This window comes from Tasmannia lanceolata, unplaced genomic scaffold, assembly GCF_043159265.1.
Source record: "Tasmannia lanceolata isolate RefF3 unplaced genomic scaffold, GAP_Taslan_0.1 ptg000020l, whole genome shotgun sequence".
Taxonomy (NCBI): domain Eukaryota; kingdom Viridiplantae; phylum Streptophyta; class Magnoliopsida; order Canellales; family Winteraceae; genus Tasmannia; species Tasmannia lanceolata.
Genome location: NW_027518697.1, coordinates 16,178,157 through 16,239,179, shown reverse-complemented (window position 1 = coordinate 16,239,179; position 61,023 = coordinate 16,178,157). Strand labels below are relative to the sequence as shown.

Below are 61,023 nucleotides of genomic sequence, written 5' to 3'. Positions count from 1 at the left end.
TGTTCACGCAAGATATTTATTGATAGATGCGAAAGTCATTGTCTTAAATGTTAGGCCGCCCTAGCACTATCAAATATAGGGCTGCAACTCGAGCCGGGTTTTACCCGACCCGCATCGACCCGACCCGAAAATAGCCTGGGTTGGGTTCAGGTTTCATGGGTTTCGGGTCGAGCTGGGTTGAGCATTCAAAAGCCCGCATGAATCTCGAGTCGAGCCGGGTTTGAAGGGGCCCGACCCGACCCGAGTTACATAAGTTATAGTATGTACATTTTTTTCTGTTGTTAGTTAAAAGTTAAAAGTGAAAACTCATGCACCCACTGTTATTGTATGTGAGTGTAATTTCTGCTTCTATGAGTTGAGTTGATTCAAGTGTTTGATTCAGCATTGTTTGATTGTAATTACAACATTGTTTGATTACAACATTGTTTGATTCAAGTGTAATGTGAGTGTAATTACATCATTGCTTGATTCAAGTGTAATGTGAGTGTAATTTCTGCTTCTAGGTTTGGGAATCGTGGGTTTTCCGGAAAAAAACCCGACCCGACCCGACCCAAGATATTTCTCGGGTAGGGTTGGGTTCTCCAAAACCCGACCCGCCCGACCCGAGTTGCAGCCCTAATCAAATGTATATCAATTTCCAATCCACAAACGTTTGAGGGGACATGTTAGAATAAATCTGATCACATCACCGTTGGATCATCATATTAGATGAAAGATGAGAGGTGGTTAGAATAGATTAAGCAAATAATTTAGGAGGAATACTAAACTCAAGGGTGCCCTTGCAAAAATGGGGTGAAAGAGCGGAGCCTAATCTTTAATGATGACATGCAGCCAATGGGGGCATCCTTTCACCCCGTTTTTGCAAGGGTGCTCCTGAGTTTAGCATTCCTTATGGTTTAGATTAGGATTATCATGCTTATCCTTACGGACGTCCGATGATCCTACTGTCGCCAAAAGTGGTACTGTCGCCCAGATTTCTCCATAACGAGATTTTTCCCCTTTTTGTACTAAAACGGCCATAACTCTTTCGTTTGGGGTTCAAAATGCGTGAGGTCAGATCCGATGGATTCGTATCGGCAAGAGGAATCCATTAAATCCGATTTCACGCTCTGAATTTACATGAATAATTTAAGAAAGAAATCACCAAAGATTCTATGTCGAATCTCCAAAGTTCTAGTTTCTGAATTCATATTCATATATATTGATTTTGAGTTCTTTGGAACCGTAAATCAACATCGGATCCAAGAAAACTCAAGATCAACCCAAAGATTCTATTTCTAATCCATATTAATCAAAGTTCTTATTTCTTTTCTCTTTTCAAACCCTTGTTTTAGGATTTCTAACTATCCAAATCTTCCATGGTTCATAGATCTTACCTGGATTCGCGGTTTTGACTCCGAATTCGCGATCTCCTTGCTCTTTCTCCAATTTCTTTCTCTAGGGCTTAAACAAAACGTTTAGGGTTTGTTTAGCCATAAAAAGATGAATTTATAGGCTTAATTAGGAAGCCCTAATATGAGTTAAACGTGAATAGACAAAAATGCCTCTCTCTTAAAGAGGAGGATGGAAATTTAAGTGAGGGGTATTTTTGGGTATTTACAGTAATTAACATAAATTGGAAAAGGGCGAGCCTTGGCTCAATGGTAAGGTTGCTCCATTGTGACCTGGTGGTCAAGGGTCTGAGTCACAGAAATAGCCTCTCTGCAAAGCAGGGGTAAGGCTGCGTACGTCTAGCCATCCCTAGACCCTGCAATGGCGGGAGGCTCGTGCACTGGGCTGCCCTTTAATTAACATAAATTGGAGGGTTAGGATTGTTTGATGTGGAGATTTTTTTCCCATGACCCATCTTTATAGGAAGGCCCAACAGATGAATGGCTTTGGAATTTTGGATTATTGAACAAGTGGCCTCTTACTTTTACTTTGGCATGTTAAGGTATTTGTCAACTTAGTACATAACAGCGCTACCTTTTAATCTTCAAAGAAGTTGGACTTGACTTAGTTCATAAAGTTAGTATTTAAGAAGGGGGTCCATCAAGGCTCTAGTGAGTTCCCAAGAGATCCCAATGGAGAACAACAAAAGGTGTGATGGCAAAAGTTCCATTCTTCCTTTGCATATCATTAATTACCCTTCTGATTTCAACTCTCTTTTGATGCCTTACAGCCATGGACACTTTTGCACATCATTAATTACCCTTCTGATTTGAACTCTCTTTTTGATGCCTTACAGCCATGGACACTTTCAAGGGTCATGATCTTCTGTTCTTTTTCACACCCCTGTTATCTTTCTTCTGTTCTTTAAATTCTCGAAGGCTGTAATGGAAAAAATTATCTCAGGTTGTCATTTCGTAATCAAAGTCTGCTCCCCAATTTTTTTAAAAAAAAAATGAAAGCTGTGCTAAAAGAAAAAGGAAAACAACATTTATGCCAAAAGTTGGGCATGAACTCTTCCTCCTTGGAAGTAGACATCCTGATAAAGAGGACTGTCATGTCATATCCTCTTTTGAGTCAAACAATGTGGGGGACAAACAATAGTGAAAGGGTGGGATTAACAAATTTGGACAGAAAGATGGTGATGTAAATATACGGAGGAATGTGTTACAAGCCCAATTGTTCACAGCTGATGATTGATCTTCTTAGAGGGAAGAACAACCTCTTGACACATTTCGAGGGAAGGGCCAGTCCTGTTGTAATTGCCTTGAATTTGGATAGGCAAGAAAGTGACGTAACCTCTTTGGACTCTTGTATTTAGAGTCGACACTTAATGGGTTTTGAAATCCACATATCCTACTTCACATAGGAAACAGTAACATTGTTTTGAGTCTTTATCTTAACGGGAAGTGCATGTGGGGTCTTCACGGCTTGGTGAAATAACACAAACGTTATTTTGAGTCGGTGAATAAGACTTTGAAAGAGAGAGAAATAGAAAAAAATGTCTTCAAGTGTTTCTTAGGCACTCTTGTAAAGGGCTTCAAGGATGTGTATCTTTGGGTTCTCTCTTGGGCAAGGAAGAAGAAGAAGCAAGGCATCTAGGGAGCGAAGGCGCTTGGATCCTAGAGGGCATAAAGATTATTTCTTGTATAATTCGGAGAAAGCTTTGGGGTTTTGTAATCCAGTGAGTGCTTGTAACCCAATTATTTTCCACATAGTGAAATCTTTTGAAGTCGTCTCTCGTGGACGTAGCCACACACATCGTGTGGTGAACCACGTTAAATCTCGGTGTTCTTGTGTGCTTTATTTTTGGTTTGTCTTGCACTTTTATTTATTTGTTCTTGCTAATCTACTTCGGCAACACTGCGTATTGTTAACATGTAAAATTGGAAACACACTTTCGTGTTCGGATTGTTAACGAGTCACCGCGGAGGGCTGATTTGAGCCCCAATTCCGCAGCAAGTGATATCAGAGCTTAGGTCCTACAATGGCGGTGATGGTTTCTAGTGCAAAGTTTGAAGTGGAAAGATTTGACGGAAAGAACAGTTTTAATTTGTGGCAAGTCAATGTTCGTGATTTGTTGGTTCAACAAGGATTACATAAAGCACTCTCAGGGAAGGCGAAGAAGGCTGCGGATATGTCAAAAGCTGATTGGGATGACATGGATTTGAAGGCTATGAGCTCTATTCGCTTGTCGTTGGGAAACGATGTCAAATACCATGTTATGTATGAGAAATCTGCGGCGAAGATGTGGTTGAAACTTGAGAGTTTGCACATGACAAAGTCTCTTACAACCAGGTTGTATTTGAAACAACAATTATACACCTTGAAGATGAAGGAAGGAACTGAAGTGATGGAACACTTAAATGCCTATAATAAGATAATTTGTCAATTATCGAATATTGATGTAGAAATTGATGATGAAGACAAAGCCTTGATTTTGTTGACTTCTCTACCTTCATCTTATAAACATTTGGTTACAACGCTACTCTATGGTAAGGATACCATAGAATTAGAGGAGGTCATTGCTACTCTTCTTTCTAATGAGATGAGAAAGAGGCCCACGGGTGAGAAGTAGAAGGTTTGGTTGCCAGAGGTAGACCACTGGAAAAAGAGAAAGGGAATAATCGAGGCAGCTCTAGGTCCAAAATAGGGAAAGGCAATATAAAGTGTTTTCATTGCCACAAAATTGGGCATGTAAAGAAAGTCTGTCGAAAACACAATGAAGATCTGGAGAAGAAGCGTAGGGAGGCTTCTGAACAGGCAAGTGTGGCAGAGGAAAACTCAGATGAAGACTACGGTAAGGTGCTCACCGCATCATCAGGTATTGATCGTTATCATGACATGGATCCTTGATACATGATGTTCTTTTCATATGTGCCCACATAGACATTGGTTCTCTACATATGAGCAATTGAATGGTGGCTCGGTTTTGATGGGGAATGACATTTCTTGCAAGACAGTTGTGATGGGTAGAGTGAATATAAAGATGTATGATGGAACCGTTAGAACTTTGACAGGAGTTAGACATGTTCGAGAGCTAAAGAAAAATTTGATTTCTTTGGGTGCTTTAGACACCAGTGGATGTCGGTTTACTGGAGATGGTGGAACTCTGAAGGTTGTAAAGTTCTCTTGTGGTCATGAAGGCAAAGATGGTCAAAAATCATCTATACGAGTTGATGCGAAATACAGTGGTAGGTGGAGCAGCCGTTTCTACAGAAGAAAATGGTATGACTGATTTGACACAGCTTTGGCATGTGCGGTTGGGGCATATGAGTCGCAGGGTTTGAGAGAGCTCAATAAAAGGAATCTACTCAAGGGTGTTAAAAGTTGCAAGTTGGACTTCCGTGAGCATTGCATATTTGGAAAGCAGTGCAGGGTGAGTTTCAAAACTTCAGTTCATCGAAGCAAGGGCAAGTTAGACTATGTGCACTCAGATGTGTGGGGACCAGCCCCAGTTGTTTCAAAGGACGGTGCTCTCTGTTTTGTGACGTTCGTTGATGATTACTCTAAAAAAGTATGGGCTTACTTTCTACAGAGAAAATCTGAGGTGTTTTCTACATTCAAGCAATGGAAAACCATGATTGAGAAGCGAACTGACAAGAATGTGAAGTGTCTGAGGATAGACAATGGAGGAGAATACAAGTCTTCTGAGTTTATTGAGTTCTGCAAGGGCGAAGGCATAGTTCGCCATTTTACTACACCGGAAATTCCACAGCAGAATGGAGTTGCAGAACGACTTAACATGACTCTTCTAGAGAGGGCTCGCAGTATGTTGAGCAATGCTGGATTAGAGAAAGACTTCTCGGCAGAAGCGGTCAATACAGCATGTTACTTGGTCAACAGGTCACCTTCAACTACAATTTCTTGTAAGACTTCAGAAGAGGTATGGTCTGGTAAACCTAGTGATTATTCTGTTTTGAGAATATTTGGTTGTCCTGCTTATATTCATGTTAAAAATGATCAACGCTCTAAACTTGACCCAAAATCCAAAAAGTGTATCTTTCTTGGATATGCAAGTGGGGTCAAGGGATTTATAGTGTGGGATCCTTCTTCTAACAAGCTAACCATTAGTCGAGATCTTATTTTCGATGAAACTTCTATGTTAAAGACACATAAGCAGATTGGTGAATAAGGAAAACAGGACACAGGTGAGACCATTGAGGTGGAGGTTGATACTCCAAGAGAAGTGCAGAAAGAAAATATTCAAGTTGAATTTCCTGAAACAAGATTACTTGATCAGCAGATGCACCGTCAGAATCACAGGTTAGAAAATCTCAAAGAACTCATAAGCCACCTGTACGATATGACTATGAGGATATGTTGGCTTTTGCATTGGTAATAGAAAGTGGAGATCCGGCTATATTTCAAGAAGCAGTTGCATGCGAAAACTCTAAGTATTGGGAGGATGCAATGGGTGAAGAAATGGAACCTCTTTAGAAGAACCGGACTTGAGCGTTGGTGGAGTTATCAAAGCGCAAAAGAGCAAAAGGGTGATTGGGTGCAAGTGGCTTTACAGGAAAAAGGAGAGAAGCTCAGAAAATGGTGGAGAAAAATACAAAGCACGTTTGGTGGCAAAGGGATATGCTCAGAAGGAAGGAGTGGACTACAATGAGATATTTTCACCAGTGGTGAAGCACACTTCGATTAGAGTATTACTTGCCATGATAGTACTATTTGATCTTGAGCTTGAGCAACTTGATGTGAAAATGATATTTTTGCATGGGAATCTAGAAGAGGAAATCTACATGCATCAACCAGAAGGTTTAAGGTAAAAGGAAAAGAAGATCATGTTTGCAAGTTAAAGAAGTCATTGTATGGCTTGAAGCAATCTCCTAGGAAGTGGTACAAGAGGTTTGATACTTTCATGATTGGACAGGGTTTCTATAGAAGTGAGTATGACTCCTGTGTATATTTCAAAACCTTGGTAATGGCTCTATCATTATTTTGATCTTATATGTTGATGACATGCTTATAGTTGCTAAAAGTATGTTGGAAATCAATAAGTTGAAAGCCAAGTTGAGCAATAAGTTTGAAATGAAAGACTTAGGCACTGCAAGGAAGATTTTGGGTATGGAGATTCGTCGAGACAGGGGGAAGGGAAAGTTGTGGCTATCTCAAAAGAAGTATATTGAGAAGATGCTCTCAAGGTATGAGATGGATAAAGCAAAGCCGGTAGCTACCCCACTTGGTGCTCATTTTAGACTTTCTTCTAAGTTATCTTCTAAGACAGTTGAAGAAAGGAGTTACATGTCTCGGGTTCCATATGCGAATGCTGTTGGTAGCATGATGTATGCTATGGTCTGTACTAGACCAGATATTGCACAGGCAGTGGGTGTTGTTAGTAGGTACATGGCAGACCCAGGAAAAGAACACTGGCAAGTAGTCAAATGGATACTTCGGTATTTGAAGGGTACATCGTCCCTTGGGAATTTATTTGACAAGAGCAGTGTTGGAAAAGGAAATATCATGGGCTATGTGGATTCCGATTATTCTGGAGATTTGGACAAGAGAAGGTCCACTACAGGTTATGCTTTTACGCTTGCTGGGGGACCTGTCAGTTGAAGGTCCACTTTACAGTTGACTATAGCTTTGTCTACTACAGAGGCATAGTATATGGCAGCAACGGAAGCAGTGAAAGAAGGCATATGGCTGAGAGGACTCGTAAGTGAACTTGGGGTCGAGCAAGGAAACACTTGTGTGTATTGCGATAACCAAAGTGCATTGGACTTGGCAAGGAATCAAGTTTTTCACGCGATGACAAAACACATAGACGTGAGGTACCATTTTATTCGAGAGGTCATTGATGGAGATGAAATTTCTTTGGAAAAGGTCGACACGAAGAATAATGCCGCGGATATGTTGACTAAGCCTGTGATGACGGAGAAGTTCAAGCATTGCTTGAACTTAATTAACATTCGACAAGTTGGGTCGAACTAGCACCCTTCGGGGTGTGTCGCCATATGTTAAGGCAGTGTGAGTCCCCCCGATCGTCATTGATCATATGTTGGAAAAAAGACCGGACCGAGAAATGTTCCTCCGATTCGGGTTGCCACAGGAGACGGTCCTCCTCTGTAGGAGAGAAATAACAGCCCTCCAATAAGCTTAAGAGACATGCATAGTTATTAATTTCGTCATCTGTAAGATTCCTCCTTAACTGTATATCCCATACCAAATTTCCAGCCCCATTTCTTTTGTTAATGTAATCCGCCACCAGAGCTTGTTGATCCAGAGCCAATCTATAGAGGTCCGGGAATCTGTCCTTAAGTGGCTGCTGCCCCATGCAAAGGTCCTGCCAAAACCGAATATTTTCTCCCTTACCAACTTTGAATCGGATCAATGGAAGAAATTGTTCCCGGAGAAGACTTTGTGATGAAAGATATTTACAAAGGGTGGATGAATCAAATTCAAGCCAAGGTGGAGAATGTTGTAATTGCCTTGAATTTGGATAGGCAAGAAAGTGACGTAACCTCTTTGGACTCTTGTATTTAGAGTCGACACCTAATGGGTTTTGAAATCCACATATCCTACTTCACATTGGAAACAGTAACATTGTTTTGAGTCTTTATCTTAACGGGAATTGCATGTGGGGTCTTCACGGCTTGGTGAAATAACACAAACACAATTTTGAGTCGGTGAATAAGATTTTGAAAAAGAGAGAAATAGAAAAAATGTCTTCAAGTGTTTCTTAGGCACTCTTGTAAAGGGCTTCAAGGGTGTGATCTATGGTTTCTCTCTTGGGCAAGGAATAAGAAGAAGCAAGGCATCTAGGGAGCGAAGGCGCTTGGATCCTAGAGGGCACAAAGATTATTTCTTGTATAATCCGTAGAAAGCTTTGGGCTTTTGTAATCCGGTGAGTGCTTCTTGTAAGCCAATTATTTTCCACATAGTGAAATCTTTTGAAGTCTTCTCACGTGGACGTAGCCGCACACATCGTGTGGTGAACCACGTTAAATCTCGGTGTTCTTGTGTGCTTTATTTTTTGTTTGTCTTGCACTTTTATTTATTTGTTCTTGCCAATCTACTTCAGCAACGCTGCGTATTGTTAACACGTAAAATCGGAAATACACTTTCATGTTCGGATTGCTAACGGGTCACCGCGGAGGGCTGATTTGAGCTCCAATTCCGCAACAAGTCCTTCGCGTGCAAAAGTCCTCCTTCGTGAGCAAAGTACACAATATTCCAGATAACTGTTTTCATTGGTTTGTGAAAGACAACTAACATGTTATTTATACCAAGCTGATTTCGACACCTTAACCCTCATCTCTATTACTCCTACTCATGGCAAACAGTTAGAGAGTAATCACCACAAACTACAAATATATAAACTAGTTTATTAATTCCACTCTGTGGGACCGATAGAGTTACGTAACATTCCAACCGACCTTGAAATCAACCTTGTCCTCAAGGTTAAAGATTAAGCAATGACCGATTGTTTTGGAATTTGAGGAGATCATCTTGTTCAAGACATTCCAAAAATTGCTCTCTCTTCTCCTTTTCATTTTCTTTCTCCCTCCCTTCTTCCTTTTGTCTTGGATTAGTCATCATTTTGCATGCCATTATCAAGAGTTGAGACAGCTCCATTTTTAAACTGATCTCTTTGTGTTGTTCATCAAAGCCCTACATCCTATGTGTAACTAGGCTGTGCATCCTAAGAAAAACCATGGGCTAACTAAATGTTTCCTAGTCTAGCCATCGGTTCGACTAAATGTCTAACCGACCACGACTCGAGGCCTCCTAACTGTAGGGACACTCACATGACAAGACACATCAAATCAACACAAACAGGACAGACTCCTAACTCTAAAACACCCCAAATATCTAGGACAGACTCCTAACTCTAGGGGAAGATCTTTTTGAAAAGATTTTGAAGAATTTTTATATTTTTGAAAAGTTTGAAATGTTTATTTTGAAAGGTTTGGCTGGACTTGGGATATAGATCCCAAGCTGTATTACGTACCTCATGAAATAGGATCAAGCCAACGTAGATCGGAACAGAATTTCCTAACTACTCCTAATGACTCGAGATTTTTGAGATTTTTTTTATGTTTTGAAGATGTTTTCGATGTGTTTTCGACACAAGAGGACAGAATCCTATCATCATACGGGTAGGATAAACTCCTAAAATCCCGCAAAGGTTGGACAGCATCCTATACTTTGCGGGGGAATTGGACAGAATCACGACTCTGCAAGGGTTGGACAGCATCCTATACCTTGCACGATTGGATAAAATCACATGACTTGATGAGAGGTTGGACAGAATCCTAACCCTATGATAATGGGACTGACTCCTAAACTGAATGACCGACTCCTATGCTAAAGAATGACTCTCTAACTAAGGACAGACTCTCTAGCTAAAGATTGACTCGTATACGAAAGGACTGACTCCTAGTGCACAACCCTAAGAGGGGAGTGCTAATGAGACTAGGCTAGTCTCCTAAAAGAAGAGGAGATAAAGGAGGGTGCTAGTGAGACTGGGCAAGTCTCCTAGACACAGAGGATAACTGGGACAAATGAGACAAAGCTTGTCTCCTATGGGCGCAACTTTGTACCGAGACATAGCTTGTCTCTTAAAAGGGTGGGTTCTCTAATGAGACACAGCCTGTCTCTAAAGGGTTTGACCTTCATGCTGAGACATAGCTTGTCTCCCTAAAGGGCTCTAGATGACTCTTTCATTACCCTTGCAATGGAGGGAAATTGGTTAATAAAAAAACTATAACAGATTAGTGAAATCAGGATTACTGACACCTTTATCCCTGCACCTTCTTATCACACATTTTGAAAGTCTCAAAGGTGTACTTAGTTTGATTCATAACAAGCAATAGTTATATATAGAAAGAAACACAAACTTCACTTATCATAATAACACTTTTAGCGCTATGCTATGTCAATTATCCAGACTACTTCATTTCAAAAATTTTAATAATAATAAAACTACGAGCATAAGACTACCCAGATTTTTTTTAGTTGATTTCACAAGTAATATATGACCAAACATGGAGATTCCAACTCCTAAAATTTCATGCCTTCGTCCACAAAAATATAAACATGCACCTATACCATTTTAGCCCATAAGATAATATGGTTGTAATCACCCAACAGACAAAACACTTGTCCTGAACATAAAAATGTAGCAATATGAGACAATCTCTATTTTTATACACATCTTCATGCTACAATACCCATATACACCTAAGAGAGGTTGGTCATTCAAGAAGCCTAGTATACAAATAAAGTTGAGATAACTAGCATATAAGCGGATTTTAGAACAAGCTTAGGACAGTAAGTCATGGCAGTTAATTCCTTCAGACATAATCCCACTTGAAATTTTCAATCATGAACAAAGGAATAATATTTGAGATTCAAATGCATCTTAGCTGTACTGATGTCCAAATGGCTCAAATAGGATATTTCTTAACTTTATACATTAACTGGAAGAAACCCCTTTTATTAATACTTATGTCCAGAACTTTTTTTTTTATTTGCTACATAAAATAAGTTCTGATGCTAATGTTACCCTAAAGAATTTATTCAACATGAAAAAAGGAACTTAACTAAATGGCCTCAATGCAAAGGAATAATAATAAAAAATGAGCACTAATCAACTTTACTGCTACACCAAATGAAACATGCTTCCTATCAGTCCAAAATATCCTGGGTCACAATTCTTGATAATTTCTATTTCAGGTTGTTACCAAACAGTGCTGGAAATCTGAATTTTCATATTTTTGGGGTGCTTAAGCTCAGAATTAGCTAGAGATTCCAACTATAAAGTTGTAGATATTTTTTTATAGATACAAATACATATACATATGGTTAAATTCGGATAAGAATTGAATGTGTTGTACTCATTTCAAGTTTTTGCTGGAAAGTGGTTTCAAATGGGTGGTTTCTTGTTTTCCGGCAACGTCCGGCCAGAATTGGTCAGAGGTCCGGACATAAAAGTTTTAGGGGATGCTTTCAAAAACAATTTTCATGTTTTATACAACTCCCAATTCTAAGTGAATAAAGAGATATACTCATTTTTTTCTGATAAGAGTAGAAACTCACTCATAAGCCAAAGAAACAAAATGTCCTCATATTCACACACACACACACACACACACACACACACACACACACACACACACACACACACTATAGATATAATACATATTTAATATGGCTCTGGTTGTCTGATGTTCAGAGGTTCCCCTCAATTAATATCACTATTTCTACAGAAACATCTTAATTCAAGGAAGCTGCTAAAACTAACTATTATAAACCATGAGTGCTTTCATATGTAATATTTCATTTCCTCACTAGGACAGAGCTTGTCCAATTTCTTCCTCATTAGTACAAGCACCAGGAACCAAAAACATTGATCTACCAACTCTAAGGTCTAAACATTCAGTGACCTAGAGAATATCTATGAACGCACATTACAATATTTTACCTATTTAAATTTCTTGTCGTAGAAAAATTTACATAATCAACTTAAATCCACTTATAACACAAGGTACTTCAGGCCAGGCATCTTAGAAAATGTATCGTGTCATACTCCATACAGACAGATGTAGTGTTATTACCAAAACTAGACACAATCAAAGTCAAAACAAAAACTAGTCAAGCAGATTTTAATATTTTTATCAAATCTATACAAAAATTGGAAGGAGAACATGAGCCAAACAAACAGATTTTAGAATTATAACAGGTTAATAGCAAGCATCCATACTGCACAAGCAGATATTAGCATAATATCTCATAGATCTCACACATATCTCAAAGATATAAATAAAACAATAAAAACAAAAACAGAGTTTAGTAAAGAACCGTACCTCTCTAATGAACAAAAGAAGGAGCTGATCACTACCTTAGCAATTGTTGTCCACACCTTAGCAAACGATCTCTTCGTCTTTACTTTTTCCTGAGATGATAGATCTGACTTTTTTTCCTGTATATGGCGATCTCTCCAGTAGAACTTGAACTTGTTGCAATTAAAGGGCACTCAACAGTTCGAATCTAACCCTTTCTCCTTCAAATTTCTCCAAATTTTGAATTGAAAGCATCAATCGAGAGAGACAATGCCAAATTCAGCTGATCTTCTAATCTTTTCTTCTCAATCTCTCAAGCACGAATAATCAAATCTATGACTCTCTCTGCTAAAAGCTTATCAATTTGCACATGCGTTCCAAGAACAAGGACAAATTTGATCCCCAAAACATGAAGCAACGAAATATCCTTGCTGAAGAAATTCGCACCTTGCTCTTCCTTCTTCCTTCTTCCTTCTTTCTTCAGCTTCTCACTTTCTACAGCTCTCTGGATCTTTGATATTTCTCTTTATTTTTTTTATTAGAGCTAGGGTTTTGAGAGGTTGAAGATGAATTTAGGGTACCTAACAAAGTGTTTCTAACTGAACAATGGCCATAAAAATTGATCGAAAACCTAAATTCCAGCAAAGGACTGCCTAAGAAGAAGATCTCGTTGGTGATAGAGCTTGGATCTAGGGTTTGCAAGCTAAACTAAGGTCGTGGCTTTGAAAAGAGAAAGCTAGAAATTAAAAAAGAAGAAGAATGAGCAATGAAGTATCTCAAGGAAAGAAATCTGGTCAAAGCAAAAATTCGCCGGAGAAGGTCGTGGCTCCGGCAGATCTAATCGGAGAAGAAGAGGTTTTGATCGGAAAAATGGGGAATGGATTTGGGGATCTCTCTCTCTCTCCTTCTCTCTAGATTAGGTTAAGAAAATCCTGATCCCTTGCAAATGAGGGGTTAATTCATATTTATAGGTGAAATGGGATGCTGATATTGACACTACCACTATTGATGGGCGCACAAATTGCGCAAAAAAAACAAATTGATGGGCGCACGCCCGAATCGTGTCCTATATGGATCTGGGTCGACCTCCTCCAGGATAATTCACCCCCCTTCTGCATTTGTACTACGACACTCTCCCGATTCGTTTGCTAGGCAAACGCGCTCGGATTTTGACGAAATTTTGCAGGGACCTTGGTGGGACCCTGAGCTACCCTATAGTGAAATTTGAGGCTTTAAATCACCAATTTGGTGGGGGTTTACTCAAACATGGAGGTTTAGGGCACGGTCAAACTACAGATAGGTTGAGCAGAAAGATGGATTTTCCAGCGACAACCTTGTTGGACTTTACAACACTGAAAATCATCAATGCCATTTTCTTCGGTGTTTTTCTTTTACTATGTTTTTATTTTCTTCTATTTGCTTTCTCTCTTTTTCTTTTCTCTTATTTTTTTTGTTTCGTCGTTTCTTTTTCATTGTGCAAGCCTTGTCAATGGTACTCTTGCTGAACTCTTCACGTAGAAGTTCTTCTAACTACATGCCAGCATTCATTGAAGCTAGGTGTCTTTTGATCTCTCTCATAGTCTCCTCCCAATGATCAATTGTTCCGACAAGGAGAGCGAAGAATCTGATGATGAAGAAAAAAGTTTGTGATCCCTCACTCGACTCCACTGGCGGTGGGTGGTGGAGTGGCTTTGGAGCCAAATAAGGCCAACCTTCGGAAGAGAAGAACCATGCCTAGGCCTCTTCATTTGTCAAAGAACAAATAATAGTGGGTGTTTTTTTTTTTTTATATGTTTATATATTTAGATTTTTGGATCTTGAAATGGTTGTGAAAGGCCCATGAGGAAATTTTGTAATTCATATGTTTGTTTCTCAACATGGGTACTAGTACATATATTATACTTTTTTTGATAAGTAAGCTGGGCTTTGGTAGGGACGCCTACTGGTTTATTAGGTGAAGAGAGAGGTGATGCATTTAAGAATGAAAACCACCATCCTTATCCTTGAGATACACTAGATAAGAAAAACAAAGGATCCAAATGATCCAAAATACTAGGGACCTATGAGCAAACCGGTGGAGCAGAAACATATTTCAAGCTCGTGGAGATCAACTTCCTGCTATTCTTTATGAATGATTCTGATGTGAATGCCAGTTTGGGTAGATGGCTTGGGCAAACTTGATACCCCTAATGTTCCAGGAGGTCTATCATCTTCTGGCTCAACTTCCTGATTCTCTAGCTCTTCCTCAACTTCTGGTGGTTTGTTCGCAGTGTTTTGCCCTATGTTTTTGGTGGTTTGCCCTCAATGTGGGGAGACTAGAACCTTTTGAACCGCTATTAGGGAGTAGTCCTCATTGACGAGTGGGAGAGTGCTTCTTTCTTCTCAGCTCCTCCTATGCTTCATCCTCCAATTTGTTGTCTTCAAAAGAGTAGTTGACAGTGGAATCCTGAGGTCGCTCTTTGCTTGTTTATTGGGGATTTGGGAGAGGACTTTGATTCAATTCATTATCACTAGGCGAGTTCTCTGAGGATGCTTTGGAGTCTTGATCTTCCTAGCTGCCTTCAGCTTCCTTTGTATCTTCATTGACAGAGAAAGTGTTCATCTTCAGAATGCTTGTATGGATCACTTGAGGTTCTTTGATCTCTTGGGATGGGCCTCCTTTTGCTTGGTCATCTTCCTCTGTTTTTGGGGCTTGTCCATGTGTGTTGTTTTTGGGCCTCCATTCCTGATAATGTTTCTTGTCTCTCACTATTTGTTTGTTTGGGTAAGTTTCCGATGAATGGCTCAAGCTATAGCTGCTCTGGCACAAGGATGGTCGCCATTCGTACTCGACTTTTTGCTTGTTCAGTCTAGCTAAGGTTTGAATGGAGATGGACTCTGGGAGGTGGGAATCTGCTTCTACTTTTATGCACAAACGTGTGTAACACACTCTTGAAGCTTTTGTAGTTTGTGTGTCTGTGTAAAGGGGATTGCCCAAACCACTGGCGATTTTACTAAGGCCTTTTGGGTTCCAATATTATTTCCTGTCTCTCGCTATTTTGGGGCTTGTTCAAGGAGTTTCAATTCTTTCAATGGCCTTTGGAGAAAGTTCATTGGTTTAGAAGTCAAGCAGTTTTTTTGTTTATCCTTTTTGGGAGTTGCTTTGAGATGAATCTTTAATGAGGAATGCTATACTAGAGGGCAACCTTTCAAAACACCAGCTACAAGGGTGCCCCCATTGGAAAATTTCACCAAAGCGCATTTGTAACTCCTTTTTATATTTCTCTGCACCATTATAAATGCACTTTGGTAAAATTGTCCAGTGGGGGCGCCCTTGTAGCGGTTTTTTGCAAGGTCGCTCTTCAGTTTAATATTCCTCATCTTTTATACATATTAGTAGTAAGGGATTTGCTAGGGACCTAGTCCATAGAAGAAAGGCATTTCGCGGCTCGGTGTTGCATGTGAGAGCACCCACCTTGGATGAATTAAATGAATAAGACAAAATCTACTGAAAAGTCTCTATGTCTGCTATCACATGCAACAGCCAACCACGAAATGCCTTTCTGCAATGGTCCTTAGCAAATCCCTCTATTTGGATATGACATGCCTAGTATGTTCAAGGATTTCCCAAGCAAGCTAAGTCACCAAAAACTTACTTTTCTTACTCTTTATCATGTTTGGTTCCGTTATTCTTCAAGCACTCTTCCCATGCAATGATGGGCTGTCGGGTAGATGTCGGTGACGTGGGGCATCATAGCCATTTCCATATGAAATAACCCAAAAAGGGTATTGTACAAAACCGATGGTAAATTTTCCGGTCAAAACCCGCGATCAAAAGCAAGATAAACAAACCACAATTGCAACCCACAGAGAACACACAATTTTTACGTGGTTCGGCAAAGCCTATGTCCACGGGCGATCCAAGAGAAATATTCCACTAGTCAAGAAATATACAAAGATTACAATAGATTCTTCAATCGATCCAACACTTGATCGATTCTCAAACCCTTCCCTTGTAACCCTTTACAAAATCCCTTCTTGATTTCCTCTCTTGTAGCACACGAGAAAATCCGCCGCCTTCACCAAACTTGAAGAAGCAAAGAGACTCCCTTGAGAATTCCTCCACAAGCTCTCATTTTTCCCTTCTTCTCTACTCACTATTCCCAAGACAAACTATGCCTTTTTTTCTAGCCTTCCTTTTTTACCAAGTGAGCCCTAAAACGTCAACACATTTTCTCTCTTTCTTGTTTTGCCGGAGACTTTCCAAAACCCAAAGCCACTTTCTATTTAGGCTTCTCAACAGAATCAGCAACTCATCTGTTGCTTGGGAAATAAGCCACTTTCCCAACAATCTCCACTTGGCTTGTTTCATAGCCACGTGAAGATCAACTGTACTGTGTAACTCAAGAACATAGCTCCGCACCTCCTGCACATGAGGTGCCCACCCCACTCGTTGGGGTGCCCCACCAATCATCAATATCTGGTGATGTTGGCCAAGTCCAAGCAATGCTTGAACTTAGTCATTATAACCGCCTTAGTCAACATATCCGCTGCATTGTCATTTGTATGTACTTTCTTCAAGTGAATACTTTCATCTGCCACCCACTCTCTTATCTTATGGTGTCTCACATGAATGTGCTTAGTCCTGCCATGATACACTTGATTCTTCGCTAAATAAATAACACTTTGACTGTCACAATGCAACAACACACTTCCTTGCTTCAGTCTCATCCGGCGAACAAGACCACCCAACCAAATGGCTTCCTTGGCAGCTTCACCTACCGCCATATACTCTGCCTCTGTCGTAGACAAAGCAATCGTAGTCTGAAGCGTCACCTTCCATGAAATAGGTCCATCGACAAATGTAAACATATAACATGTCGTAGACCTCATCTAAGTCACCTACATAATCGGCATCCACATATCCTACTAACTGTGTAGAAGTAGAATGCCCATCAAACATGATACCAAGATCAGTCGTTCCTTTCAAATATCTTAGAATCCACTTTACTGCATTCCAATGCTCTTTTCCTGGATTGCTCATATACCGACTAACCACACTGACTGCCTGTGATAAATCTGGCCTACTGCATACCATAGCATACATGAGGCTCCCCAGTGCGCTGGCATATGGAACTCGAGACATGTAGTCCAACTCCTCATTTGTAGTAGGACATTGCTCTGCAGATAACCTGAAGTGATTTGCTAGTGGAGTGCTAACTAGCTTAGCATTTGATATGTTAAACATTTCCAACACTTTCTCCACATACTTCTTCTGCATTACCCATAGCTTCTTTGCTTTCCTGTCTCTATGGATCTCCATCCCAAGGATCCATTTTGCAGCCCCTAGATCCTTCATATCAAACTCTTCGCTCAACTTAGACTTCAACGAAATAATGTCATATTAGTTCTTGGCAGCAATGAACATATCATCAACATATAACATCAAGAGAATAAAAGAACGATCATTAGTAGCTCTAAAATAAACACAACAATCATACTCACAGCGTGTGTAGCCAAGCCGCAGCATGTAGGAATCAAAGCGCTTGTACCATTGCCTTGGAGATTGCTTTAATCCATAAAGCGACCTCTTTAGCTTGCAAACATATTCTTCTTTACCCTGCTCTTTGAACCCCTGTGGTTGCTCCTTATATATTTCCTCCTCCAACTCAGCATGAAGGAATGTTGTCTTAACATCGAGCTTCTCTAGCTCTAAATCTGACATAGCTACCATCACCAATAAAACACGTATGGATGTGTGTTTCACTACGGGAAAGAAGATCTCATTATAATCGACCCCCTCTTCCCGTGCGTAGCCTTTAGCTATCAACCGAGCTTTAAATCTCTCTTCTTCCTTCTCTGATATAGCTTCTTTCTTTTAAAATATCCACTTGCACCCGATCACTTTCCTGTCCTTGGGCTTTTGAACAAGCTCCCAAGTGGTGTTCTTCTGGACTGATTCCCTCTCTTCCATCATAGCTGTCATCCACCTATCATGCTGCACACTACTCATAGCATCCTAAAAAGTAGAAGGGTCATCCGTACCAACAACTAATGCAAAAGATAACATATCTTCAAAACTATACCTGACCGGTGCTTTGGTATTTCTCTTTGGTTTGCCTGTGGCTCCTGGCTACTACTTTACTGTGGTGTTACAACACCCTCAATTTGCTTAGGATCTGCATCTGTATTACTAAGCTCCACCTCTATCGAGGTTCCATCTGCATGGACTATCTTCTGCTGAGATTCTTCGCCATTGTTTCCTTTCACCATGTGGCTTTCATCAAATACCACATCTCTGCCGATGCCCACCTTTTGAGCAACTGGATCCCAAAGCTTGTAGCCTTTAACTCCATCTTCATAACCAAGAAATATACACGGCTTAGACTTTGGATCCAACTTTGATCGTTGCTCACTCTGAATGTGAACATATGTTGAATAACCAAAGATCCTCAACGCGGAATAGTCAATTGTCCTCCCTGTCCACACCTCCTCTAGAATTTTAAAAATAGGAGTAGACGGTGATCTGTTCACTAGAAAACATGCCATATTAATTGCCTCGGCCCAAAAATGCTTTGGAAGATCTGCATTCAATCTCATGCATCTCGCTCTTTCCAAAAGTGTCATGTTCCTGCACTCACCTACACCATTCTGTTGTGGACTACTTGGAGTAGTGAAGTATCTCGTAATTCCTTCGTCCTTGCAGAATTTGTTGAATTCCGTGTTCTAGAATTCCAACCCGTTATCTGTTCTCAAGTACCTTACATGCCTTCCTGTCTGCATCTCCACTGCTTAAATTTTGTGACTGCCTCTAACTTGTGTTTCATAAAATACACCCATACTTTTCGGGAGTAGTCATCAATGAAAGAAATAAAATAAACTGCTCCACCTTTAGATAGTTCTTGTACGGGTCCCCATACATCTGAATGTACAGAATCCAAAACACCTTTGCTTGTATGTCGCCCTATCTTGAACCTGACCTTGTACTGCTTTCCATACAAACAATATCTGCAGAAGCCCAGTTTACACATTCTTACCCCTTTAAGCAATTTTCTCTCATGAAGAACCTACAACCCCTTCTTGCTCATATGGCCTAAACGCATGTGCCATAGAGCTGTGTCATCTGTACCTGAGTCAATTGGAGTAGTAACAGCTGCTCCACCTGTCGTTGTATTCCCTAGCAACCTGTACAAGTTGCCTTCTTTCTTTCCCTTCATGACAATCATCGCCCCCTTAGTCACTTTAAGGTTTCCTCATGTTGCCATGAAACTGCACCCACTTGTATCTAAGGCCCCCAACGAAATAAGATTTTTCTTCAGATCTGAGACATTCCTCACATCATATAGAGTTCTCACCATCCCATCAAACATCTTGATTTTAATGGTCCCTATGCCGACTGTCTTACATGCTGCATCATTCCCCATCAGAAAGGTTCCTCCATTATAGGGTTGGTAGGTGTCAAACCAATCCCTATATGGACACATATGATAAGAACACCCTAAATCTAAAATCCATGTCTCACTTAAGTGGTTTACTTGCGTGGAGACTGATAGGACATCTCCATCACCGTCTGAACTCTCAGCTGCAACACTGGCCTGATTAGAAATTTTATCCTCCTTCTTTTCCTCCATCTCTTGCTTATATGGTTTGCAGTTCCTCTTTATATGGCCTTCCTTGTTACAATGGAAACATCTGAATTTACCACATTTTTCTCTCGACCGAGACCCCATCCTGAAAGGGATTTTATCTTTTGACTTTCCTCTCCCCGATCACTACTTTTCCCTCTTGCTACCTAGCCTTCACCTTGGGAATCATCCCCACTTGGTTTCTTACGTATATCATTTTCTAATAATACTGCAGTGACATCATCAAAAACCAAAGTGTCTTTCCCAAATAACAAAGTAGTAACTAGGTTATCATATGATGGAGGAAGGGAAGCAAGAAGAAGTAAAGCTTTATCTTCTTCTTCAATCTTCACCTCAACACTCAACAATTGAGTTATAATCTTGTTAAATGTGTTAAGGTGGGACATAAGAGGAGTTCCTTCTTCCATTCGGAGTCCATACAATTGTTTCTTAAGAAATAATTTATTTAACAAAGATTTAGCCATGTATAGACTCTCTAATTTCTTCCATAATTCAGGTGCAGTTTTAATTCCAAGGACATTGTACATTACCTCATCTGAGAGACATAGCCGGATAGCACTGACTACTTTCATCTAGAGTTCCTCCCACTCTTCTTCTTTCATTGTTTCCGGCTTCTTATTTTTCTTCTGCAATGTCTTGTATAACTCTTGTTAAACCAAGTCTTGAACTCTTTGTTTCCATAGGTTGAAATTACTCTTGCCATCAAATCGCTCCACCTCAAACTTCGTGTTTGAGCCTTTCGTAGCCATCTTGGATCAAACCCACAAACTCATCAGGAAAACTCCACCTTGATGAGAATCCACCGCAAAACGCCGAATGCTCTGCGGTTCTTGCCCGACAAGATCGATCCAACAGCTCTGATACCAATTTGTAGAAAATTCGATGATAAATTTTTCGATCAAAACCCGCGATCAAAAGCAAGATAAACAAACCACAATTGCAACCTACAAAGAATACACAATCTTTACGTGGTTCGGCAAAGCCTACGTCCACGGGCGATCCAAGAGAAGTATTCCACTGATAAAGAAAGATACAAAGATTACAATAGATTCTTCAATCGATCCAACACTTGATCGATTCCCAAACCCTTCCCTTGTAACCCTTTACAAAACCCCTTCTTGATTTCCTCTCTTGTAGCACACAAGAGAAAATCTATTGCCTCCACCAAACTTTAAGAAGCAAAGAGACTCCCTTGAGAATTCCTCCACAAGCTCTCCTTTTCCCCTTCTTCTCTATTCACTATTCCCAAGAGAAACTATGCCTTTTTTTCTAGCTTCCCTTTTTGCCAAGTGAGCCCTAAAACGTCAACACGTTTTCTCTCTTTCTTGTTCTGCCGTGAGACTTTTCAAAACCCAAAGCCACTTTCTATTTAGGCTTCCCAACAGAATCGGCAACTCATCTGTTGCTTGGGAAATAAGCCACTTTCCCAATATCTAATTAAACGTGAAAAGATGAATATCAGTGATATGTTTTGATAGGGTGGGTCCCACCAACTCAATTCCAAACCAATGCATCAGGTGGGGCTAACCATTTTGCCTCATGCTTTGATCGGGTACATCCCACAATCTCCAACCGGGCCCACGTGTATGGTTGGGCCTACAATTTTACACGTATTTGATGGGTTGGGCCCATGTTTTTACACCCATGCATTTATATATAAGAAAGCTGGAATATACAGAACTGATATTCCCCTGCACTTATTCAAAACTTACCATCGAACTCCATGGGTATCTTGATCTTTTTACAATGTAATATATATTTTCTCTGTCTTTTCACGTATAAGAGCATTTTGATTTTGGTCTGAGTCAAAAAATAAAAATCTACCATGGGCATTTTGGTTACAAATTGATGGGCATGTCGGTTTTAAAATCCACCGTGGGCATTTTGGTTTAAAATCTACATTCACTCCAACATGTTGACCCTATTTGCTAAGTAAAAGAGTTCCTTTGCCAAAACAAGGACCGCTCGACTGCAAATCGAGACCAAGGTATGTGATACAGTTCTGGAAGTTTCAGATCTGCTCAAATGGAATTTAGAAAGAAATAGGGAACGAAACAGAGGGAAAAGAAGATGAGGGAGAGAAGAACAAGAGAGAGACGAAGGAATATTTCTTTTTTCTTACCTTTTCCAAATGAGGTTCATTCCTTTATATTGGAATGTCCCTTTCAGTTGGTTACACTGACAGATCTTGCACATGTCATATATTCCCTTTTTGTTACAGAAAAACAGAATTGCAATTTAAAAGTAAACTAACAATCCTTAGATACTAATCTACTAACTAATCTTGACCTTTAAACTAATGCTTGATGTAATTCTTCATCCCTTTGGGTTGTCGCCTGACCCTGACCCTGTTTGTCCTGTGTTGTTCAATAGCTTCAATCCAACCTTCCCTTCCTTGCTTGATCCCTTGATCTATGGTCCCCTGTTGATCTGAATTTGTATCATTGCCCAGCCCTTCAAAAGTAACCTTGTCCTCAAGGTTAAAATCCAGTTTGGAAAATATTGCAGCACCATGTAATTCATCTAGTAGGTCATCAATCGGAGGAATCGGAAACCTGTCTCGGATCGTAATGGCATTCAACGCACGATAGTCGACACAAAATCTCCAAGTATTGTCTTTCTTCTTGACCAACAGAACTGGGGATGAATAAGGACTATGGTTGGGTACAATGAGACCATTGTGGAGCGTTTCCTGTATAAGTCTTTCAATGTCATTTTTCTGAAAATGCTGATATCTATACGGTTTGGCATTGACTGGGGAAGAGCCTGGTAACAGATGAAGTTGATGGTCAATTTCTGTTGGAGGAGGTAAGGTAGTGGAAGCCTTAAAAACAGGGAGGAACTGTTGTAAGAGGTGAGCCACATCTGTTGGTAAATCAGTTGGAAATAGAGGATCTGCTGCGGTAGCCAAGAGTGAAGATGCCATAGTGTCGTCAACGCAGATTAGTTGAAAACAAGAAGCTATTGAATCTGTTCTGGAAAGACCCTTGAAGTGGGCTGCCTTGAGGGAAGAGGGGTTCAGCCCAGATTCTCCGACCAATGTAATTGGGATATCATTCCAATGGAAATCCATGGTGGATGATTGGTAATTAGTTAGAATGGGTCCCAACTGAGCCAACCATTGAATACCTAGCACCGCATCTGCGCCTTTGATTGGAAGAATGAAGAAATCAAATGTAAAGTGATGATTTTGTAAAGTTAGTGGAACCTGGACACATTGTTTGTTACAAACTAAAGATTCACCATTGCCAATAAGAACTTTGAAAGGAGACGTAGGAAGAATGGGCCAATTGAACGTCTGAGCCACGTTGTCCTTGAGGAAATTGTGTGTAGATCCACTGTCTATCAAAACATGGATAGATTGATTAGCATAGGTTCCAGTAACTCTGATAGTACTAGGAGTTTGCGGACCCACAATTGCATAAAAAGAGATTTCAGCGGGATTGTCTCCTGATGGTTCTTTTTCATTGACATCATGAACAATGTTGATACCATCGTCCTCGACCAATTCAATATCATCATCAATTGCAGTCAGATGGTAAACCTGTTTTCGACAGTCATGTCCCGGAGTGTATTTATCATCACAGTAATAACAAAGTCCGTTTTCGCGCTTGGATTTCATTTCTTCCCTCGACAATTGCCGTGTTCGTACCAAAGGCTGGTTTGAGGGAGGTATCTGGATGGTTTTGTTAGGAAAAACTGACGGTGTTGGCAACAAACCAGGGTCTCCTGTAGGTGTTTGCCAAGGTATCTCCAATCGCTTGTCAAGACGTTTCTGATCCACTAGACAGCTCATTCTCGCTTGAGATTGATGTAAAGTATACTTGAGACGGATTAAAATCTGATCACGTTGTGGAAGGTCGTCCTCCACTGCTTCAATGGAAGAAGAGCCTGAATTGTACAATGGTATTGTAGGAGGCTTTCTTCCATAGAGTGCCTCGAACATTGTTCTTAGGCATGTCTTTGAATGAGCAAATGCCTTTGGAGCTTCAGAACTCCACGGAAAAGCATCTTTTTGTAAGAGGTCTGTGAGAGGGGAGGCTACAGTAGCATAATGAAGAAGAAATTGACGGGAGTAGCCTGTCAGGCCGACGAATCCGCACAAGTGGTTCAAAGAGGAGGGCCATGTCCAATGTTGCATGGCTTGAACCTTATCAGGATCAGATTGTAAGCCAAGGCCAGACAACAATTGTCCCAAAGAGTCAAGCATATTTTGGCAAAATTGACATTGAGACAATTTGGCAAACAGTTTGTGAGCGGATGAACATTCCAGAACAGCTCCGAGTTCCTCTAACCATTGAATGCCCAAAATAACAGCAGCCCCATTAGAAGGTAGGAGGACTAAAGCAAATTGGAATTCAGGTGTTGGGAGATTGAGTTTGACATCAAGGCATTTTTTAGGACAAAGGGATGATTCCCCGTTTCCAATTAAAACTCTGAATGGAGTGGGTGGTACTATTGGCCATTTAATTATATTTGCAACTTGGTCCTTCACAAAATTGTGAGTTGAACCAGTATCGATCAAAACATGGAGGGAATGGTTAGGGCGTACCCTTGTGAGAGGTATAGTACTTGGATTTTGTTGACCGACGAGTGTGGGGAAGCTGATTTCCGCGGGTTTATCCCCCAAATTTTCAGTTGAAGTGTCCTCTAAAATTTCATCATTATCATCCTCCATGATGCAATCAGGGACCTCATCAATGGCTTCACCTGTAGGTCGATGTAGGTAGGGGTTTTGGGTACGGGTCTGCAATTGCTTGAGCAGGGCTACGAGTTCTTCGTGTTGTTGTGATTGAGTGAGACGGATTTCGTTGATTTGCTGTTGGCAGAGCTTGAAGTGCTCATCGATCTTAGCTTGTGCATGGTAATGTTCTTCCATTGCTGCTGAGAGGAGACTCAATGAAAGCACCATTGATACAGTTCTGGAAGTTTCAGATCTGCTCAAATGGAATTTAGAAAGAAATAGGGAACGAAACAGAGGGAAAAGAAGATGAGGGAGAGAAGAACAAGAGAGAGACGAAGGAATATTTCTTTTTTCTTACCTTTTCCAAATGAGGTTCATTCCTTTATATTGGAATGTCCCTTTCAGTTGGTTACACTGACAGATCTTGCACATGTCATATATTCCCTTTTTGTTACAGAAAAACAGAATTGCAATTTAAAAGTAAACTAACAATCCTTAGATACTAATCTACTAACTAATCTTGACCTTTAAACTAATGCTTGATGTAATTCTTCATCCCTTTGGGTTGTCGCCTGACCCTGACCCTGTTTGTCCTGTGTTGTTCAATAGCTTCAATCCAACCTTCCCTTCCTTGCTTGATCCCTTGATCTATGGTCCCCTGTTGATCTGAATTTGTATCAGTATGCCTCCTTCTCTCTCTCTCTCTCTCTCTCTCTCTCTCTCTCTCTCTCTCTCTCTCTCTCTCTCTCTCATATTTATCTCTAAGAATCTGTTTATGTATGCAATGTCTGAGATTTCTTTTCATATAACGTTTCTCACATATGAATTTCACCTAAACTGCTAACATGCAATTGGGTTTTGCAATAACCCAAAACTTAGAGCCTAAGATTAGATATTTCCTTTTAATGTCTGTACTTAAGTTGAGGAGATGGGTATTGCTTATTTGAGTATTTTCATATGAAGATTTTTCTGTAACTTAGAATATCTCTCTCTCTCTCTCTGCGTGTGTATCTCTGTTTTTTATAATGGTCTCCGTATCTCTGGGCAAACCCGATTAAGTGGGTCTGGTGACATTTCTATGAATTTATATGAGTGTACTTGCCCTGATGAATACATGTTAACCATATGCTCTTTAGTTTTATAATTTTTATTTGGTTGAGTTGAAATAAGTTGTTTTTGAAGATTGTTTTTGGATCATTTTGATTTTTGTTGCCTACACCATTTGAATTAGGTTCTGAGATCACAATACTCTTCAATTTTTTTTTTAATCTATTTTTGTATCTGATAGTTGTGAAAGTTCGGATTTGAATGATTTTGTATGTGTCGTATACACTGTGAATGCCAGACGTACTAAAATTCTTTTATTGCCATCCTTGTTATATTTGCTTGCATTGCACAATTTCAAGTTTTATCTGCCTGAACTGTGCAATTTGTTTGTTTATCCACTGTACTGTGGCCTACCACATAAACGGTTTAGATTAATCAATAGGGCAGAACCAAAACCCATTAAGAATCTACTTCCTATGGATAAATGTGCATTATAAAGGACTCCCGAGGAAATATGTGCTCGACACACATGCGGGTTTCCGCTAAAGGGTATTTCGGTAATTTTCTCAATGTATTTATTTTCTCATTGAGAAAAAATATATATGCCACATTTCAGGTTAGGCTTATATATATGCCACATTTTAGGATTTCAAGAGGTTAGGTTTTCTTTATGTTTTTTCGAGAGGTTAGGAATTTAACAGGGTAGGGAACTCACACCTAAAAGCTAGCCATTAGAGGGAGGGTGCCCATTCCCTTATAACCCATCCACATCCCTTTTACTTATCCGACGTGCTTTTGCATGGAACCCCCAACAATCTCCCCCTCCATGTGGAAGCAACGTGGAACATCTCGTCTCTCCACTCGGCAGCAATGTGGGAACCATGAGATACTACACTAGGGTTTCCGAGATCTTACCCGAGGGACATCTCTGCCCTCGGAGGCAAACCGGGGTTACCACGCCCTGTGCTCTGATACGATTTGTATTTAACCGGGTAGAACTCGCCCCTAAAAGCTAGCCATTAAGGGGGGGGGGGGGAGAGGGGGCATTCCCTTATAACCCATCCACATCCCTTTTACTTATCCGATGTGGGATCTTTTGCTTTTACGTGGAACCCCCAACAATCTCCCCCACCCCCCCCCCCCCCACCCCACCCCACCCCCACGCGGAAGAAAGATGAATCATCTCGCCCCTCCACGTGGCTGCAACGTGGGAACCACGAGATACTACACCGGGGTTTCCGAGATCTTCCCCGAGGGACATTCCCACCCTCGAAGGCAAACTGGGGTTACCACTCCCTGTGCTTTGATACCAATTGTAGAGGGCCAAAACCCACCACCAATCTACCACTGGCGGCCACACGAAAATTCCCAAGATCTTACACTAAAAATATGGGGAAAATATATGCAAACAAACCACAACCACTAAAGGGAGCAAATCACAAGCAACCACAAGAAGATAAGAATATACGTGGTTAACCACAATGGGCTACTCCACGGATAAAGCAACACACAATCTGTTATTTAGAACCAAAATAGTAAAATGTTACCTCCACCGGTAAAATCCACCGATAAAATCTTTATCTCCAACCTTCTATGCAACCTCAAAGCTACCCTCAAATCTCTACACCGAGTATGAGGAAAACCCCTTTGGAAAACCCTCCAATATAATGGCTTGCAAAGAAAAACTAATGAAAAAGAAATATGGAAGAAGATCACACCTCCAAGAGAAAAGCCTTCTTGCCTTGCCCTAACATTTCTTCTCGCCTCAAGATGAAGAACTTTGCTTTTGTTCCATCACAAAAGCCCTCCTAGAGTCCTAAGGGGAAAACCTCTCTTCTTGCCCTAGATTTTCTCCTCACCCTTGAGTAACCAATAAGAAGAAGAAGAAGAAGAGAAATCCTTATTTTTTGTATACACAAACACACATCCCCCTTAAACAAAAATCTAGGGAAAGGAAAGAGGGGTTTTCTCTTGGCGCTCTAGGAGGGTTTTTTGTGGTGATACAAAAAACAAGGATTTCTCTTCTTCTTTTTTTTCTTGGTTACTCAAGGTGGTTCTTCTACTCAAGGGTGAGAGGAGAAAATCTAGGCCGAGAAGATGGGGTTTTCTCTTGGGGCTCTAGGAGGGCTTCTGTGGTGGAACAAAAGAAAGGTTCTTCATCTTGAGGGTGAGAAGAAAGGCTAGGGCAAGGCAAGAGGGCTTTTCTCTTGGGAGCGCTAGCAACGTTCTTCTTGGAGGTGTGATCTTCTTCTTCCATATTTCTTCTTCATTAGGTTTTCTTTGCATGCCATTGTATTGGGGGGTATTCCTCATACTCGGTGTAGAGATTTGAGTGTTGCTTTGGGGTTGCATAGAAGGTTAGAGAGAAGGGTTTTGCCGGTGGCAGTAACATTGTACTATTTTGGTTCTAAATAGCGGATTGTGTGTTCCTTGTCCGTGGAGTTGCCCATTGTGGTGAACCACGTATATTCTTATCTTCATGTGGTTGCATGTGATTTGCTACCTTTTGTGGTTGTGGTTTGTTGGCACATATTTTCTCCATCTTGTTAGTGCAAGATCTTGGGAATTTCCGTGTGTTCACCGGCGGTGGGTTTTGTCCCCCTACAGTAGTGGTTTTGCCACATTTTAGGGTTTCAAAATTTTAGGTTTTCTTGGCCAAGGAGAGTTTTGTAACCCTAAAAAATGAAATAGTGAAGCTCTTCTCTTGTGGAAGTAGGCACACTGGCGAACCATGCAAATATGGTCTTCTCTTTTTTGGAACTTGTTGCTTGCTGCAAATCGTATTTGATCCTTATTTGGAGAGGTATTTCTCGTTTTTTTGTGCAGTCAATGGGAAATCCAAGGTGGGACTCACCAAGTCGACATGGTAGATATTGCAATTATTATGTTGTTTCAATTAAAAATCAAAATTTTGAACAAAGTTTTTTTTTTTTTTTTTGCCATGGTCAATAGAGAATCCAAGGAGGGGCACACCAAGTGGACTCATCCTATGGTACGATGATCTACACGTAATCACCACCACCACCTCCACCTCCAACACCATCGTCATTCAATAGACGATTAGGATCTCCAATCAGTATGTTCTTTGTATCATGGTTCATTCATAGTGGGCCCACAAGATGGCCAGTTGTATTAATCCACTTATTGAATCATATATATGGTCGTGATGCCCTAAGATGTATGTGATAGTACAATAAGAACACATTTTTCAATATTATAAGTTAATACCACAGACACGGGTATCCAAATAGATATGCAACAATAATATTGCAAATAATCTTATTTTAAGAGGGTATCCAAACAAACATGCATATCACTAATCGCATAATATGCAAATGATTATATTTAACTTTAAAACCATTTGCATATAAGATTGTATGCAAAGTGCTATCCAAAGAGGCCCTAAAAGCTTCGTAAAGGTTGATAGACAATGGTTTTAACTTTTAAGTAGCGGTGTGGTAGAGGGAAGGAGGGAAGGGGTACCTGAAATTATTTCCTTCTAAGTCCCGGTTTCATATCGAGATATTAATATCAACAATCAGCTTTACTGTCACATGTGTTGCCCTTGAATCTCCACCAGTGTTAGGGAGGGAGGAAGGGAAGGGGTACCTGAAACTATTTCCTTCTAAGTCCCGGTTTCGCATCAAGATACTAATATCAACAATCAGCTTTACTGTCAATTGTGTTGTTCTTGAATCTCTACCAGTGTCATTGTGTAAGCCGCATATCATACAAATGGATTATAACAGATCTATGATTCCCTACATCGTTGAAGCAGTTGCCCATGGCTGAAGCTTTTGAAACACCAGTGTGGAATAACAACCTGAGAGAGAAGCCTCATCTCCATTTGGTCTTGACAATGTTGCAGGGTAAAATGATGTAGGTAAACTAGGGGGTGTATGTATCAAATCTAATGGGTATAATAAATACAAAATAAGAGAGGGGTGCATATAAAGTATAGTGGGCCAAAAGATAGAGTTGTAGTTCCACATAGATCGCCCCCAAAGGGGAAGATTGCCATGCAAACACACCGAGGCAGTTGGCTCTTCGGCATAAAGTCACGAGTATGCTCCCTGTTGATGAGTGTTCGAATCCTGCCTCCGACTTACCTGATACACGTGGTGTGTGTGTCGTTGCGTGTATCCGTAGGGACTAGTCCTACTCCCGAAGGGGGTGGGGACATCCTACGTCATAAAAAAAAAAAAAAAAAAAGATTGCCATGCAAGTATTGAACACAATCAAAGAATTGTCAAGTGTATGAAAAGGAGGAGATCGAGTGACCCTTCAGTGTTGGGGAAGTCAATAAATTGGTTTTTCAATGAGGGGTTGGTGCCTCTAGGCCAGATGGCTTCTGCTTGGCATTCTTTCAAGAGTTCTGAGAGGTGGTTCAAGTTGATATTATGAAGATCCACACGTAGTTCTTTGACGGGATGTGCCACTATATGAGCACGGACGCCTCTTTAATTACACTAACTTCTAAGAGGGCTGGTGGGACCACCTGGCAGATTTTTGTCTTATTAGTTTAGTGAGGAGTGTGTGTAAGGTTTTGCCATTTTGGTCAAGCTGTTGTCTGATTTGTTAAGGCTTGTTCTTGGGAGGATCATCTTTAAGCCGTAAAGCGCCTTTATCCATAGGAGGTAGGTTCTTAATGGGACTCTCATTTCTAATGTGTGTTTGGACTTCTACATTAAGTGTAGGCATAGACAGGAGCTATGTAAAATTGGCACGGAGAAATCCTATGATAGGGTGGAGTGGGAGTGCCTCGATTATCATGGATCCAATGTTTAAAAATGCGGATGCGACGCGGACCGTGGCTAAGAAAAATCCTTGTCGACTCAGAGCGGACGGGGCTAAGAACGCGGTTGACGTGGTCATAACTCGGGAGAGTCAAGCGAATTTATTAACTCTATAGGGCATGTTAAAGTATCAAAAATAAATAACGCCTTTCTCCAAAAGCTTAAGCTTCTGGAGAAGATGGTAAGTTGGTATCAGAGCCAAAGGTCTCGGGTTCAAACCTCCCGGATAACAAAAATCCACAAGCGATGGTCGGCCCAAAGTGGGACCACATGTGCCACGTGTTTGCCAAGTGGGCCACACATGCGGGGGAGTGTTAAAGTATAAAAGATAAATAACGCCTTTCTCCAAAAGCTTAAGCTTTTGGAGAAGTTGGTAAGTTAACAGGGCAAAACGCGGAATGCGGATGTGGTGCAACGCAGAACCCGGCCAAGCTAAAAAGGAGTCGACTGGGCGAGTTCCTTGTCGAGTCAAGGAGTTTTTAAACACTACATGGATCAGAAGGGTTTGGACTCTGATGGAGATCGTGGATTCGTATTTGCGCCTCATCATCTTGGTTCTCAGTGCTGGTGAATGTATCCCGTAAGGGCTTCTTTAAGTTCGCTAGAGGTCTTCGCCAAGGAGACTTCCTTTTCACTTTCTTATTTATGATCATTCTGGATCCTTTGAGTCAGACGTTAGACAAGGCACATGGTGGCAGTCTCATTCATGGTTTTGTTTTGAGCTTCCCGGGATTGGATATAACGCACCCGCAATATGTAGATAAAGCTAGTGAGTCGTAGGTGATGAACCTTAAGATAGTTATCCGATAGTATGAAGCAATGAAAACCAGTGAGTTAACTTTTTCAAGTTGTCAGTAATGGGGCTCATGTTGGAAAGAAGAAAGTTGGAGGGATTTGCTAGTATCCTGGGTTGCAGGCCTGTCGCTATACTTAACTCTGTGTGTGGGTGGGTGAGTGGTGGTGGTGGGTGGGGGGAACTCGTAAGAGCTTGTGGGATTTTGTGATTGAGCTTGTTGAGAGGAAGCTATCTCCATGGAAGAAGTGTCTTCTTTCATTAGGGGTACAATCACTCATTAAGTCTGTTCTTGCTAGTATGCCGATACATTTTATGTTGCTTTTTAGCGGATTGATGAAATTCAATGCTTGTAAGTTAGTTTGAGACATTGTTGAAATCCCTCCATCAAATCAAATGCTAGTAGACCTCCCCATCTACTTTCTCAAGATGTCCAACTATAATCTTCAAAAGTTTTTGTTGTTGTCTAAAATTTATGTGTTCAAGAAGTTTTACCTTCCTTTTCAAAATCTTCCTCTACAGATTCTTCTTTTTCCTCATTGTTGTAATCAGGAAAGTTTTTTGGCATGTCATCCTCATCATTATAATCTTTTTTCTTTAGAAGATAAATTCTTTTGCCACACATTTTCTTCATCATGATAATATCCTCATTGTATTTTGGATAATCGTTTGGAAAATCTTCGTTGATTTTTTAATCTTTGGTTTGAAAGATTTTTGTTCATAATATGGGGGTCGGAAAATCTTCTCTACTTCAAGAGCTCAAAATTCAAGGATTTAAAATGTCATTGTCTCCGCAACCATATACCCAATCACGTCAATACACATAGCAAACTTCCACAGGTCAGGGCTGCTCCCATGCGTCCATCAAATCACATTAGAAGGGTCGCCTTACATCTTATGTCTTCCCTCCATATGCCCAAATAAGATTAACAAACGGAAGTGTAAAGCTCTAGTTTCTGCCTCAGTCGAATCGGCTTGAGTGATCAGACCCAGGAAAGAAAATAAAATGTGACCATTTTTATCTCTAAATACTTCACCAAAACTGACCAGTACGGTGTTGCCAAGAGAGCAACCCTCGGATCATACTTGGCTCCTCTTAAATTTTCACCAAAAAATTATCATTGTTTCTGCCACTATACTTTGATCTATGACTTTAGACCAAAAAATCTTGTAAACCCCATATAAATAGTTGCCGTATGTCAAAAAAAAATCTTTGAAATGTGATAGAAATTGCACAGAAGGGATACTTGGGCACACGGTTTCTTTTTTGGGATACCTTGGGCACAAAGTTCTGCCTTTTTGGAAGGTTAGATGTCTAGGTCTGTCTTGACTTGCAATTTGTGTTGCATTAGACATTATTAAAATACTGAACTCAAGTTGTTCGAATTCTCACTACTTTGCATTGCAATTTGTATATGGTGTTTACTGGTACAAATTAATTTTAAGACGATTTTGTTCTACCTGGTGGATTTCCATCTAGTAGTTTGATCTTCCTAGCAATTTGAACTTGTTTGATGGATCCCAAGGGTTCGAGTTGCATCACGCAATGGCACCTGCTATGATTTCCCCTTTCATATATAGGGATATAATTTTTGGTAGTCCGGCCCACAATCAGGGCATGCAAGCAATGGCCATACTGCCGCTAAAACTTACAAAATGTCCTAATGAATCGTAGACATATATTGGAACTAAAATCTAATGGGCAATTAATTATATACTAGGAGCATGTGCAAAGTTATGGCATGAAAATACTTAATGCTATGAATAGGAACAATATTATCAAAGTGTACCAATTAATTTCATTAATTTCCTGGCTCCCAAATTATGTTAATCAAAAGAAATGGTTAGCTCGAGGGAGAGCCTTGGCACAAGGGTAAGGTTGCTCCATTGTGACCTGGTGGTCATGGGTTTGACTCACGGAAACAACCTCTCTGCAAAGTAGGGGTAAGGCTGCATACATCTAGCCCTCCCCAGACCCTGGAATGGTGGGAGCCTCGTGCACTGGGCTGCCCTTTTTTAAAAATAAGTGGATAGCTTCTCTTTACATGGAACCCTGTACTAACTTCCAAGTTTGTTGTTACGTAAACGTTTCACCATTCACCCCTTGTAAATCTTTGTTCCATTTGAACTTATAATATGGACGTACAAGATTAAAACTATTGGTTTCACTCTTACCATCTAATCAGCATTGATTTCTTACATTTTCGATTAATGCATATTAGTACTAGAAGCAACATGGACTGGATGTATCTGGACTCCTTATTGCTTTAAACAAAACGTTCAATGTATTGTAGCCCGCTCCAATTTGGTTGGTATAAAGATTTTGACACCAATTTGGAGGAGCTGGAAGTCGAAAAGAAACTACATCCCTTAAGTGGTCATGATGGTAGAAGAAATTTTATTTCTTGTGTTGTGCTTTGTTACTAGAAAAACAGGTAATTCAATATCTGCCATTGCTATTTGAAGTTAAATTTAGCGGAAACAACTAGCATTTATATTTCTGTACACATACATGTATGTATGTAAGTATGTGTGTATAAATCTACGCATGTATGTGTATAAGATCTACACATGTATGAGGTTGAATCTTCCGTACATGCTATATAAATAGCTTCTTTCTATGACTACTTTTAGTCATTCAGTTTTTAACCATTAGATCATTAAACCAATATATAAACAGATAAATAGGTTTTTGATATCTACCATTGAAGTTAATGTTAGCGGAAACAACTAGCATTTAAATTTATACACGTACAGTCGTGCATATATGTGTGTATTGTGTGTGTGTGTGTGTGTGTGTGTGTGTGTGTGTGGGTGTGTGTGATGTTGAATCGTCTGTACATGCTACATTGAGAGCCAAAGCAACTTGGGGTTAGTCGAAACACAACTTTTGTGCTCAAAGTGTGAATCTGTATGAAAATGCGCTATTATATTGGCATAGACTTCTCTGTTAACTATGAGTCCTAGTCAAAGTCTAGTATTTACCATCCCTGGGATGCTTATCATGGTTCAGGTCGTAAATGAAATTGGCTATAATGATTAGTATAAGTTACCTTTCAAAGGTATATTTTTTTATGCTCCCCCATTGGATAGGGCCTTCTTCGCTCCAAAATCTTCGTTGCTGGACATTCTAACACTTCAAATTTGGCGGGTAAAATGTATAATTCAGAATATAAATCATAATGGTACAAATATCTATATGAATGGGAGGTCTAGGATTGTCAGATGCTGGATAGTTTTTGTATATGACCCATTCCTTGTAGGGAGCAAAAGATGAATGTTTTGCATCACCAAACAAGTGGAAGCCACCTATATTTTGCTCCCTGTAATTTGGCTTGGAAAAAAAATACGCAGATATCATATAATTCCTGTATATTATATTGTGAGAAATGCTATCGTGACCCACTAACCATATTGTTGTGCTCCGACAGTTGACATGGAATGTGCCGATATTGTTCCCATCTGTGACATATTATGAAGACACTGATGTGTCCATTGATTACACCACCCACCTCAGTGCGTTCGGATTGCATGAGAATTTATAAAAGCATGAGAAAATCCTCTCCCTTATATTTAAGATACGATGCTTGATCATCTATTGTTATCTATTATTCACTTTAAGTTTTTAACATTTGACACTCATATGCAACATTACAAATTTCATAAAACAAAGTGTGGCTACTGGCTGAGACATACACACTATGTAATTCTCATACATGACTTGCTCTTTCCACTTCAGAATCCCATAAGCAGTCAGTTTTTCACTTTTTATTTATTTATTTTTCAATTCTATCCCTCAATAATAGTCTCATATTTGGGGTGAAAATCTGAGGTGTTTTGACTTGGAACTGTGAGAAGGAGTTGATCATCATAATTTCTGTTTTAAATAAATTAGATTGGCCTGAAATTTCTCCCTAATCTGACCTTCAGAGATGTTTCTCTATCTCATATTTATGCAGTTACTAATTGCATGTTGGAGTTATCATAGTCCTTCATTGGGTTTTTGTAATTGTCAGTATTGCACATTCTTTGTTTTGCTGACTTCATTGTTTGTGGTTTATGGATGTATGATTTGTGTCATTTTACTCTTGTGGATGATTTTATTCTATTAAAAGGTTCAAATTTGCTAATTGTTTGTTGTGCTCATACAATTGAACATCGAATTACTGAAATTCAGGTATCCGTGATGTGGAGATTGAACAATTGCTGATCCGGCCAGTTGCGTTTGCTCGGTTCATGTTTTTAGATATCAGTGGGCTTTGAATTTTCAAGTAAATCAGGTATGAACATATATAAGGAGGAGATAGAAGTAGACTTCCAATTCTTTAGGCTACTGGTATTGGCACTACCGTATTTTGATAATTGCACTAACTCATCTTGTCTTTTCCTATTTAAACAGTTCCCTAAGGTCTTTACAGTTCCCCAAAAGCTCTCGTGGGCCATTACAAAAGAAAAGACAAGTTGAGTTCGTGCAATTATTAAAACATGGTATTGCCAATATCAATAGCCTTTCTTTACCATGACAGTATATTCACATGAGTTCTATCTGTGCAGCTACACACAAACAATTTCCTCATATATATATATATATATATATATATATATATATATATATATATATGAGAGAACATTTCCTACACGCTTGTGTAGGTAAGTTACCTACACACTACCTTAAAATACAGTGGGGGCCCACATTGTTTGGGTGATCCAAACAATTCATTTGAATGGTCCTCACATAGATAGGGTGTCCACAAAAAATCAGATCCATAGGATCATCCCAACCCTACGATTTGTGGAGGTAAAATGGACGTGTATAAACCTTCACAAATTAGTCCATTTTTTGCCTCCACAGTTTGAATGGTTAGGATGATCCTATGGATCTGATTTTTTGTGGACACCCTATCTATGTGAGGATCATTCAAATGAATGGTTTGGATCACCCAAACAATGTGGGCCCCCACTGTATTTTAAGCTAGTGTGTAGGTAACTTACCTACACAAGTGTGTAGGAAATGTTCTCTCTCTCTCTCTCTCTCTCTATATATATATATATATATATATATATATATATATATATAGAGAGAGAGAGAGAGGAAACTGTTGGTGAGCTAGCTTGCCCAATCACATGTGTCCCACATTTTGGGGAGTAATCCAAACCATTCATTTGCAAGGCCTTATCATAGATAGAGGGTGTACCAAAAATCAGCTCCATAGGATCATCCTAACCCCTCCATTTGTGGAGGACAAAAATGGGGCAGATTTGTGTCTGTCCATTTTTGTCCTCCACAAATGGAGGGGTTAGGATGATCCTATGGAGCTGATTTTTGGTACACCCCCCCATCTATGTAAGGGACTTTCAAATGAATGGTTTGGATCATCCTAACAAAGTGGGCCCCCATGTGATTGGGCAAGCTAGCTAACCATAAGTTTGGTGAGCTTAAGCTCACCAACAGTTTCCTCATATATATATATATATATATATATATATGAGGAAATTGTTTGTGTGTAGCTGCACAGATAAGCTATTTGTGCATGGCTGCACAAACTATGGTGGGGGCCACATTTTGGGGGGGATTCAAAGCATTCATTTGGAAGGCCCTTCCATGGATAGGGTGTGTACCAAAAATCAGCCATTTAGGATCATCCTAACCCTGCCATTTGTGGAGGGAAAAAATGGGCAGAAACAGTATTTGTCCATTTCCCCCTCCAACTTTGATTGGGTTAGGATGATCCTATAGGGTTGATTTTTGGTACACACCCTATCCATGGAAGGGCCTTCCAAATGAATGCCTTGGATCCCCCAAAAAATTGTGCCTCACCATAGTTTGTGCAGCCATGCAACAAATAGCTTATCTGTGCAGCTGCACACAAACCATTTCCTCATATATATATATATATATATATATATATATATATATATATAGAGAGAGAGAGAGAGAGAAAACGGTTCCTACACACTTGTGTAGATAAGTTATCTACACACTAGCTTAAAATACAGTGGGGGCCCACATTGTTTGGGTGATCCAAACCGTTCATTTGAGAGGCCCTCACATAGATAGGGTGTCCATAAAAAATCAGATCCATAGGATCATCCCAACCCTACGATTTGTGGAGGTAAAATGGACGTGTGTAAACCTTCACAAATTAGTCCATTTTTGCCTCCACGGTTCAAATGGTTAGGATGATCCTATGGATCTTATTTTTTGTGGATACCCTATCTATGTGAGGGCCTTTCAAATGAATGCTTTTGATCACCCAAACAATGTGGGCCCCACTGTATTTTAAGCTAGTGTGTAGATAACTTATCTACACAAGTGTGTAGGAACCGTTTTCGCATATATATATATATATTGTCTTTTTTTTTCTAAAACTACAACTTTTAAACCTTTTTGAGCCCCTTCTATGTTGTCTTACATATGATCACTACTTTCCTTTGTTTGCCTTTTCAGGTTTTGGAGGAACAGTCAGAAACTCAAATGCTAGGACAACACCTTTCCAGTTTATTTGAATTTTTTGGAGTTAAAATTTTGGTTTTTTTATCGTGACATTCTAATGAAATAAAAAAATCCCAAAATAATCCTAAGATTTTAAAAATATAGCGATATTTTCATTTTTATCATAAAATATTACTATATTATCCCAATATTTTAACTATATTAATTTTTATTTTATATTTTTTCTTCAATTTTATATATTTATATATTTTTTAAATAATTTTATTTTTATCGTTTGTTCCCAATCCAAACCCGAAAAAAAAAAAGATTTAACATATCCCAAGATTTTCGCTTGCCGAGAAATTCTCGAGAATAATATTTGTGACATAGAATAGGGGTGCTACTTGAAGAATTTTAAGGATTTCACTAATTCTTGAATATCTTGGATAAATTACAAAGACAATTGATGGTGCTTATAAAGAGCACTTACATGATAAACATAGAAATAAATCAAGATAACTATGGAAAGAGATAACACTAGAATATTCTAATCTAACCTAATCAAATCTACTTTTCTAATCTCTCTTGCTTGCCTCTTCTAATCCACTTGGCTAATTTATCTAGTTGCTTCATTTAGCCAACTTACCCAATCTACCTCCACGATGATCTAACGGTGAGATCTTAACCCAATCCAACCGTTGGATCCCACATATTCTAACATGCCCCCTCAAACGTATGTGGATTGAAAATCAACATACGTTTGATTACAATGAAATTCCCCAATAAGAAAATAAAATTTTCTCCCCATAAGAAAATAAAATCTTTTGATTGGAACCGCACTGCCGAAGTTTGATGATGAATATGCCTTGATGTTATCGCCGAATATATATTGCCGAAGAAGACGCCGCTTGTTGATTTGCCGTGAAGAGATGGATGAGAACAAATCATAGCCTCAATGGGCTAGACAAGAATCAAGCCTCGATGGGCGAGTGGTAATGGGTCACTATGGACCAATGCCGGAATGTGCAAGAAATGGGTCACTACGGACCAAAGCCAGAATGGGCAAGAAATGGGTCACTATGGACCAATGCCATAATGGGCAAGTCATTAGGCCGATTTAGAATATCGAACCTTCTGGAAATAGGTCACATTGGACCAAAGCCTCGAAGAGCGAAAATGATGCCTCGATGGGCGAGAATGAGCCTCAATGGGCCAGACACATGGGTCGGCAAGTTCCGATCCTCATGAAATTTGAAAATAACTCTCTCAAGCACGCACTTCAAAACAAATGAAGCACCTCAATTGAAAAGAGAGAATGTTCCAGGCACGCACCTCAAATGAAGTATCTCAACCGAAATATATATAAAAAAAAAAGTGAAGAAGAGAAAAAGAATTGGTGAGAAGCGGCAATTAGATGGTTTAGAACAATAACGGCAATTACGTGAGAAAGGCGCAATAATGAGCCAACTATAAAATTTTAGATGGGGATTGGAGATACGAAATATGGAATGGAGGGGCTGCCTTTATCAAAGCTAGTGCAAAAGTTTTGCTAATGAGGAAAGTCTAAAAATTAGAAGGAAATGTTGCTGCCATTATCAATTTTGAGGTGAAGGCACCATGGTTCACCGAATATAAAGCGGGAAAAAAAAAAGAACATTTCAAGGACATGTACGAACTCATTCTCTACCCTTGTGATCTTATAATGGCACTTCTGCAAACACACTGAAACAACACAATGGTGCTGTTGGATGGTTAGGACAAATAAAACTAAGAGAAAAATAAAAAAGACAGTAAAACAAAGTTGGGAAAGATGGTGGCCGGGCGGACGGCTAGATCGGCCGTCCGCCGGAAAGCAAAGATTGTAGGGTTGTCAGCAAGGCCGCACCCAGGTAGGATCGACCCGCTCTGATACCATGAAGAATTTTAAGGATTTCACTAATTCTTGAATATCTTGGATAAACTACAAAGACAATTGATGGTGCTTATAAAGAGCACTTACATGATAAACATAGAAATAAATCAAGACAACTATGGAGAGAGATAACACTAGAATATTCTAATCTAACCTAATCAAATCTACTTTCCTAATCTCTCTTGCTTGCCTCTTCTAATTCACTTGGCTAATTTATCTAGTTGCTTCATTTAGCCAACTTACCCAATCTACCTCCAAGATGATCCAACGGTGAGATCTTAACCCAATCCAACCGTTGGATCCCACATATTCTAACTAGGTCGGGTTGGGTTTTGCTTTTGCTGGAAGATGAATTGGAAACGACCTGAGCCTGCCCAATTTTATGGAAAAAAGTCCACCCAAATTCCAAAAAATCGACCCGAGTTGCGCCCACTCTGTATTTTTTTTGTGTTAGCTTACAGTTCATAACTGTAATTGTAGGTGTGTTAAACCACTAACCAGAGGTTATCAGTTGGCGTGACACCCAAAACTCTAAGGCTGCCAAAGCATGGTGAAATGCTCCTATCTGTTCATGGATCACCTCTGGGCGTTTACAAGGAAGTGAACATGGAATTCATTGATGGTATTTCTTTGAGTTACATAAACATGAATTTACTCTCCCAAGTTTTGTTTGTTACTTTTTCTTTGATGCCAACTTTGAATTTTCAGAATACGAGGAAGCTTGATTGGACTTTTAAACTTTGGTTCCAAGGTTGAATCAAATCCAGAACTGGGTGTTCAGTGTCCTTCATAATGTTGTATACCAGTAAGATCAATTGTTTTGATTACTTGGAAATATGTCCCCTTTATAATTTGAGAGATGCGGGGTCTCCTGTCTCAGATCTACTGTCAAAATGAAGGATATTTAGTCACATATTTGTGAGTGAAAATAGAGATTTATATTTGATGTCAAGGCAAAGTTTGCCTCCCACTACAATGAATCAAGGGTGAAAATGGGTCTCATGTTTTGCCTCTAGGATACTATTACTCCATATCTAGGGGGTTGCACTCACCCTTCCTAGAAACACAACAAATTTGCATGTGTACCTTCATTGCTGGAAAATAGAAGTGAAAGAGAAGAAAAATAATGAACAAAGAATAACCTTGGATAAGGATTTATTTTTTTATTTTTTATTTTTTATTTGTGTGGCTGTAGAGGAAGAATACGTCTACCATCACCTATTCTGAAATTGTTATCTTAAATGGGGAAGTTATTTTGATTAGTATGTGGCCCTACCAACCCGCTAAGTTGCAGTATTAAAAAAAGGTAGGATTGAATAAAAATAAAAATTGGTGAAAAGAGAATAAAAAAATCACAAAAATTAGTAATTACATTAAGGCAATTTTTTCCTGTTCAATTTGACTTTTGAATTTAAGCTGATTTTTTTTTCCTTGATTCAACTTGATTTTTTGAAGATTCAATCTATCTGATGTTTTTCCTATTTTTTAACTGATATTGCCCGGTTTTTGGCAATTTTTTTGCCCATTCTCCCTTTTCTTCTTCCTCTTCGATCTTTTTGTCTCTTTCCCTTCTTTTTTTCTATGGATGGATGGTGGTGGCGACCGTTGAACGGTGACGGCAAGAGGAGACAGGTAGAGGAGATCAGTTGCAGACAAAAACCAAAAATAAAAACCAAGAAAAGGTAAAAATGAAGAAAAAAATTGTCTTTTGGTTGTACTACAAACCCCAATGAATAATTTGGGTACAATCTTGGTTGTCAGCATAATGATTCGCAAGGGCGGGAGCCTCGAGCACTGGGCCACCCTTTTTTTATAATCCGGGCGATGGCCAAATGATTCGCATTACCAGGATAACTTTGATCGTGACTTGAAGTGGTGGCTAAAGCCAAAGCAAAAAGGCGCATAATGTGAAAACCATCTGTCATTTGTACCAGTTACTCCTAAAGCTTAAGCTGTTGGAAAAAAGGCTTTTTTAATCTTTTATACTTTAACGCTCCCCCTCACGTGTGGCCCCTCTTTCTTTGAGTTGGCCTACACGTGGCACATGTGGCCCTTCTTTTGGTTTTGACCATTTCATGTGGATTTTTGCTATCAAGGAGGTTTGAATCCAGGCATTTGCTCTGATACCATGTTAAACTACGAGTTACTCCAAAAGCTTAAGTTGTTGGAGAAAGGTGTTTTAATTTTTATACTTTAACAGAAAGTGATATATTCACCTCTTTTTTAACTTGGGACAGCCTCTCTAGTGTATTTACGGTTTGGTTGCCAAATGCCCGGCATCCCAAATGATTTCTTAAGGGCGACCCAGTACATGAGGCTCCGCCACTGCAAGGTTTGGGGAGGGCTAGATGTACGGTATCCTAAAGGGCTGCCCAGTGCCAAATGCCCGGTATCCTAAAGGATTTCTCGAGAAAAACAAATGCACTTTTTGGTAAGTTTATGGTGTTTGGTTGCCAATTAGCATTCAAATCCCCATAGACTACCCGACAAGTTTTAAAGGTGGTAATTGCATGTCTAGTGGCGTGGCATCATTGTCCCCTTCTTATACTTTCCAAGACATATTTCTCAAAAAAGAAGGAATTTGGCATAGAAAATTTCGCTTTTTCCCTTTCTTCCTCCCTCCCTCCGCCTTCTCTCTCTTTATTTTCAATATTGTTAGTGTCAGCCTCTCCCACTGCTCTATGAATTTGGCAACCAAACACTACTATATCACTATTATACAAGGTAAATACTTGTATCTCTCTGTTTGGATGCCACATGCCAGGCATTCTCAAGAATTTTCCAAGCAAAAAAAATGTACTTTTCTTCAACTTTATAGTGATTGGTCGCCAATCTAGCATCGAAATCCCTGGAGACTACCGGGGTATTAATTGCATGTCTAGTGACATGGCATCATTGTCCCTTCCTTATACTTTTCAAGCCAAATTTTTTCAGAAAGGAGGAATTTGGCTTGGAAAATTTTGCCTTGTCTTTTTTTCTTCCTTCTCTCTCCTCTTTCTATATTGGTAATGACACCCCTCCTACTCCTCTACGAGATTGGCAACCAACCACTATTCTAAAAGGTAAATTCAAGGTAAATCAAATGTTTGTCTCCTCCCTATTCACTACTTATACCACTAATCTACAAGGTAACTAAGGGTGCTGCCCCAAGTAAAAAAACAGGAGCGAATATATTATTTCCCTCTTGAAACTAGTCATTTCAGCTACTTAAGCTGTAATTACATGGAACAGCCCCTGCGTATCTTTTATTATTTGACCATCTGTCAAAAGCTATTACAATTCCGAAAAAGCTCTCGGCAGCCAATTTAAAAGAAACGACAAGGCGAGTTGGGACCCATTATCATATCATAACATGGTAATGTCCATATCAATATCCCATAAAAATTTAATTATACAAGTACGCATTTTCTCATGAATATTGTCTGCAGAATTGCAGGTTAGCAGGTGTCATTTTCTCGTAATAAATTAAAAGAATAAGTACCACAGGTTCAAGCACTGAGATTGAAATCTTAATATTTGCAAACTAAATATAAAAGGTAACTGATATTTGCACTGCCATGTTTTGATAATTGCACACACTCGCTTTGTCTTTTACTAATAAACCAGCTGTCAAAGGTTATCAAAATTTCCAAAAAAAACTGGTAAAAACAAATTAAGAAAGAAAAGACAATGTTAGTGCAATTATAAAAAATCGTAGTGCCAATATCACTAACCATATAAAAATGCCAAAAATTCTTGGGCTGAGGACGGCATATCACTAAGGCTATTTTTGTCTTATAGTTTGTGTCATTATCAAAACATGGTACTGCAAATGTCAGTAGCCTAACATGGTCGTTCAGATATCAGTCCCTCTGGGGGAGATAGATAGAACCGATTTTTTGTTACCACAAAATTGAATAGGTATTTCTTCGTGCTCAAAAAAATTGGTAAAAACAAATTAAGAAAGAAAAGACAATGTTAATGCAATTATAAAAAATGGTAGTGCCAATATCACTAGCCATATAAAAAATGCCAAAAATTCTTGGGTTGAGTAGGGCATATCATTAAGGCTATTTTTGTCTTATAGATTGTGTCATTATCAAAACATGGTACTGCAAATGTCAGTAGCCTAACATGGTCATTCAAATATCAGTCCCTCTGAGGGAGATAGATAGAACCGATTTTTTGTTACCACAAAATTGAATAGGTATTTCTTCGTTCTAAAAAAAATTGGTAAAAACAAATTAAGAAAGAAAAGACAATGTTAGTGCAATTATAAAAAATGGTAGTGCCAATATCACTAGCCATATAAAAAATGCCAAAAATTCTTGGGTTGAGGAGGGCATATCATTAAGGCTATTTTTGTCTTATAGTTTGTGTCATTATCAAAACATGGTACTGCAAATGTCAGTAGCCTAACATGGTCGTTCAAATATCAGTCCCTATGAAGGACTGAAGGAGATAGATAGAACCGATTTTTTGTTACCACAAAATTGAGTAGGTATTTCTTCGTGCTAAAAGAACCTAGTAAAAACATATTAAGAAAGAAAAGACAATGTTAGTGCAATTATAAAAATGGTAGTGCCAATATCACTAGCAATATAAAAATGCCAAAAATTCTTGGGTTGAGGAGGACATATCACTAAGGGTATTTTTGTCTTATAGTTTGTGTCATTATCAAAACATGGTACTGCAAATAATGTCAGTAGCCTAACATGGTCGTGCAAATATCAGTCTCTTTCTCTCTCTCTCTCTCTCAAACTTTAGAAAAGGTCTTCCCAGAATCTTGTATATATAGAAGTCCAGTAAGAATATTTCACACCCATAAAAAAGAAAGAAAGAATATTTCATGAAGGCAAGTGGAATAAAAAGTTAAGATTTTTTTGTTGTTGTTGAAAAGGACTCCATTTGGGAAGATATCTTTCATCTTTTCCACACAGGAAAGAGGTGTCTGTGTTTTCTGCTCATGGAAAGCAAGCTCCTTTTGAAGAAAATATTTTCCTCTATTTTACTTCTGTCATTGGCTGTTTGACAGCTTGTTTTGGGATTTGTAAATTGTATGAGACAGAGGAGTGTCTGAACTCTGAACTAATACGATGGGGTGCCGATATAAAAAAAGGTGGGTGCCAATATCAACATTCTGAAGTAAATGCCAAGGAAACGGACAAAGAAGAAGCTGAAAAATTGCAGTTTGCAGGGTCCACAGCTGTTGATACTGTTCCGCTCTAACGTGCGCCTCCTAAACATCTGATCCAAATTTTCATGGTTCTCATGTTTGGTGGCTGAGAATTGATTGGAAGTATGCTACTTATTGTCGTTGTTCTCTCAACAATTAATTTGTTGAAATCTTTGTAGGCCCCACATATTTTTCAAAATGGAGTGTACGGCCCACCATAGGATGATCCAAACCGTCCATTTGTTGGGCCACAACATAAATAGGATGCACCCCAAAATATCATTTCCATAGGATGATGGCCTAAAGAGAAACTGCATATTATGGAAACCTCTATAGATAAGAGGGTTGTGATCATCCTAGGGAAATTATATTTGGGAGCACAACCTATTTACGTTGTGGCCCATCAAGGACGGCTTGGATCATCATATGGCGTGGGTTGTACGGTAACATTAAGGCCCAATTGTAGCACTGGGTTCAAATCCCATGCTGAATGGAAATCCCCATCTCAAGATTGTGGTTTTCAGTTAATCAATGGCTTTGAAAACATCTTAAGAAGATATCTTTTTCGTCAGATTTGATCCAGTGGTTAGGATCATCCAATGAGTGTGAGACAGATTTTTTTTTTTTTCTTGAGATTTCTTTTTGGAATCGCCCTTCGGATTCCATGTGAACACCGTACTGGCTTTCCTAAGCAGATTCACACATCTTGCATTTTCCACCATCTTTTTTTAACCAAAAGTCACACTATCGGCCCCTCCCAGGCTCCCACCATCCTTCTCTTTATGCAGGAAATGTTTCCGTCATTTGTGGCAAAGCTCTCCGTAATTTAAGAGCCCCGAGTGATACTAGATGTTGTCTCGTTTAGGATTTTTTCTTCTTCTACTGTTACATTGTTTTGGGCCCAAAAATCTGAATGGTTGTCTATATAGAGAATTTATATGATGGGTGGCCGTGAAAACATGTTAAGTTTAAAAAAGTAGGTACGGCCCACTTTTTTTTAATGATCCACACTGTTCATCTGCCCCAAAAATCATTTCCATAGGATGATACTAACCCTCCGATATGTAGAAGATTCCATAAATGATTTTTGGAAATCTCCATATTCAGATCAGTTCAGATCGGAGGGTTAGGATCATCCTATGGAAATGATTTTTGAGGCACACCCTATTTACGTTGTGCCCAGTTTGGATCATAAAAAAAAGTGGGCCGTACCTATTTTTTTTCTAGACTTCACGTGTTTTCACGGCCACCCATCATATAAATTCTCGTCTATAAAAAGGGGTCAGATTAGATCAACCTTTGGATCCCACATGGGGATATGTGTAATCAAGATTGTTGATTTGAGACTGGATTTGAGACATTTGATTTTGTAGACCATCATGAGGTGACCCACATGATTCTGGTCCGATACCAAACAGATTAGTAATTCATGAGATAAACAACTGCAAAAAAGAAGGTTATTGTTGGTCCTCATTCCTCACCATAGATAGGCCCTGCCCTAAAAAAAATTTAGGACATGACCTATCTATGTAAGAAAACAATGATTGAATAGTTATAGCTATAGATCATTAAATTAGGTGGGCACTACCATAAACACATATACCACACTATATAATTTCTGCTCGAAAATCAGCCTTTCACTTTTTTGGTGAAGGGATGAGATTTGAGGTGAAACAATCTCTACAGAAGGCTTTGTGTATGGTGAAGGCATCTGATTATGTCCACATGGCACTTGCTGTTATGGAAAAAGCCAAAATGGAGATATTAAAGTCTAGCAAAATAGGCATGCGTTTGACAGATCATCTAGTAAATAACGACCGACCGATTAGGAAGGGAATCTAGGCGCCACGACATCTTACTTACCCCTCCCATTTACCCAAGGCAATCTAGATGAATTTAATTTTAAATAGGTACTCATCTAAGAACAAAGTAAATCTAATCTAACTACTATATATAAAGGAAAAATGATGGGTTAAGTTTTTCCACCCTTTGCCGTTATTTTCGCTTGTGTCCCACTGCCATAATTCCAATTGTATCCCACATGTAAGGGCATTTGTGTCATTTGCTGTTATTTTCGCTTGTGTCCCACCTTTTTGATCCACACGTCAACATTACTCTTATACCACTAACCCCTTTGCTGATATCTGATATCTAACATCTGTCACTATGAGAAATTATTTGATGATAAAATCATAAACTACATACGAAAAGTACCGATGCAGGGGTCTATGACAATTATGGCAAAAAACTACCAAGAAGAAGTAAAGACATATGACAATGACGAAATAACTACTTTATATTACTCATGCAGGACACTTGCAAAATATTGATGGATTCCGGGCACCTGAAGAGAAACAACAATTATGGAAACCCCTATCAATTGGAGGGATAGGATCAGCCTATATCGATTGGTAGGCTAGGATCAACATATATTGATTGGAGGGCTAGGATCAACCTATGGAAATGGTTTTACAGGCACAACCGATTGATATTGTGTTCCATCACATGGACAATTTAGATCAACCCATAACCCTCTTTAGATCAGAGGGTACAGATCAACCTATGAAAATTATTTTTGGGGCACAACCTATGTAGGAAGTGGCCCATCCAAAAGAAATTTCAATTCTTTTTGTTTGCAATTTACACGTCAGCAGTACTGTTTTACCATTAACCCCTTTGCTGATATCTAACATCTATCTCTATGAGAAATTATTTCAAGGTAAAATCGTAATCTACATACGAAAAGTACAGACATAAGGTACGGGCCATACCGTACATTTTAATAGAGTGAGGAGTGCGATCATCAAAATACGGTGAGTAGTGCCATTATAAAATATGGTAGTGAGGACATTAGCACTATATATAATTTCAAACCGTCGTTCTTACTTAGATGCTCCCACGCAAGTCGGGGGGTTGAACCCGACGGGTTCAACCCGAATTTGGGTTGGGTCGGGTTAAGCTTTTTCACAAATCGGGTTAGGTTGGGTTGAGAAAAATCAACCCCAATTGGAAATCTAGTTGAGTCGGGTTGGGCTATCGGTCAATCCGACCCGACCCGAAACCCGAATTTGGGTTCCATCTGAAGAAGTTCTGTATATGTGGGTTTTTCTTTTTCAACATTCAAATAGTCTCCACAGTTCACAATGGACGGTTTGGATAATCCTATGGTGCGGCCCATACCGTACTTGAATAAAGTGAGGAGTGTGATCATCAAAATATAGTAGTACAGATAATATTTCCCTTTGTTAATTGTTAGTCCCTGTTTGGTTTGGATTTTGAGAACCGATTGTGAGTTAAAAACTTATTATTGGTGACTCACTATTGGTTCTCAAAATCCAAAACAACCCAGCTTGAGTTGAGGTGGTCAACAACTGGTACCATATCAAATCGGGTCAGCCCCACCCAACCCAACCCGAATTTGGTCGGGTTAACACCCAAGTTGCACCCCTAACGATGACAAAAAAACTATTTTTCCTTATTCACTATGTGCGGGTCAAATTACAGAAATGTTGATATTACGAATGCAGGACACCTGTAAAAATATTGACGAATTCTGGGCACCTTAAGAGTAACAACAATCATGGAAACCTCTATAGATTGGAGGGCTAGGATCAGCCTATGGAAATGATTTTACTAGCACAACCTATTGATGTTGTCTTCCATCACATGGACAGTTTAGATCAACCTATGATGTGGTATATACAATTTTAAATGGATAATTTAAATGGATAGCACGTGCATGCACGTGCATTTTTACTAGTATTACAAAAGGGAAAATGATGTATTCACCCCCTTTTCTTCCCGGGCAAATCCCTCTTCGTTTGGTTGCCGGAATTTTTTTGTTTCTTGGTATTTTTGTGGAACAAAAAACTTCCTGGGAGATTGGTGGGAAAAAAAAGTCCCTGGAAGTATCCCGGTAAAATAAAAATCCCATGTTTGGTTGACCGGACTATGGTGGGAAAAAAATTGTTTGGTTGCTTGAACTACTAGGAAGAAAAAAAAATCTTCTACAAGCTTATTTTTGGTTCCTGGGAGTTTTTTTTTTCCTTCTTGGGGTTTCGTGAGGGTTATTCGGGTTCCTGGGATTATTTTGGGCCCACCAACCAAACGTGGGTTTCCTGCGGAAATTCCACAAAAGTCCCAAGAATCAAAAAAATTCTGGCAACCAAGTAAATATACAAAAAGGAAAATGATGTATTCTCCCCCTTTTCTTCCTGGGCCACCCGCTTGTAGTGTAAAAAGAGTAGTCATAAACATACTATGGGGGGTGGCACAAGGAAGAAAAGGGGAGAATATATCACTTCCATTAGAAAAAATATATTTAATTTTCGCAAAAAGGGCCCCATTAATGGGCATGTGTGGACAATTCAAGAACTGAAATGATCATATTTGCCCCCTTTTCTTCCCCGGGGCCACACCTTGTAGTGGAAAAAAGTAGTCATAACTCATAACTACAACTGAGCCATAGCATAAGATCCTATCTGTTTTTTTTAAAGAATCTTTTGCATGCTTGTCTTGCTAACCGTCCATCTTAAAACCAGCAATGGGACTATCAAGATTGTGTGTCTAGACTATTTTCAGATTTTTTTACTAGCTTTTGAACCAATGTGTAGGTTGTCAAGTGTATCCTAAATGTGATCTTAGTATTAAGTATATTGTATCAAAACTAAGCATACTATAATTCTTTTTGGGAAATGTTAATCTCTTCTTATCAATGGCTCACAAATATACATACACACATACATAAATATATAAGTGTACCTATGCATGGAAGTAGAAAATACCCTCGTTGATGGGACGGATGTACAAGTAAACTTGCAAGTAGGGGTGCAAGTTTGGCCCTGACCCGCTCTGAGCCCGAACAGGGTCAGGGCTGGATTTTCCAACCCTGAGGGCGGGTCATGGCTCATTTTTTTAGACCCTGACTCAGGTCGGGTCGGGTTCTAGGTTAATGCCTCGGGTACCCTAACCCGGTCCGATCCTAAGTTTTCTATTATAGAATTGAACCATTTGTGCATGTTTCTTTTGCTAATGTTTTCTATTATCTTGGATTGATGTTTCTTTAGATTATTATTATTAATTGTCTTTGTTGCTTGTCATGTTGTTGAATTCATATTGTCTTATTTTGTTCCCTTTCTCTGTTTATTGATCAATTTGTTCTATATGATAAGTGGTTGCTTTATTTTTTGGCACTCTTAACAGGTATTTGCACTATGGTCAATTAGGGCCGGGCCAGCCCTGCCCAATCAGGGTGGGCTAGGGCCAACACTGAGCCCTGTAGGGCTGGCAATGGATTGAGGTTTTTCGGCCCTGACTCAGAGGGGGATATCATTTCCCTTCTCTTTTTCTTATAATAGTTTTTTAAATTCAGGCAGGTTGACAAGTTATCACTTAATCATCAAATGGATTAGCGATAACCCACAAATTGTAGCAATCGATCTCACAATATTATTTCTTAATATTTTTTTATTTTTATTGTTTTCACTACCCTAATCTCTTCTTATCAATGGCTCACAAATATACACACACATACATAAATATATAAGTGTACCTATGCATGGAAGTAGAAAATACCCTCGTCGATGGGACGGATGTACAAGTAAACTTGCAAGAATCCCATGTGGGCCCTACAAGGGCACAACCTCTTTAGAGGAAACTACAAAGCATTAAAGAAGGCAATGGCAAAATTCCAGCAGATGATGTAACACATGGTTTCCCCACATGATGTAACAATTCAAGCCCAAGGCGCTCAACTTATTGCAGTTGGTGACTTTCAGGGGCTTCTTCCAGAAGGGGTTTATATATAACACCTGTGATTAATTAGGTCATGTATAAGAAGACAAGAAAAAACGCTTATTTGTCGACAATATTAGCTTCTAACTAAATGACCAAAGCCCTTATTTCTGAGAAGTAAACTTGTGCAATATAAATTAACCCGGAAGGGTGTGGCTCTTTGGTGTAAAGTCATGGGTTTACTCCTCAGTGACGAGCGTTCGAATCCCCCCTTGCTTACCATATGCGCGTGGTTTCCGGGTGATTGCGCGCATCCGTAGGGGAATAGTCCTACTCCCGAAGGGGGTGGGGACACCTTTCGTTACCAAAAAAAAAAATTAAGGATCTCCAGGTGGACGGATGTGACCAGTGAAGAAAAAATTTCTTTTAGGGTCTACGAAGTCCTTACGGAGAAGGGTGATTTTCTGACCACTGAAAACGGATCCAAAATCTAATGTAGACTTTGTATTAGTATTTTCGCGAGTGGCTAGGGGTGCAACTTGGGTCAGGCTCAACCCAAACCCAACATGTTCAACCTGATTTTGGGTTGGGTTGGTTGGCATTTCCTCACCTGTTGAAGTCTCCCCCGACGTCGAATCGGCCGATTTGAGAGTTTTCGATTCTCAATGATTCCATCGGGTTCCCTTGACGACTTGAGTCACAGTGGCGTTTATTTGAAAATTCAACCCTTAAACAATGGTAGTTTGGAAAGACGGGGGCACATTTCGCTACCATGATTTTTTCATAGAATATTAGCTGTTTCAATGGTGAGGGACAGTTGGAGAAGTATAGAAAATGAGGGGTACTGAGTGAGGAGAGGAAAGAAAAGCCCAAAAAAGGAGGAACAAAAATCTCTACTTAGAATGGAATCAACTCTCATGATTTTTTAACCACGTCTCCACTTCAACTCATTGGTGCCCTCTAAAATATCTCTTCCAACTTCGAGACATGGCCTTAGTGGAAATATCAAACCATGGTTGTGCTAATATCAATTCCCAGTTGAAAACGAGAGAGAACAGGAAGAAGATATGAAAAGATATACACCATTTTGTTATAGGGCCCACCATTAGTTGATAAACCAAAGATAGGCGGGCATCACAATAAATGAGTCACCAATATTTGTCTTGTTACAGTAGGTTTCATAGGGGTGCAACTTGGGTCGGGTTCAACCCGAATTTGGGTTGGGTCGGACTAAGCTTTTCGCAAATCGGGTTGGAAAAAATCAACCGAAATTGGAAATCGGGTTGGGTCAGGTTGGGGTGTTGGGCAACCCGACCCGACCCAACCCGAATTGGAAATTTCAAATTTTCATTTAGTAGTGATGTTAATTCCAACATATACATATGATCCTAGTTTATATTAATATTACTGTAATCCATCTGAAAAGTTTTGTATGTGTTTTTCTTTTTCAACATTGAAATAGTCTTCACGGTCCACAATGGATGGTTTGGAAATCCTATGGTGCGGGCCATACCGTACTTTAATAAAGTGAGGAGTGTCATCATCAAAATATAGTAGTGCGGATAACATTTCCTTTTGTTAATTGTTAGTCTCTGTTTGTTTTGGATTTTGAGAACCGATTGTGAGTCAAAAACTAATTATTGGTGACTCACGATCGGTTCTCAAAATCCAAAACAACCCGGTTTGAGTTGAGGTGGTCAACTGTTGGTACCATATCTCGGGTCAACCCGACGCAACCTAACCCAACCCGAATTGTAAATCGGGTTGGGTCGGGTTGAGGAAATTGCAAATCGGGTTGAGTCGGGTTGACCCTAGCCGGGTTGGAAATCGAGTTGGGTCGGGTTGAACTTAGCCGGGTTGGAAATCAGGTTTGGTCTGGTTGGGTTGAGGAAATGGGTATCTCGGGTTGGGTCGGGTTGGCCTCAACCCGACCCGACCCGAGTTGCACCCATAGTTTCATACCGTGACTGGTCACAAGTACATCCAAAAATACGGTGGGCCCCACATAATTTCATTCACCCACTTTTCTTCCCCAATCCACCCCAACTCTAGTAGAGGCTGCCTTAGGCAAAAAAGAGGGGCCAAATTAATCCAGCTATTCCCCTCATAAAACAGACCCAAAACCTATTTTCTATAAAACCCCACTTTTCACCCCTCATATTCATCTCATCTCCATGGATTCTCTAACCCTTTTCTTCACAGCCGCCCTCCTTGCCGGAGGCCTTTACTGGTTCGTCTTCATCTTGGGTTCAGCCGAAATCAAAGGCAAACGAGCCGTAGATCTCTCCGGCGGTTCAATCTCTCCTGAAAAAGTCCAGGACAAATACAAACAATATTGGTCTTTTTTTCGCCCTTCAAAAGAACTCACAACCTCAGAAAAAGTCCCTCACTTTGTAGACACATTCTACAACTTAGTCACTGATATTTATGAATGGGGTTGGGGTCAATCCTTCCATTTTTCCCCTTCAATCCCTGGAAAATCCGATAAAGATTCAACTCGCATTCATGAAGAGATGGCCGTTGATTTGATCTCAGCCAAACCTGGTGATAAAATCTTGGACGTTGGTTGTGGGGTTGGTGGTCCTATGCGAGCGATCGCAGCCCATTCGAAAGCTAATGTGGTTGGAATCACAATCAATGAGTATCAGGTTACTAGAGCCGAAGCCCATAATAAAAAATCAGGGTTCGACTCTCTTTGTGAAGTTGTTTGTGGGAATTTTTTGCATATGCCTTTTGATGATAATAGTTTTGATGGGGCTTATTCTATTGAGGCTACATGTCATGCTCCTAAATTAGAAGAAGTTTATGGGGAAATTTTTAGGGTTTTGAAACCAGGGGGGCTTTACGTGTCTTATGAGTGGGTTACTACTGAGAAATTTGAAGGGGGGAATGAAGAGCATGTTGAGATTATACAAGGGATTGAGAGAGGGGATGCTTTGCCTGGGTTGAGGAGGTTTGATCAGATTGGGGAAATTGCGAAAGGGGTTGGGTTTGAGGTTTTGGAAGAAAGGGATTTGGCGAAACCGCCTGCTGGGGCTTGGTGGAATAGATTGAAGATGGGGAAGATTGCGTATTGGAGGAATCATTTGGTGGTTTCTGTGTTGAGTTTGATTGGGATTGCGCCTAAAGGGGTTGTGGATGTTCATGAGATGCTGTTTAAAACTGCGGGGTATTTGACTCAGGGTGGAGAGACTGGGATTTTTACTCCTATGCTTATGATTCTCTGCAGAAAACCCGTTTCTTAGATGATTGAAAGGCTGAGTGAGGTAGTCTCTGTTTTTCCTTTAGGGTTTTAAGTTGGTTTTTTTTTTTTTTTTTTTTTTTTTGGGTGTTTTTTTGTTTATGTATGGGGAAATGGAGAAGGGATTGGAGATGGGTTTTCTGTTTTTCTTTTTTTAGAGTTATTATTATTGTTTGTGTGTTTGTCAGGGAACTTGGATCTTAGGTAAGAGAAGATGGTTGATGAAAAGGAAATCTCCTCTGATTTTCTTTTATGTCTACACAGCTGTTTCTTCTTGTTTTTTTTTTTTTTTTAATGAATTGGAAATCTCCTCTTATATTCTCTCTTTTTTTGCTCTTTAATGGTGGTAGGATAAAAGGAATGCTTGAAATTTGAGCTGCATTTAGGAGCTTATTTATGGACAATTCCATACGGGTCCTTTGAATTTCACTCAATGGAGTTAGGAGAAGAGAAACAGATGGAAACCTGCTACACGCCTACACCATTTACCAAAGAAAATAGAAAAAAAAAAAAAAAAAAAAAAAAACCTTTAAAAAAAAATTGTTACTCTTTGGCTCTTTGCTTCTCACTTTGTTAGGGAACTAGATCATTGATGGTATGAGAAGGTAGTTAATTGGAAATCTCTTATTTTCTGATTTCTCTATGTTTGCATAGCTGTTTCTTTTTCTTTCATTGAATTGGAAATCTCTTCTTATTTTTTCTCTGTTTATACAGCTGTTTCTTCCTTCTTCTTTTTTCAATGAATTGGAAATCTCCTCTTATATCCTCTTATATTCTCTCTTTTCTTGCTCTTTAATGGTGGTAGGATAAAAGGAATGCTTGAGATTTGAGCTGCATTTAGGAGCTTATTTATGGACAATTCCATATGGGTCCTTTGAATTTCACTCAATGGAGTTAGGAAAAGAGAAATAGATGGAAACCTGCTACACGCCTACACCATTTACCAAAGAAAATAGAAAAAAAAAAAAAAACCCTTAAAAAAAAAATTGTTACTCTTTGCTTCTCACTTTATTAGGGAACTAGATCATTGATGGTATGGAAGGTAGTTAATTGGAAATCTCTTATTTTCTGATTTCTCTATGTTTGCATAGCTGTTTCTTTTTCTTTCATTGAATTGGAAATCTCTTCTTATTTTTTCTCTGTTTATACAGCTGTTCCTTCCTCTCCCCTTTTCAATGAATTGGAAATCTCCTCTTATATCCTCTTATATTCTCTCTTTTCTTGCTCTTTAATGGTGGTAGGATAAAAGGAATGCTTGAGATTTGAGCTGCATTTAGGAGCTTATATATGGACAATTCCATATGGGTCCTTTGAATGTCACTCAATGGAGTTAGGAGAAGAGAAACAGATAGAAACCTGCTACACGCCTACACCATTTACCAAAGAAAATAGAAAAAAAAAACCTTTAAAAAAAAATTGTTACTCTTTGCTTCTCACTTTGTTAGGGAACTAGATCATTGATGGTATGAGAAGGTAGTTAATTGGAAATCTCTTATTTTCTGATTTCTCTACGTTTGCACAGCTGTTTCTTTTTCTTTCATTGAATTGGAAATCTCTTCTTATTTTTACTCTGTTTATACAGCTGTTTCTTCCTTGTTTTTTTTTCAATGAATTGGAAATCTCCTCTTATTTTCTCTCTGTTTATACAGCTATTTCTTCCTTTCTTCTTTTCCCCTCTTTAATGGAAGTAGGATAAAGGAATTCTTCAAATTTTAACTGCATTTAGGAGCTTATTTATGGAAAATTGGAGATAGGTGCTTTGGATTTCACCCATTAGAGTGAAGGGAAGAGAGAATAAGCTATAGGGGTGCAACTTGGGTCGGGCTCAACCCGAACCCGACAGGGTCAACCTGTTTTTTTGCCGGGTTGGGTTGGGTTTTTCCGGGTCGGGATTTTGTAACCCGATTTGCAAATCGGGTTGGGTCGGGTTGGGGTACCGGGCAACCCGATCCGAATTGTAACCCGGCTTATTTTGTTAAGTTTTTTTATTTTTTCAACTTTTTACCATTTTAGGCTTTATTTCATAGAGTTTTAGACATTTTTGGGAAAGTGGCCCACACAACACAACAAAAACAAATAATTATTGGTGACTTTATTTCATAGACTTTTAGACATTTTTGTGGCCCACATAACACAACAAAAACAAATAACTTTATTTCATTGAGTTTTTAGACATTTTTGTGGCCCACACAACACAAAAAAAACAAATAACTTTATTTGATAGAGTTTATAGACATTTTTGTGAGTGAAAACTGATTATTGGTGACTCACAATTGGTTTTCAAAATCCAAAACAACCCGGCTTGAGGTGGTTAGTGTCATCAACCAAATGACCAATAAACTTATACAACTAATCAGGCCATAACTCAACAACTATTGGTACCTTATCAAATTGGGTCAACCCGACCCAGCGCAACCTGAATTGGAAATACCCGACCCGAATTGCACCCCTAATAAGCTAGAAATCTGCTACTCCATTCACCAAAGATAAAAGAAAAAAAAATCCTCTTTTTCCTTCTTGTTTCTTCTTCAAATTCTATGGTCATTATCACAAGAGAAAAGTCTCCTGTATTGGCAGTAGCACAACATATATTTTGTTTTACTTATTTGAATTGAAAGCCCTAGTGCGGGATTTTTTGTTGTTAGGTCGAGGGATGAGAAGACATGCCTCGTGCAAAGCACATGACACTGCCATGCTTTGCTGGCTGTGGCTGTGGCTGTATTTTGCTACCATGTTGTATCTTTGTCTGTCACATGTGCAGAAATCAGGTCTTGTTGGCCTTTTTAGCTGTCGTCTTCCTCATTTTCTTCTCTATTTGGATCTCAAGTTGTTGAATCTCACATCTATGTTTTTGGAATCATGCTCCACATATGGAATTTGGATATTTTAATGGAGATGTTGGGGCGTTGGGCATTGTAGAGAGGGTTTTTTATAAAAATATTAGACATGTCGGGAGTTTTATTAAATTATAGTAGCATTACATCTCACCAATGTTTGTTTTATCACTAAGTTTAAACTAGTGACAGTGAGCTCACTATCCAAATGGTCATTAAAAAAGGCTACTGATATCCGATATTGTTTTGATAACCCATTGCTATCACTCATCTTGTCTTTTATTATTTAAACAGCTGTCAAAGTTTGTCAAAGGTTACAGTCGACTCAAAAAACCAAATGATAAGCTGAACATTTATTTATTAAAACATGGTAGTGCCAATATTAGTAGCTTTAAAATAGCTTCTTAGAGGGGGGTGGTGAAATAACAAGTTACTCCAAAAGCTTAAGCTGTTAGAGTAGGTGTTATTTAATCATTTATAATACTTCAATGCTCTGTGTTAGGGTTTGATATTTGCTCAAATTTGTACCTGAGTGTGAACGGTCCGGATGGGCAATCCTGGGCAATACTTCTTCTAAGGGTGTACGTTGACCTGTATCATGCACCCAGAGACAAGGTTAAGGGCCACCTAAAGTCGGAACTCTGGGGGACCCTTTGACACTCAAATTAGATCGAGTCACTAGGAGAAAAAGGAGAACTGGAATGTACAGGGTGGTGGCGCACCTGAGGAGGTTTTCTTACCCTCACCTTAAAATACGAAGGGTTTTCTGTATGTTATGGAGTTCTCCTGTGCTTTTCCTCACTGTGAGGAGGGATCTCTCTTTGGATGGAGGGTGTCCCCCCTTTGTATATGCGGGAGTTCCAGTTTCCTGGGCGCGATGTTCCTGAATGGATCTTTTCACAAACAATATGGCAGACAATCTTGATGTGATTTGTTCGCTCATTAAAAACAGAAGGCTGCAATGTGCTAGGCTGCCTTGTTGTCACAATATAAATAGGCAGGTTGAGGATGAGTGATATCGAGATCATACAGGAGATAGAAAAGTCAAGTAGGTTCGCTGTGACACCTCGATCCCACTGTGTAAATATTGCCCAGTTCTGGGTTTTTCCACGCTCCTCGGTTTTGTTTTCCAATAGCACTAACCGTGCCCGACCCACTCTGTGGGGCCTGCCCTTTGGAGATGCTGAAAACGTGTCTACACAGGAAAAGGGAGAATTTACATATATAGCCCATAAACTTTTCCTCCCTTTCCGATGTGGAATCTTACATTCACAACACGTGGTGGTCATGACATGATATTCGGCTTCCCCAGAAGAACGAGACGATGGATTGTTTTGGATCCCATAAAATGGTTGAGTTGCCTAACCTATAATGGAGATACGACTTGTGGGTTAACTGGCCCAATCAGAGTCATAGAAAGCTTGGAGGTGTAAGAGACTGGAAGAAGACTTCAAAATCCCTTGACCAGAGGTGTGCTTGAGACAGTGTGGGACGTGACGTGCGGATGATGTGGCTTGTTCATGGATTGACTCAAGATATTAACGGAATAGACAATGTAGGGTATTGTAAGATAGATAAGGTGATCAATGAGGCGACGATAACTGTATGGATCTGTAAGAGGCGGCTCGGCATCAGGGTGAAGCTTTGAGTGTTGTTCCATCTTCCATTTGGAAGCAGGACAGGATGTAAGTAAAATATGTTGGTGTTTTGGTGGGACCCACATAAAGAGTTGGACGTTTGTTTATTCTATCCCTTGCCCATATAGTGTTGTGTTTACAAAGGAGTCTCGGAGATAAATCCCAAGTTTTTGGTAAACCAAAGTGTTGGACGTGTTCTATAAATATGTGTTTTGTTTGATGGGAACACATACGTATAGCTAAAGTTAGGGTCCCTAATCTGAGAGATGAGGAGTCCCTAGGATTCCATTGATTGAGCCTTAAGGTCTTCTTAAGATTAGAAGATTTCTCCTCTTGTTCATAGCGCAGAGGTTCATGTTCGTGATTCGCCGTGATCTTCGATTCTAACCACCATGGCTGGATTTAAGTTCTGCATTAATTCCAATTAAATAAAGACTAACAGTTGGTATCAGAGACGCCCATCGGTTGTGGCGATTGATTAAAGGGTTTATTCATGAAATTCAAATCAATTTCATGCTCATCCACCCTTTTATGGTCTCAAGCTCGAATGATATAAAATTGACTTAAATCATGAAAATAAAGTTTTTTCATGAATTCATTAGTGTTCTGGTGTAGAGATGGCTAACCCACCATTAAAATCTGCAAAATTCACATTTTTTAAACAACTTTGAGGAGTCCGGAAGTTTGGATGTTGCTGGCGATGTAACCGTTCAATCTTTGATCGGCTGGTACGGATTAATATCCGGTCATCATACGGTTCCAACGCAATAGAGGGCGCTTCGATCGGACAACAGCGGTGGGAACTATTATCGAAAGAGGGAAGATCTTTGCTTTTGAATTTACTAAGAAGGAAATATGAGGTCAGCAATAGGAGGTAACAACACACTTCTGGCGGAATCGTTTTCGGCCATAATTATACAATCGACATAAACAAGCACTAAAAGAAAAGAGCCAAAACCGAGCAATGTATACCTCTTAACCAAGGTCCTGGTGGAGGAAAGCATTGTGGATATAGAGTTGATGTGGGCAAGGTTTTAAATTCCGGTTTCGGGAGTGATTTGGGTCCTCACTGAAACCGAAATTTTCAGCCGAAATCTTGAAATTTCAGGTGAAATCCACGAAATCAAATAAAACAATATTTTATTCTTGAGAAGATTTCGGAAAAACTCGGAAATTACAGGAAAGTATTATTTAACGATAAAAAATCTTCTTTTTGCGTGAAATCCCTCAAATTTCGGGGGCTCGAAATTTCGGTCCAAATTTTATGTCATTTCGGGTAAACTTGATTTCGGTTTCACTCTTGACCGAAACCCAAAATTTCGGATTTCGGTCGAAATTTAAAACCTTGGATGTGGGTGCCAATTCTCTCCAAAATTATCAACAACCTTTTGCAAGATGCTAATAGGAAAATCACTTTTATGTTCCTTCCTAAGAGACACTTATTTGGCTGCAGTCAAGTCTCATTTACATGTTGCAAATGGCAACAATAAGAGCATGGGATGCCCCTTCCACCAATAAGAGCTAAATCATTGATTTCTTTGGTCATTTATGTTATGCATGTGATGTCACCACTACTATGCGGGTTGCCTCATGATTTTCTACCACGACCATCAAGATTTTCTTCAGATCAATGGTCTCAATTTTACATAATGCTTTTCCTGGCTATCCTTGGACCAAAAAATTGGCTTCTACTATTGGAGACTTATATGGTGACCGAGCGTAAAGTCCTCTGCAGGTGTTACCACCCTTCATATTTGATCATACAGCAGGGCACTTTTTTAGAAACTGCTGGATCAAATATCAAGGGCAGTACTTTTGTCGTACTACTCACTGGACTTGATGCTCGGGCACCATATAATTTCTCTCGAGGAATGCTAAACTCGCAGGAGGGGCTCCTCTATTGTATTTCAATAGGGACGGAGGTAGGTACATACAAGGTTTTAAATTTCGACCGAAATCTGAAATTTCGGGTTTCGGTTGAGACCGAAACCGAAATGGGGTAAACTCTAAACTCGAAATGTTACAAAATTTCGAGCGAAATTTCAAAATTTTGATTGAAATTTCATTAAATTTTGGGCCAAAATTTAAGGAAAATCACCAAAAATATGGGCTTTATTAATTATTTAACATTATCCTGAAATTTCAGCCGAAATTACCGTTTCAGTTTCGGTGAGGACTGAAACGCATACCGAAACCGAAATTTAAAACCTTGGGTACATAAAGCCTGGGGGTGGCTACTGCCCCCAATGACTTGCAAAATCGCTTGAAATACAGGCAAAGTGTTTTAGGATTCAATCTATATTAGGCTGGGTAATGTAACCCCGCCCCCCAAGTGTAAATTCCTGGCTCCGCCCCTGAGTTTCAAGATGATGTGGATCCACCATTTCTCTTATTACCTTTTCACGTTGAAATATCTACTCTTTTGATCGCTTAGAACGATTCCTTAGGATATAGTTGAGGTACAAGCTGACATCTACTAAATTTAACCACTTCATGAGTAAACAAATAGGGACTGTGAGTCCCATCTCATGATGGCCCACTAGATCAAATTGTAGGTCCATGGGCACTAGCTAAAAATGATAAAAGATTAAGAAAACCAATTTGAAAACGGGATTCCGTTTGGAAAATAAAAAGGGGGTGACATCACTGTTGATTTGACCTTTTAAGGTGTATTCATTCTTTTATGGGGATTTGAGCTCCCTTAATTTGTCTTGTATTGAACGTGGCTATAATAGATACGTTACTTTATTTCGACCGAAATTTCAGTAGAAATTTTGTTTCTTCTAAAATTTTAGGAAATTCTACCAAATATCTTGATTTTTTAAATTGCTATTATTTTCCCAAATATCAAATTTTTTGTAATAAATAAAATATTTTTTAACATTTCATCGGATTTTGGTCGAAATTTCGGT

General features: G+C 39.4%; 1 long non-coding RNA gene and 1 pseudogene across 2 annotated transcripts; both read left to right on the top strand.

The window, feature by feature from the left end:
* The first annotated feature begins 21,670 nt into the window (after positions 1 to 21,670).
* LOC143854605 (uncharacterized) lies at positions 21,671 to 41,120 on the top strand. Of its 2 annotated transcripts, none has more exons than XR_013237554.1 (3): positions 21,671 to 21,833; positions 35,344 to 35,446; positions 37,615 to 41,120. It is a non-coding gene; the product is annotated as an uncharacterized LOC143854605 (long non-coding RNA). The 2 variants fall into 2 exon arrangements; XR_013237555.1 differs by lacking the exon at positions 37,615 to 41,120 and adding an exon at positions 35,566 to 35,660.
* Positions 41,121 to 52,522: 11,402 nt separating this feature from the next.
* LOC143854117 (24-methylenesterol C-methyltransferase 2 pseudogene) lies at positions 52,523 to 53,961 on the top strand (annotated as a pseudogene).
* The last annotated feature ends 7,062 nt before the right edge of the window (positions 53,962 to 61,023 follow it).